At 42.7% G+C, this 72,089-nt stretch overlaps 1 long non-coding RNA gene across 1 annotated transcript; it reads right to left on the bottom strand.

Annotated features, from left to right (window-relative positions):
* Positions 1 to 25,217: 25,217 nt before the first annotated feature.
* Positions 25,218 to 53,482, bottom strand: LOC125334020. The gene is made up of 4 exons (XR_007207051.1): positions 53,279 to 53,482; positions 52,108 to 52,266; positions 36,772 to 36,978; positions 25,218 to 27,280 (listed from the first exon to the last, which is right to left on the bottom strand). It is a non-coding gene; the product is annotated as an uncharacterized LOC125334020 (long non-coding RNA).
* Between the last annotated feature and the right edge of the window lie 18,607 nt (positions 53,483 to 72,089).

Raw genomic sequence — 72,089 nt, 5'->3', positions numbered from 1 at the left:
GGGGAGAGGTGTCATTGGTGATGCAGTGAAAATGAAGCTGAGCTGGCAACAGAGGCTTCAGGTCCTGCCTCACGTCCCAGGCTGGTTTCTGGGTTTTAGCTGACAGCTCGTTAATGTGACGTGTATAAACAGTGTGCCCAGCCCCAAGGGCCCTTTTTCCTGAAGGGTGCACTGACTGCTAAGCCACCCACCTGTGCCTCCTCAAAAATCTGCCCTGGGAATCTCCTTTGCCCTTTGGGTCCCTGACTTTCTCTTCACATCCTACAAATGCTCATTTGCTTTGGTCCATGGCAGTAAAGCATTGATGTAATGAGCAACTCCCAGCTTCCAGAGAGCCTGGCTTGGGAGGTTTGGGTTGAAGCTGGGGGAGGAGGAACTCTGAAGGAGCTGTGCTGCTTTCCATGCCACTGCACCAGCTGAGTCACAAAGGATAGATGCTGATGCCATCTCCCCCTCTTGCAGCTATTCTTTAAAATCAAGCAGTAACAAATGCTGTTGCTGCATCCTGGGCATGATTTGAGCTGGGGTTAGGTTGCAGCCAGCTTGTGGCTACTTGAGTTGATGTACAAGGGTGGCAGCATGAGAGCAAAGGGAGAGCTGGGAGATGAGGGGAGAGAGGCTCTGCTGTATCCAGCTCCTGGGGCATTGGTCCTGAGCAGTCAGGCTTGGCTGGAGTCAGTCACATTTACTGTCACTGTAAATGTGACCAGTGTATTAAAGGTTGCAGCACTATAATGCCTGCTGGTGGCTTTAGCAAGTGAGATAAATCTCATTTTGACTTCACACAGCTATCTGTGTGTATATACATATATATATGTGTGTGCATGTGGGAGTAGCTGTAGGAAAGCATGAACATACAAAGAGAACAAGCATATATATGTATATACACTCAGAATTGTTACAGGCTCCTTTTTCACCAGTGAAGAAAGCGCACACAGAGACTGAGAACTCAAGTAAATGAAGTCTTTGGGCAAGAACAGAGGAAAACAGAATCTGGAAAAAAACCCACAAAACAATTAAACATCCATTATAAAGCTATGGAAGCCAGCTCAATTCATTAAATACATATGGCTAGCACTGACCCAGCAGTGCAGGCATGGACAGAGGAGATGCACAGCTGGTTTATGTAGAGGAAATAAACACACAAAGCCACAGTCCAAGAGGCAGCCCAATCCCATCAGTAGTCCCAGGGTTAGTGACATTTTCCATTTCAAGCATTCAGGGAATCTCACAGGAGACAGCCTAATCAGAGGAGAGTGCAAACCCTCCAGGAAACAAACAAGGTGAAGATAGAAATCTGGTCCTGCTGTCCTACTCTGCTGGCAGAGCTCTCATTGGGAAATCTTTTTCTTTCAGTTTAAATTGGTCTAAGTGGAGCTGCATTGCTAAAGGATTACCATGCAGAAGAAACTACTTCCAAACTGACAAAAATGCAGAATCGGTTCAACAGAGAGAGATTACTCAATTTCTGCCTTAACTCCAGAATCCTTCTTGGAGGTCTGTCTGCCCAAGAGTGCAACACCTCGCTCTGCTGCAGCTGGGTGTGAGGGCATAGCTGTGATGCTCAACCACCCTCTCATAGCACAGGTACATTCAGACTCCTAAAAGAGGTTTAATTCATTAATTTAATGTTTATTTTCTGGCTATTTAACAGTGTTCTTTGCTACAGCCACCCTTAGGACATCCTTAGGTTTTCTGGAAGTCCCTGGCTCCTCTCCCTTGCTGGATACCTTTGGCAGTATCAGAGGTTGCTATTTACTGCTGTTCATTCAGAAGACCTGCCCATGCAAATAGTGCATAAAATGATAAAAGATTCAGTAAGCTTTCAGAAAGACAACATTATTCATCTGCTCAGAAACATCTGGACATTTCAGGAGTCCTCCTAAATTTATGGAGTCTACTCAACAAACCTAAGTTTTTACTCAGGGGTAAATAAGCCATTCTGGGGCCTTTGCCAGGCATCTTCTCTCCCTCTCTTGTCTCTGCACACCATGAATAATGCATCTTCCCAGCTCACAAGCCAGTAGCATTAGCCCCTTGTTTCCTTCTGGATATTTTTGGGAGCGGCTGCTCCCTGCTCCCAGTGCCAGAGGGGCCGATGGCGATGGGTGCCCGCAGCCCAGCGGGACACAGGCCCAGCATTCCAGCTCCCTGTGCCCTGGGGAAGGGGCCCAGCCCCCCAGGCAGGAACCCTGGGCTGCCAAAAATAGCCCAGCTGTGCTGCTTGCCCAGGAGCTGCTGCTGGCTGCACGAGGTCAGCCATGGAGACAGTGCTGCAGCCTGAAATGGAGGACGCTGGCCGGGGAGGAAGTTTTTCTTATTTATGACTACTGTTGTCAAGAGAGAAACTGAAATCACAGCCCATCTGAGAAGAGGTCAAGAGCTAAGCCAAACCTCCTGGAACAAGAGGAGGTTGGAAATATATACTAGGATCTCAAGCAGCTCTATAAACATTTCCCAACAGGAAAAGGGGAGGGAGAAAAAGAAAAAGAAAGGAAAAAAAGAAAAAGAAAAAGAAAAAGAAAAAGAAAAAGAAAAAGAAAAAGAAAAAGAAAAAAAAGAAAAAGTATTATTTGAATCTCTTTTCTAAATATTTTCTCCAAGAAAGAATCCCCAAAAACTTTGGGCAGTCGACACCTCACAGCTCAGAGCTGCCCCAACTCAACACATACAAGCCTTGCCCTTCAATCTTTCCCAATGCAGAATCTCCCTGCTCACCTCAGATCCCTTCCTGGATTTAACCCTAATAGACCAGGGATACTTTGGGTTTGCCTTTTCTGCTGAGCAATGCTGTTATGAAGGTATTTCTCAGATAATCTTCACTTTTTACAATATTTTTTCCTTCAGCTATATTCTTCATTTTTTTTTTAATTCAGGAAAACAAATAGTAAACCCATTAGGGTTTCAAGAAGTGCTCAAAACTCCACTTTGTTACCATTGGTAGGATTAGATTTTCTTTAAAGCCCACTGCTTCTGAAAAATCTCCCTCTGCTTTATGCATTGTACAAGTGACCCAAGCCTTACTCTGTACTCTTAGAAAAGCAGTCCCTGGGAAGATTAAAGCAGCTGGGATTTGGCAAAAAAGAAATTTTCTTATCATTTATGTTGCAATGATGAGACACAGGATAGAGACAGATTAATATATTTCTTCATGAATTGTTGTTTGCAATGAGGGACAAAAACACAAGTCTTCTCCTGTCATATTGCCTTTGCTTTGCTGTGAATACCATCTAAACCCACATAGTGATTAACAGACTGCATGGGTTTAACTGGTAATTATACATATTATTTGCATAGCACACTTCAGCCCATGTTTATTGTTCCTGCCTTCAATATTTACTCCCAGTAGAGACAGTAGGTAATTAGTTTCATAAAACTTCTGTGTCTGAGCAGATTCAATTATAATGGATCAAGAAATACTGAATTCAGCTTTAAGTTCAAGAATTTTTAAAGCAAAAACTCTAACTAATGTCTTTTAAGAGCCAGTCAGTCCTCATCAAGGGCTAACATACATTCCTGAGCTCTGCTTGCTCACGGCTTCAGCTCTGGTTCCTGCCTGTCACAAGCGATGCCCTCTCAGCGGGGTGAGGCTGTGAAAGCCTGGAACAGAAAGCAGGGCTGAACATCCTACTATTCCTGTCATTAGCCTGTGCCCTTCTCTGTGCATTTACAGAGAGCATTTGCTTTCCAAGCCCTGATCTAGACTAGAACATCATTTTTCTGAAATGCCGTGAGTGTTTGGTCAGTCCTGTCTTTGAGCAGGAGCACAGGGACACTGGTGAGGCTGCAAGGGATGTCTGCCTCCACTTAGGGTTACTGGCAGTGGTGCATCAGTAGGTTTAATGCATTCCTTTGCTGCAGCACAAGTGATCTCATGCGTTAGAGCAGCAGCTTTTCAGAGGTCACAGGGGTTCCAGGCTCAAGAACCCTTGCAGGCAGCACTTGCAGCCAGCTCAGCTCCCAGAGCTCCCTACTGGCAGGCATTAGGTGGCATGGGCTACCCCACTGCTGCCTATTACAGCTGCCATGCAGACCCCGGGGTCTCCTTCCACACTGGATCCCTCAGCCTAATGTGTTTTACCTTTCTGATCAGCTGATAGTTATGCTGGGTGACAGCACACCCTCCTTTGAATGAAACTGTCATTTTTTCAAAGAAGAAAGACGATTCTAGTCCTTCCATAAGCAATGGGCATGCCTGCTCCCTTACCTGTCCTCGACAGGTAGATAAAAAGACAGATAGATGGATGATATTCAGCAATGCTTTGCCACTTGGGACCATAAGCATTCCCCTCTGGGAAGCTAGAATGTGTTTTAGCAGCTGTGAGGATGGATAACAATTCTCTGGGGAGAGCTACTTCCAGGCATTTCCTGGCTGTTACTAAACACCTGTTCCCAAATCTCTCCCACAGCCACTGCTGATGCTCAGGCTGCTCTTGCTGCAGATTCAGGTAAAATCACCTTTGAGGGGCAGGCACTGCAGTATCTCAATGTCACTGTCACTTCTGTATCAAATGCTTTACATCAATCACAGCACTTTGCTGGTCTTCCTCCAGCAAACAGTTTTATGAGAAGGTTTTTTCATTGCACAGGCTCAAACACAGCACAGATTCTTCCATTGCAGTGTAAGTATCCTCTTTAGAAACATTCTGGATTTATTTTCAGGCTACATGGGAAGTGGGGGAGAGGAACAGACGAATGTTCTACTGCCTATACAAGATTCCTCTGTTTTCCTGCCTGATTGGGTTTGATTTTGTTTCACTGGTATTTTGTTTTGTTGAAAAGTGGTTTTTTTCAGAGAGGGGAGATGTAGGTGCACTAATGCACCTGTCTGTCACTTGTAGTGATGCCTTTTCCTGGTCTTAAAATCAAGAGTCATACACGGTTAGGAGGGGAAAAGGGATTTTACCGTGGTATTTATTTTAAGGATCCTTAGGTGCACACGTCCAGGTCATATGCATCGAAATGCACCCCACCAAAATGCCCACCCCAAAAGATCTGGTATAACATCATAGGTTTTACTAATTAGCAGATCTATCAAAGATTCCCCAATGAGAGGCTCAAGTGAGCCCCCCTACCCCAGGAGCCTTCCCCTGGATGGTTCTATCTCAGTTTACAGAATGTGTTCTGGAGAGGACCTTGGGGTCTGGGGCACACTCATCCCTAGCTACAAAGCTTCTAAAATGTTTAGTCTCTTAGCTTGACAAACAAGTCCAAGAATGTAGGCAAAAAGCACTGGGAATACAGAAGTTGTAAAAAAGGTATAACAGGGGTATAAAAGAAAAGGGAAAAAATCTTCATGGCATCAGTAGAAACCAGCAGATTCTTTTGAATTCCAGAAGAAGGAGGGCAGCATGGCAAACTCAAACTGTAAAATATTCTTACTGAGCAAGAGCTAGAAAAAAATTGAGTAGTATTCAGGCTTGAAGCTAAAGAAAGTTTTCTAATCACATTGTCCTTTTAGGCAGGTTTATATAATATCAGTCCAGACTACAGAAAAGTTATAATAAGTTTAAAAAAGAAAAAAATAAAAAGAGAGAAGGAATTAAGTGGATTCTCAAAAATGCCATGCCTGAGTAGGTTGTAAACTTTAAGAAGTTGTGTTTCTCCATTAAGGCCAATGGAAAGATGTCATCAAAGGCAAAGGAAGTAGATTCCTGTAACAAGCAAGCCTGCCTCAGAAGATAAGGATAAGCTTATTTCGTAAACATTTGCCCTAGGAAGAAGGTGCAGCAGAGTGAAGTTCTGAAATGATAAGAGGCCACTGATTTTATACATGCCAGTCATCAAAACTGAAAATAGTTCATAGGTCTTCCTGTTCAAAAAAGAATTCAATGCTTACAAATACAGGGGTTATCAGGCTTTATTGAAAAATCTTCGTGTACCCAAGAGGATTTACTTTCCTGCTCATTATAACACCAATACAAAAGATACCATGAGAGTAAAAGTCCTGAGAAATTACTTTCAAGGGTAAGTAAATAAAAGGGCCCTTCTAGAGTTTGCTATGAGCAGGACAAAGTTGCTGCACAGAAGACGAGTGGGAAGACAACAGAATAAAAATCCACATATGACTTGTTAAACCATGAATCTCTCTAATCTCATTTAGCAAAAAAGGGGGAGAAATTCCTTCCTCTGATATTTCGGAGATACTGAAACCTGCCTGAAAGCCCATGACCCCAGAGAGGAGTGGCAGCACTGCTGACCCCCTGCTCCTGCCCTCATGGTGGCCTCTGGTGTGGACCTGTCCTGCCACAAGCAGGGTGTGTCGGCTCAGGGCTGCTGGCAGAGCAGCAGGCAAACACTGGAGCACAGGACACCCAGGCCTGCAGAGTTTGGCTCATTGTCCTGCACATCCTGCCCCTCAGCCCCATCCCCTGGCAGGCAGCACCACGCTGAAGCCCCCAGGGGCCACCCCGCTGTCACTGCTGGGCCAGGGGCAGCCACTGTCGATCCCCACAGCCCTGAACACGCTGTTCTTGCCAGGCACCACAGCCCCCTCAGGGTCACAAATGGCTCTTCAGCCCTGGGAAGAGCACTGGGAACATCTTTATGCCAAGTGCAATTAAAAACAATTACTGCGCCCCAAAGCTCTGAAGGGGCAATTGCCAGCCCTAAATGGGCATCACCAGATGTCACAGTGGCAGTGCCACCTCGGTTTGGGGTTTTGCTCTCTGATCCAGCAGTGCTGTTGCCAGCATGACACTGGGCAGGATCTAAATCCAGAGTGTCTCTGAGTAACAGGGATTCCACCCAAGCCACGGCATGGCTGACACTGGCTGGGCTGACATGTCCTGCCACGGTGTCCCTGTGCTCCAGCACTGCAAAGCCCTTGCAGAAGGCTCTAGGTGCAGGTGTAGAGATCAATCTTTATATTTTTTAGCCTCATATAAATTCGGGTCTCTGCGCTTTCCATAGAATAGAATACAGCAAGGGACTCGTGTCTTTTTTTGTTTAAAATTTTTCTTCTGGAAAGTCTAGGACTCCCTATTTTTGTCTTCAGGAATTTTGGATGTTTGCAAACCTTGAAAGTAATATGATGAAGTGTTGAGATGAGTACATGCACAGTGATGTTTTTTCCTCTTTTTTTTCTTTTATTAAAAGAAAAATCTCTCATAAGCCATAGATGCTGTGCAGCCTGTCCTCTTTGCTCCAGCAGTTCTAGCCCTCCTTGTACTCTGCTGACCTCTTCCATTCACTGTCGCCTGGTCATAGGTATTATGAAGGCTAAAAGTTTATGGTAAAAGGAAATATTGCTGATTTGTTTTAAAATGGTATTTCTGTGATTGTTTAATGAACAGAAACTTTCAGTTTACCTTCTTTACAAGAGTCCCACCTGTCATTTCCCATAATTCTCCAACAAACACCATATCTGAAGATATTCCCTCAGAAACTCAGATTTCTGTTGTGCCTCTTGGCAGGAGGAAGGTAGAGAGGACCAGTGTTTTGTGTCTGGATGGGTCACTACCCTACATTTATTTAAGCTATTTACTATCTAACATTTTACATGATTTTTTGGCATGCCAGAGCAAAGCTTTTCAGTGATCAAGAAAAACCATGCTGGGGGAGAATGTTAATACTACTCTGCCCTTGATAGGATGGTGACTGGCAGCATATAAATACCCCTGACAGGATGACAGAAATCGCTCTTCTATATTTACCAGGAGCCCTGGGCCAACATGCACAGTGGTGGGAACCCATCTGCTCTGTTCAGTCATTTTATCAACACGCTACTACTTAACAGCTGAGGCTTTTGTAATGTTTTTTTTTTAGCTTGGTGTGTGCAGGGAGCAGGAGTGTCTTTAACAGCAGTGTGACAAAACCAAAATAAATCATAGAGGGGAATCATAAATTGAAAGGTCTAGTGATTCATCTGATGAATCACATAAAGGAACAAATTAGTTTTGACATCTTTGACCACTTAGATTTCATACTACGAGCCTGACATCATTAGCTCTGTGTCCTCCTTGCAGTGCACACAGCAAACACCGGCAGGGAGAGGGCCTGAGCAGCTCCTGATTTGGGGGCTCAGGCTTCTCACTGGGGCGTGGAGAGGGTTTTGGTCAGCATTGGGGGCAGCTCCAGAGGGCACCATGCAGATCCATCTCCTCTGGATCCAGCTCCTCTGGATGCACACTGCCTAGTGGGGGTGGCAGAGGCCAGAGGATCTGCCATGGTGGACATTTCTACTCACAGCATTTTAGATTGGGTTTATAATTTTAATTTCTGCTCACCAGAAGTTAATGAACACTATACTGCTGAGCACCTGCCCTTCTCAGCCTTTTGGCTTCATTTCCTGTGACATAGTTTCATTTTTGTTTTGGCTATTTGCTCACATAAACATTTCTCTCCCACTTCTAGAAGTGAGACTTTTTTCTCTCATGTTCAAAGTCAGCCATTGGAGCACAGCAGACAATGGCTGGGACCATTTTTCCCTGGATCCAGGGAAGGCCTGAATTCTCATAAAATTACCTTACACCTAAGTTTGAAATACAGGTCACATGTCAGGGTTTATTTCTGTCAAAAAACTTTACTGAAAGGCAGTGCCAGTGTGTGACTGATGAGAAAATGCAGACTTCTCTTTCATTTTCAAACCAAACCTCTCATGGATCCCAGTGCTCCAGACAGTTCTGCCTATCAACACCTCGATGCATGAAGGCCCTACATCACTTCAAGCAGATGTCTACAGTCACTGGTGTCTATTGAAGAATTTAAGTTTTCTTCTATAAACAGAGCAGGGCATTATTAAAAAAAATGTTAACTGCACTCAAGACACCAACATTTTGCAGTCTGTGTAGCTGTGTGAGAGCCTGGAAGTGTTTCTCTGCAGGCAGAGCACCAGGATGGACCAACAGCAGAAATGAGTCTTTCGTCCTTGCCATAAGGGCAGTGGTATCTCCCCCTCCAAATGTTTTGCATTAAATTCAAATACAGGAGGCATAAACAGGTTGTAAAAAGGCAGCTGCTCTAAAAGCCCGTTTCCCCAAAGATAGTCTGTGAAATATATTAGTGTGAATTCATAATGTCTGAGCAGTCTCAGCTGAATTAAAGAATGAAAAGAGGACCATAGCGGCAAAATATAATTTCAGAATTCAAGTTAGCCAAATGAGGTAATTCAAGGCTTAAGTGGTACTTTATGCTCTTAACATTTTCCACAGCACCTTTCAAAAACACCAAGGTGAAATAATCACTGTTGCAGAACCACAGATTTCTCTCTGGGAAATTGTTTTGTTCAGTGCAAAACGCAAGTCTATCTGAGTATTTGTGTAAAGCTGAGGCTTGTTCTCCCCCTTTGTAAGACTGCAAAATAAAGTGTTGCTGGATGAGTCTGTAAGCAACAGAAATGTTATTTTTTTTATATTACCAATAGTAATCTATTTTAAAAGTGAAAAATGTAATGAACATCTTAAATTAATGTTCACTTTAAAATTCAAAACCCCAAACAACAACATTATCAACAAGATGTTATCACTGCTCCCTATTTGTATGCTTTCTGGAAATTAGTTTACTGGAATTAGCTGGGTTTGAGTTTGAAAGAATAGGCTGGAATATACTTTGATTTCTATAAAATGCCTACAGAAATTCAGCAACAACAGTTAATACATGGTTGAATTGTGCAATATATGTAAAGCCTTTGATGGCAAAAGAGGGTAGAGGTAGAAATAGAATCTAATTATCTAGTTCTCCAAGATGTCTCTGCTAAATTCATTCACCAAAACCAGAAAACTGTGGTATGGTTTTAAATCAACTCTTAACCCATCACAGCAATCCTGTTCCAGGGTATGTGTCTGATTTTAATTAGCTGACACAAACTTTTCCCCCAATTCATCACAATCAGGTTCCACATGCTCTCAGCTTTCACTGGGTTTCTTAAAGATGAGAATGATTATCCCTGATGAGAGGTTTCATTTATCTCTCAGGCTGGTCCCTTTGAAGCATCAGCAGCAGGGGCCTGCACACGGTGTACGTGTGAAAACGCCGACCCAGAGTGCAGGGACATCACTGGAGCCTGCTGAAAGGCAGACCTTGGTAATTTTGTCCTTGCTAAAACTTCCCCTTCTAAATGTAAAAAATGTCTGTTAAACACAAGGTAAGAGACACCTTGGGAAAAAACCCACGAGCATGAAGGCAGTTTTCTGTGTTAGGCGAGCCCCAGGTGAGCAAAGCAGCAGGGGAAGGGTGCCCTGGAGCTGCAATGGAGCTGGCAGTGGAGCTGGCAGTGGAGCTGCAGTGGAGCTGGCAGTGAAATGGCACTGGAGCTGGCAGTGGAATGGCAGTGGAGTGGCAGTGAGTTGCAGTGGAGCTGCACTGGAGCTGGCAGTGGAGTTGGCAGTGGAGCTGGCAGTGAAGCTGCACTGGAGCTGCAGTGGAGCTGGCAGTGAAATGGCAGTGGAGCTGCACTGGAGCTGCACTGGAGCTGGCAGAGGAGCTGGCAGTGGAGCTGGCAGTGAAGCTGCAGTGGAGCTGGCAGTGGAGCTGGCAGTGGAATGGCACTGGAGTTGGCAGTGGAGCTGCACTGGAGCTGCAGTGGAGCTGGCAGTGAAATGGCAGTGGAGCTGCACTGGAGCTGCACTGGAGCTGGCAGAGGAGCTGGCAGTGGAGCTGGCAGTGAAGCTGCAATGGAGCTGGCAGTGGAGCTGGCAGTGGAATGGCACTGGAGTTGGCAGTGGAGCTGCACTGGAGCTGGCAGTGAAGCTGCAATGGAACTGGTAGTGGAGCTGGCACTGGAGCTGCACTGGAGCTGCACTGGAGCTGGCAGTGGAATGGCACTGGAGCTGGCAGTGAAGCTGCAATGGAGCTGGCAGTGGAGCTGGCAGTGGAGCTGCAATGGAACTGGTAGTGGAGCTGGCAGTGGAGCTGCACTGGAGCTGGCAGTGGAGCTGGCAGTGGAGCGGCAGTGGAGCTGCACTGGAGCTGCACTGGAGCTGGCAGTGGAGCTGCCAGGACAGGGCTACTGGGGCACCAAATCCCCAGCCCACCCACATTCCCAAGAAAAGCAGCAAAGGTGGTGGGAGCAGCACCCTCAGGGCAGCAGCACTCTCCCAGTGACTGGTAGGGCCAAGGAGCTGTGAGATCCTCTGAACACTTCAAAGATCCTTAACCTTGTAATTTTTTATTTTTATCTTTCTTAGGAGAGTCAGCATTATTTCCTTCATGGTCACTGCTGAACACTACATAAATCTATATCCACCCTGTGATTAATGGCTCTTTAGCACCAAAGGAAGGGGTTAGAGAAAACTTTTAATCACTGTCAAACTTCATAATTTTCCCACTTTCTTTTCCTGTCTCCTGTGAAGCTTCTTCATGGCAAAACCTAATGAAAGCTGCCACTACATACTGGATGGACTTGGAATGAACTTCAGATGATACATATCATACCTACAGGCCACCCTTTCCATGTAGCTGCTGAAAACCAAGTGTCGCAGGCCTATGAATATTTTAAAAGCATGAGAAATTAGGGTCTGCCTGTTTCTGTTAATTGACTGGGTGAAAAAATATAGTACAGGAATAGAAATTCAATAGTGGCCTAATGGCACAGGCAATGAAGGTCATCTTCCTCTGACTGCACTAACTTGATTCCTGGCTCACACAGCACTTGACATCTCCTTCAGCTCAATCTTCACTCACTCCTGTGTGGGAATCTCCTCAGGACGGAGTTTAGGTTTCATAAAGCACGAAAATGCAAGAAATTGTAGCGAGTCCTGGGGCTGAGCTTTCATAGAGTGGCTGATCCCCATCCCCGGAGGTCAGCGAGCAGCAGCTCCAGACACAGCCTCTGGCACAGTCCTGTGGTTCCGGGCTGGAGAGAGCCCTGTGAGCCCCGGGCCACCCTGCCAGGGCCACCCAGGCAGAGGGCAGCAGCCACCCCGGGCCAGCACAGCCTCACACGCGATGCCGCTGCGGATCCTCAAACACGGCCAGGCATGGATTTATCCTGCCTGACTTCAGACAGCCTCTTGGCTGAGATGCCAGAACAGCCCTGTGGGCCCTCAGCAGGGAGAGCTGTGTGCAGCGAGAAGCTCAGAGCGGCTGTTTTGCTGTTTTGTCCAGTGATGGGCACAGCACCAGGATGCCAGAGACAGGCGGGCTCAGGACAGTGCCTGAGCACTCACAGGGGCTCCTGCCTTTGAATCTGGAGTCCCTCTGGCTTTCAACCTTCATGCTCCACTCAGCTGCTCAGAGGCATGGGATGGGGCTGTGATTCCCTTAGCCTTTCCCTTGGCATCCAAAGCCGTGGGAAGCCAAGGATGCTGCAGCACAATTATTTAATGTGGGGCTTGGCCAGGCCAAGCCAGGTGATAGGAAGCCTCTCGTTCTCACTAACAAATAACTGGCAATCAGTTTTCAAGGGAAGGCAGTGTATGAATGTTGCCACTTTCTAGCAGTTTGGTCGTGAAATTTCTGGTTCCAGTTTTAATTTTTGCAATATCCACCTTTGGCCTTGCACTCATTTTCAGGGAGGGAGCCAGAAAACCATGACTCTGTTCTATGCCACACATTGAACTTATTCTTCTTTAAATAATTCCTTTTTGATGAAATGGCAAGGGCAGAATGTTTGCAGAGTCTTGTGAAGCTTCTAGGGTTTGTGGGTTTTTTAAAAACTGTAGATAAAGACATGATTTCTATCACTAAGAAAATATTTGCTGAAACCCAAACTTGTGACCTCAAGTTTCCCAAATCTCATGCAATTCTTCATTTTCCAAAGCCTGTCTGATTGACTGCAAGTGGAAAGCCATTCTTCTAAAACTTCGTAATGACTCTAATTGCATTTTAATATTTGATATGCTTTAAAATTGCAGAGAAAGTATTGACATCGATGCTGAGCCTCATATAACTCTGCCATCCTTCACAATACATGAACTTCCCTACAAGAGCATTTGTATGGTGACAATGAGAGCTGTAATTACCCGTGATCCAAGATGGACAGCAGTGACATGTTTTATTCAAAAGACATGAATCATTAGTGCCTTTGCAACAGCCTGGAGAGAATGAGAATATTTATTAACTGTACAAGAATAATGACTGCTCTCTCAGGTTTTCATTGGTGCCAGCTCAGGTCAAATCTGTGTATGGACTGTAAGGAGACACAGCCAGTCATAAACACAGAGAAAGCTACAGTAAAGCCTAGAACAGTGTATCAATAAACCATGCACAATTTAAATTTAGCCTCGTTGTCTTGGAGCTCCCTAACGATGTTCGCTGAGTAATGTTGGCATATGTGTTCACGTAGATGCTGAATGCAAATGTCCTGAGCACTTTCTGCAATCAGATATTACCCTTCACATGTCCCCAGGGACTTAACACAGATGTTTGATGTTCTGGCTTTAAGCAGCACTGCTCTGAGGGTCGGTGTTTTCTGCCTGGACACAGGCTAAGGAGGGTTGTTTCCATCCCCTGCCTGCTGAATGCAGGTGCTGGTGTCTGGGGTAGTACAAAGGGGAGTTTGCAGTGAAGGGGCTGCAGGTGGGTGGATAAACACAGATCTGCTCTGAAAATCTGAGATCTTTTATCTTATTAAAGACTGCTCTGTGAGATTGAAAGGCAACATATTTCCTGTATGACTGAGGTGGATGACATGCACTCACAGCCATGAGTCTGTTTGTATGATACTGGAGTGCACCTGTGCCTGGCAGCTCTCCCCGTGCTGCCAGTGACAGAAAAACCCTGGTGTTAAATCCCAGAGATATTCAAGCACTGCGACCCTCTTTTCTTGAACACTTCATTGCATTGAGGTGGTACCAGTAAAACTGTGATATTTCAAAGACCCTGAAAGTGGCTTGAAAGGAAGTTAAGAGAATATATTTAGGCTGTGCTTTGTCATTTCTAGTGGAGCTCTTAGAACTAGGCAATGCTGAAGTACATGCAGCAGTTAAATACCACACAGCTGCTCGCTAAAAGGAGAATTAACTCCATCCCAGCCAAAACTAGGACAGTGTGTCTAGGAGGGCTGTATTCCCAAGGCATCTGAGGGCACTGCTGTGGGACTGGTCAGGGATGGCAGAAGGGAACAAGGCAGGTTGGGTCAGCCTGGCACTGCCTTCTACCACTTCAACACGAACAACTGGCAAGGGTGGCATGTGGGCATTGCGGCAGCCCCACTAATCTCCTTCCCGACTTTTTTATGTGCAATTCCACGGGCTTAGGACCAAATGCATTAATTGTGGGGTTTTGCATGACTGTGCTTGTAGTACGAGAAAAGAAAAGTCAACACTGATCATGTAAGTGGGCTGAGGACTGCAAGGAACCCCCAGATGGGCAGCTGGAGGCCCTCCTGCCCGCCCATCCCATCCAATCCCCTCCCTCCCCATCCCGCAGCCCGGCAATGCCTGTGCTTTGCCCTGCAGAGGAGGAGGCGGCTCGGGGCTGTCTTTGAAGGCAGGATCAAAGCAGCGAGGAGCCGTGCACTCCTTTGATTCCTTAATGGGCACTTTTTGTGCTCGCCGCGCTCCTGCCTGGCTGTCACACCACGGAGCGCTCAGGCTCTAAAAGCATTCCCGGCTTCAAAGCCCCTCCTTGCCAGCCCGTTCCTTTGTCCCACTGAGCTCTTCCTCCTGCTCATGGAGGGACATTTCATCTGCTCCCCCGAGCATCCTCGGGCAGCAGCACAACTTGTGCTGGCTCCTCCAGGGTACCGCAGGCAGGGCTGGCATGGGGGACAGAGGGGACCCTGGGCAGTCCAGCCTCAGACTGACCCTTCCCATCTCCCTTTGGAGAGCACAAATGGCCTTTTCTGGCTTGGAAACCCCTTCTTGTAACATGCAGGGGAACCAGACAGCTCTTGACTGTGAGGGGAAAAGACAAGACAGTTCCTATCCATTGGTCAGCTCCTCTTTTCTCTTGGGTGCTTTGGGGACCGGGGGATATCTGATGTTTAAGGTCTTTTTATGGTGATAATTTCCTTGACTTACCAGTGTGTGAGGAACTTTATTGGGAAAAAAAAAAAAAGGCTTTAAAGGCAAACAAACAGATAAACCATCTGATATTATAAACCGAAAATTCAGATCAGCTGAATATTTTTGTTGAAAGAAATTTCTACTAGCAGTTGCTATTTTATTTTTCTTATTTTTCCACTGGAATTTGCAGTGCAAAAAAAGCCCTACAAAGTGAAAAACATTGAAATGAAAGTTTCTGCATGTAACATACTTAGAATATTCAATTTTTAATCCAGAATCTGCCTTTTCAAAGCACTGTAATTTTATTTTCAAATTAATTTAATTTCTTATGTCTGACAAGTTCATATTATTTATTTACCTGTCAGTAATGATATATTACAAACTCATACTGGATTTTGGTAGAGAAATACATCAAAAAAAACCCCACTGATGTTTGAAAGTGAGAAAAAAATTTGGTTTAAAGCATATTTTTGAAACAAATTTTGAAATGAGAGTGTCTAAGTTTGAAATGCAAAGTCAGTTTGAATGACTAACTCCATCCAACATTTTCACAGCACAGCTTTCTTCCTTTCAGCAGGGGGAACAGTCACCACAGATGACATGAGAGTGAAGTAGAAAATTCTCCAAAGAATAACATTTTAATTCATCTTGAAATAAACATTGAGGGTCTGTGACTGATTCCTGTAAAGGTAGTGATAAAAAATATCATATAGAAGATGAACAGAAGCAGTAAAAGCCATCTATTGCAATGTATCACGATGCTGTTAGATTGCTACCTGCCAACCAGCAAGTAAAAAGTCCTCTTATGACAAAATTGTAAATGCCACAATAACACCATATTTTCTGTTTTGTTTCTCAGAGAAAAAAAAAAAGTGCAAACTTGGGAATAATATAAAAAAAAAATCTTAGAAACTGGGGATTTGTATAAAATTCTGGGAGGGGAGCCAGGAGCAGCCCCATTTCTCTGGGGTTAGCCTTAAGGATTACTTGGCTGACCAGGGTAGTTTTAATCTGTAGAATTTTTCCTTTTTCACAGAAAAAATTTTTCCAATGTACTGATCACTCACCTGTTGGGTCTGATACTTCATGACTGCCTGGAGCATCATGGTTGCACTATTTTGCTAAAAAAACCCCACTGCCAATCAGTCCTGTTAAGAAGGTTTACATATCCTGACTGAAGAACTGCACAACAGCTTTGGACAAATTGTAAGGAATACAAGCTTTTTGTATCTCTGTTACCATCAACTCCTGTAGCTATGCCAGGTGGAAAGTGCTGAAATATCAGCTCATGGCTCTGTCTTGCTTAGTAACTGATTTTGAAATGTTGTGTCAGAACCTTAGTGTCACTTGAACCCAATTTTCTGAATTTAATTGACACAAACACAATACAGAAAAGTTCAGACACACATGAGGAGACAGGAGGGATGGTGGGCAGCCCTGGATGGGCTGCAAGCACATCAAGTCTTCGTGCTGAGTAGCAAGAATATCTCTCAGGAGCAGGTCACTGCCAAATGTACCTCTCAGAGGTGCACCCTTATTGTGGAGGTGGAGCACAGCAGCAACACAGTGATACACAATAAATAATATGCAAGTGCAGTGTAAATGGAGGATGGCATGTTAGGGCTGTGCAGCTACATAAGGATTTCTTTCCCATGAAAGAGAGGCCTTGGGGGTTCAGTTCATTGCTGGGTTCATGGCTAACCACATGCTCAAGTACATATGTAAGGCTGCCTTTTTTTCAGGAGATTGGATCCACGTCCTCAAACCCCATCCATTACAGAGGTGCAGCAGCATCACCTGATGTAGGTACAGCAGTTTGTTCTTCCAGGAGAAACAGCTCTGGGGATGCACAGCCTCCACCCTTCTCAAAATTAAAGACAGAAAAGCTTAAATGGTACTTTAACCAATGCCAGTCTCCATCTTCCCCGGTTTGTGTAAAACCCTTACAGCATCAGGAGCAGGGAACAGGTGAAACCGGGATCCCACTCTGACTCAGCCGCTCTCGCCGCCTTCCCTGCTGTTGCCATCTGCCTGCTGCTGGAAGCACCCTGCACCCAGACAGCTTCTCATTGCATAACATATTCCCCCAGAAAGTTTGACAACATCCCTTGGCTTCTAAAAACAGCACCATCTCTACATTCCTTGCAAAAACGTGGATGGTACATGGATGCAAGGAGCTCCACCTGCGCTCTCTGTGCTGTGCTGCTGCACCGCGGCCCCTGCCCCAGCACCAAACCCCACCTCTGCCCAAACACCCTGCTCAGGCCACCCCAGCTCCTGCAGCCTGCCAGGGGTTACTGGGGGCAGAGCTAAGGCTCCTGGGGAGGGCTAAAAACCTGCTGAAATAGGGATGCTAAAACTGTCAGCAGGAAAAGGATATGAGTGTAACCTTCTGTTCTCTTTAAGAGAGACTATTGACCTAAAATTTGTATTTTGTTTTAGTTGACCATACATGTTTCTAAAACAGTTTCAGACTTGCCTAATATTTGCCTTCAACCTGAACAGAATATTTTAGCCCACTTTCATAGTACTTACAGATTCACCCAGTCCAAGCACGAACCCAGCACCACCACAGTCATCCCTACACCACAACCCCAAGTGTCACATCCAGAGGCTTCCTGAACACTTCCAGAGACAGTGACCTCACCACCTCCCTGGGCAACTTATTCCAATGCCTGACCACTCTTTCAGTGACAGGTTTTTTTCTAGTATCTAATCACAACTTCTTCTGGTGCAACTTAAGGCCATTTCCTCTCATCCTTTCACTTGGAACAAGGCAGAAGAGACTGACCCCCGCCTGGCTACAACCTTGTTTCAGTTAGTTTTATAAGCAGTGAGGTCCTTCCTGAGCCTTCTCGTCTCCAAAGTAAAAAAATCCATGGAAGTTCTTTTTAACTGTCTTCTTAACATTTAGGTAAATGTCAAAGTATTTCATGCTTTATAATTTGAAGAATTGATATTATGCACTTTGAAAATACATAAATGGAACACTTAAGACAGTTCCGAAATTATAGCTGACTACTATTTCTACTGAACCTAATCACTGAATACTTCCTCACCTGGAAATCTACTTCAGTTCCCTTTCCCCACCTGTTCCCCTTTTCCCTTTAAGAAAAGAAATTGGAGTCATCAAATTCATCAAAATATATTCATTGCCCTGCTTCTGTACATCTAATTCATTTCCACAGATGATTCTTCTTTTTCTCATAGTTTTACCTAAAAACCCAAATACCGAGGAGAAGGCATTCAGAGGATCTTTTGGTGCTCCTGTCTGGGAGTGCTGCTGTGTGATGGACCCCTAAGGCCTTGCCCTGGCAAAGCCCTCTGGACTGTGCTTCCCTGGGCACAGCGTGATTGCAGATGCGCTCATCATGGAGCGGGTGCTCAGTGCCTCCCTGAGCTCTGCCAAGCATCTGCCGTGCTCCTGTCACCGTGCACGTCTGAGTTCAGGATAAGGGAACAGTTTAGTGGTCAGTGATCAGGGGGCTCTGAGGGCTGCAGGTTCTGCTGGCAGCCTGGGATGGATTCCCAACCATCCCCTCACTCCCGCTGGTCTGGGAGCTCCGTGTCTGGTCTCACCCTTCCAGCCCTGGTGTGGGATTCATCCGAGCCAGGGGAGGGGACCCTGAGGGGACTCTCTGGAGCAGAGACTCGCACCCTTGCCACTGGGCGGTGGCTGATGGTCCTGCACCTGCCCGAGAGGGCCGAGGGCACTGTGACCTGCCCGTGGCCTGGCCCCTCTCCTCACCACGCTCGCATTCCCGACTGAGGAGAGCAGCCACATATGTCAGAAAACAAATGGACTCCTTGTAATTCTGGAGAAGTGCCTCTTCCTGCAGCCCAAAAGAGGGGAACAGTACAGCTGTGGCCATGCCCACCGTGTGCCACACCTGCTGCAGTGGCACAGCTGGGAGAGGAACCTGCTGCTCCAGGATCCCACAGCTCCCTCCCTGCCAGTGCCCTCCCCAGGCCCAGCGGCACCAGCACAGACACTGCTTCTTGGCAGGTCATTCCAATCCAGGCTCCTTCCCGAAATGTCTTCATTGCAACTTCTGACTTGTTTTTTAAAGAATTGCTAGCTTGACAGAAAGTAGAAAAAAATATATAAATTAAAGTCCAGAATCTGTCTTATTCATATCCACTTGCAAATAAAAAGCACTGTGGAAACACTACCCAAGCAGAACAGAGATTTATTTTCAAGCATGCAAGCAGTTTAAGGTCATTTACTTAAAATTACATTCAAGAAACAACAGTGATGGTTCTGCATTACTCTCTCCCTTTAATGCCATTCTGCATCTAATCCGTCTTACTGTTCAATAGAAATAGCTTACTCCCACGGCTGAGGAAAGGATTGGGCTGGAGCCTGCATCTCAAACACCCTCCTGTCACCAGCAGGGAATGCCATTTTTAGATCTCCCATTCCAAAGAAAGGTCAGTCACTATTCTAAACAATACAAAGAGAAAATAGTCAGTCCACTTTACCTTTTCTCCAGCTTTTAAAAGCGAAACAAACAAACAAACCAGTCATCAGTTCCAAAGTAATTTCCGGTATTTTAATATAGTTACACAGAATCAACAGTAATTTTTTTTCCTCAAGATGTGATCATACATTTCTGACAACAACACAGTAGTGCCGTGAAAGGATATCTGATAACAAATACCTCTGGTTGAAATCTTCATTTCAAGTTCCTCACAACATTTTTCAGAAGAAAAAGAAATCCTTCTTCACAAAATAAGTATAATAAAAACCCCAACAACAGAGTGTCAGCACAAAGCAGATGCTCAGCTTTGACTTTATATGGATTCACCCAGGAGGTTGTGGGGAAGTGTCCTTCAGGGTCTCGTAATTGGAAAAGACACGTCCTTAGAAGGTGCATTCCTGAGGTTGGACCAGTATTTTCAGTTCCTCCCCTCTCCCCTCAGGCTCTCTGGGAAGCTCATGGAGAGCAACCTTTCAGCCCAGCCACAGAAGGTGGGTGGTCAAGGGATTCCGTGGGTACTGGTGGGAATTCATGGTGAGGATTCACTGGCAATTTTTGCTTTAAGGCACCCAAGCTTTCCAGGCAGCTGCAGCTGAGGTCAGGAATTGGCCAGGGGAAGACCTCCAGCACCTCCACAGCCACTTTTTGTTCCCCTTCAATGAAACCTTCCTAGTCAAGCTTTCAAACTAGCTTTTTATTTGAGATCTTCCCTTTTTTTTTTAGACTTTCTGCCAGCATCCTGTAAGGTTTTGGCGCAGATGATCGTGAAATTACCCAGCACTTACCTTTTGCAGAAGAGGCACAATGTGGTTCCATGGCCACTGGCAATGAAAAGTCAGTGTGAATTATCGGCAGCAGAGGTTTTTGAGTGGCAGAGTGGGAGAGGGATGTGGTAGAAATGCTCTGTCATTGTGGTTTGGGCTGAGAGTGTATGGACACAAGCCTTGCCAGACACAGAACAGAGCTCATGATTCAACATATAAAATATTGCATATGAGAAATAAGAATTCAAGAAAGAAATCCATCACAGCTATATCTATGGTGGTTAACACTTTTCCCATACTCATAAAGGAACTTAATAAACCAGAAGACAAAGAAAGAAAAGTTCCATTTTAGGTAACTTGGAAATAATTTTGCAGATTTGGGGTCAGAAAAATGGGAGAAATAAAAAGTAAAGACTGCTCCACCCGAAGTTTTGTACTAGATAATTTTTGTTTTGCTTTATGAAATCAAATAAACACATCACAACATTATCACTTGGGGCTTGAAATGGAGTGAATGTCCCTGGAGCTCCTTTGATGCCACCTGCCATGGAGGAAACATCTCCCTTGTGGCTCCAGGCTCCAGGCCAGGTGAGGTAAACTAGCTCTAAAAAATTCCTTTCTGGTATGATGGTATGAATATATAAATATAGAAACCAGCTTGATTTGCTGTGAGTGCTCTTGGACACAGTGGCTGAGGACATCTTTATGGCAACGTGAGGACATCAGCTCTGCTGGGCAGTGAGCAACCTTCACTGGGACCTCACCTCATCCCTTCAGGGATCTAGTGCTTGTTAATTAGATGCTTTTCCCCCTTCAGTTCTTATACAGAGCTGTCAGTAACGATGAAGCTTCTTCATGTGTGCTATTCAAATAAATTACCCCTGCAAATGAAAACAGGATTGTTGAGGGAATTTTTGAGTATTTGGGAGGATATTTAAATTCTGGTCAAGATCGGGTCCTTAAATATGTATCACCCTTTTTTCTACAGCATGTTCTGACTGTTGCCTTTATTCTTTCCCTTATATTCTTTCCAAAAATCTGTTGGTTTTCTTTTTTTGTTTTCCCTGCTTGTTTAGGCACAAATAGCCACTCAAGACATTAGACACCTCAGCATGCAGTGAGTTGTGATTCTGGCTTTATTTAGTATAAAAAAATTATAGTTTCAACTATCAGTTTGTAAATAAAGAGTGTTAAGCAGGAAAGAAATAGACAGGAACCATTTCTACTTAAAATTTTCTTTATTCTGGGCTCCAGGTCAGCAAGTCACCCTGGGTGCAGTGTGTGGGGGTGCCACCACCCACTCTGTCCCAGGAACATCTCACCTGCTAGAGCTGAGCGGTCTGGGCTCTGCCTCGGTGGCAAATTACAGCAGAATTTAGCTCTGGATAGACTCCACAAAGCAAATTTATTCAAACCATTTCATATTGAAAAGCCGGATTACCATTTACCATATGATGCCTTTCTATCACTTCAGCAGTACCAAAAGGCTTTATTGTAGATGAGATCAAATAAATATAGCAAAACCATGAAAAAAGAATAGAGCCATATCCTGACTGCTAGCATGCTCCTACAGACTATTGCCACCAGCTGAGAGTATGTGCCAATATTTTTATGAGCCATCATTACCAAACATAACTGAAGCAGGCTGGAAGAAAACAGCAACCTAGAAGTGGTGTTTGAGAAAGCCCTGGGAAAGGAAAAGAACAGAAGAGAAGAGCTGCTGAGCTGAATCAGCATGTGGGCTGTAGCTAGAACAAAAGGATTCTTCAGTTCATGCCAAAAATACTCATCAGTGCTGCTGCTTTTTTAAGCTTAACATTCATAGGTGACTTTTCTTGCTTCTGAACAGTCTTGTGGGAAGCTGTGCTGGTTCAGGTATGCGTGGCTGTCAGAGCCCTCACTTTCTGCTCACTTCAGGGGGTTACCTGGGAGAGGAGCTGACTCCTCAGGGAGCAGGACAAGGGGTGCCCTCTGAGCCTCTGTTGCGTCTCAGGAGCACCTCCAGGCTCCCCTCCAAGGGACTCCTTGCTTCTGAATATGGTCCAGCCCTTTCTCTTCCTTCCCCTTCTCAGAGCTGGCAGGACCTCAAAGACAGCTCAGCAAAGATCAGCATCTGCTGAAGATGCCAGCTGCAAAGGTGTCTTCCATCTCAGTGGGGTATAACCACAGTCTTTAGGTGACCCATTACAAAATATTAATTATGATTTAAATGACCAAAAAACCCACAAGTAACCAAAAGAATATTTTTCTTTCTTGCACAATTAGGCTGAAGGACTCATTATTGTAGGGAGACACTGAGTCCAGAGAAATAAAAAGCTTCAAAAAAGATCAGTTATATGTACCACCAAAATAGGGGAAAATAAATCATCAGACTGAAAAAAATGCAAAGAATCTTCTCTAGTTTCAGGTTTAAATGAACATTCAAGAATCAGGGACTAAAAAGAGTTTTTCCAGGGAGACAAAGGTGACACTTGCCTACCTCAGCAGGATGGGTGACAGCAGAGCTCATATCCAAACTGTGCTGCTGCCTCTGCATGTTCTGTGGGGCATCTTGGAGGTAATTCCTGGTATTGACAAACCAAGGACCAAATGAACAAAATGCAGAAAGCCTACGTGTAAGGCTGATTATTTTATTGATTTATGTATAAAGGTGCAGGTAGGAAAATGTGCATGTCTGGGTCCTCTGGGAATGGCTTTCCTGGGAACACCACTGGGGAGAAATGATCCTGCTCCTGGATAACCTGCCACGTGTGTTTGTGTTTAGCTTAGCTGTGGCAAGCAAGCCTTCCTTGTAAAGCTGGGGCTAAGCTTGCATTTTTCAGCACTTCAAAGAGCATTGCCAAAACAATCTTTTAGAACCTGAACATGTTTGTTATCTTGCTAATCCTAAAGCAAAGAGATCTAAGGAGCCAGCAAGCTGAACAATGCAAAAAAATTACGGTGTAGACACTTGCAAAAATCAAGGTGTCCTTTTAGTCTTCAGCTAGAAATCTATTTTTTTTTCCTTCTGAACACATTAATAGTAATAAAACAACAATTGCAGCCTCAAAATGTATTTGCTTTTAAGAAATGAAACCAGCTTTTCAGTTAAATAACATTGTTCCCTGGGAACAAGTTCAATCTCTGGTGATGAAATCACATTTATATGAAACATTTCCTCATTTAGGAGCATTTAATTACTTCAGGAGTATGAAATATAAAAATTAATATATCCATACAGAAAAGTTGAGAGAAAATAACCCCCTTTACTTCGTGGCTTTGCTGATTATGGGTCAGTAACATATGAGATCGGGCTTTAATTCTTCCCCAGCGTGAAAGGGATTCAATCAGTTACACCATGAGCTGATATTATTAATGCAACCATGGCTTAAAAGAAATCAGCCCTAAAGGGAGATGCCAAAATGAATTCTTCATGTAGTAACAAAGGAAGCCAGAAGACTCCTTCACAGCGAGTCACGTCTGCACTGAGTATAAGCCTGACGTTTCATAAGCCTCCAAATAAATCTGCTGTGAATTTCCCATTTCTATTTGTACACCCAACACTTGCTAAGGGCTCCACAGGCATTCAGAGCATCACTAAAGGAAGGCATTAGATTCAGTGACACTGAGTTACAGACTTCAATGGGGAAAGTATCAAATAGGGAATTATTTCATAATATAGCCACCACTCAGGCATTTAGGTACTTTTCCATCTTAATTAAAAGGCAAAAAATTGCAAAAGGCTTCAAGGAAACATTTAAGTTTTCCTAATCAAAGCATAAAATTAATCTATGGAACAAATTACTGCATAGCATAGTGATCTTTTCAGAAGAAAACACTGAAAGGCTCTGAAAAAAGAATTTAGGCTTTCTGTGCCTCCTTCTCCCTACAAAACTGGTTTTTGAGCCCAGTCCCGCTAGTGATGTGCAAGAAGGCAGCACATCCCCAGCCACAGCAGCTCTCAGGCTGGCACCAGCATCCCCTTTTCCCACTGCAGCACTTTCCAAAGCTAATCAATCCACAGAGGCTGTAATGAGGTGATTACAGCAATAATAGGCAGCTGTGGAAAAGAGGCCAGGGAGAGCTGTGGAGAGGACAAGTGTCCATCCTCCTGTCTCTGGGCAGACTGGGACTCCCTGGGGTCCAGGAGGCCTTGGGAATGGCAGGGACCCATTAGCCCACTTGTACCATCCCAGGTTTGAAACTGCAGGATTCTGATTTATGGGTAAGGTGGCTTGGCTCAGAATAGAGGTTTTTAAAGTGTACTTGTAGTCAATTATTTCCTCCTCCTGCTGAGTTCTGTTGAGCTGGACTCAAAGCATTAATGGAACAGGACTTTCAGGATCAAAAGATATGAAAATTCATATCAATAGAACTGTCTGATCAGCATTTGCTCTTCAAATATGAGTAAGAATGTTTTATTGCATGATAAGAAAGCAATAACAATGGCCAAGGTGTATAAACATTTCCCAGGCATTCCTTTAGGATGCCATGCACAAACTGTCAGCAGCTGCTCCACAACGATCACACGAGCCCAGGAGCACAGGGCCTCCTGCTCTAAGGAAGTACTTCAGAATGAGGAAGGCATTTCCTGTCTATCTATATTAATATTATGAAGTGCCTTATGTCTAGACTACAAAATGAATGAATAGGTTATAATCTGGGTGCCAGAGCCTTTGGGAACAATGGTCAGGCTTCTGCTGACCTTCACTGAAAAAACTCCAGGTTTTGAGACACCACTGCATGATCTGCAGAGCACAGGCTAAAAATGTGTGCAAAGGGATTACAGAATATTTGCGTTTCATTCTGAAATGTGTGGAAAATCACATTATTGCAGAGTCAGCTAAATCTATATGTGCCATCTGACTGTTCAAAAATCAAGGTTAACTTACATTTAGGAAGGTTTTTTTTAAGTTCCAGACAGGCACAGATTTCTGCACTGTGCAAAGGTTATGGTTCCTTTGCTGGTTCCTTTTCTTGTTGATTCAAGATTTGAAACATATCCGAGAGTATTTTTGCCCATTTGTGACTTAAGTCTTGTTCATACACAAAACTTGAAGACATAGTTTTAAAAATTTCTTTATTAGTTATATTTATTAGCTATATTTATGTATCAACTAATCTTCGTAGTTTGAACAGAGTCTGACCTGTTTCCTCTCAAAGCCATGGAAAGCTTTCCCCTTGGCTTCCAGCAGTTCCAGACACTTATCACTTTGTTTGCAGCACTAATTTTTCTGTAATAAGATAGATCCCCATTTGGGATAGCTAAATGTGATGGATATTTCTTAAGTACTTTGAGATAAAATATCATTTATTTTCCCTCTTTAATTTATGAAATGTAAAATGGCAAAGCTCCTAACTTACCTGCTGAGCCACTGAAAGAGATGAAAGCATAAATATCCATGACATCCACATTATTACCAAATACATTCATTAACAGCAGTGCCATCACAGCGAATACCAAGTGAACTGACAGTGACAGGGCAAAAAGTTAAAGTGTTTATAACTTTTTCTCAGAGTACAAATACCAGTTATTCCTGACCTTTGATGTAAACTTTAATGATCACTGGTAAATCAAATATGATACTGTTAGAATTCAGTGCCGCAACTGAGACCTTTTCACCCTGGAGATGCAATATTTCCTAAGAATTTATTTGTAGATTACACTAATTATCATCCATACTTCATGAAGGATTAATACCCATAGGAAATAAGCTCATTTCCATTGAAAACTTCCCAGTTTACTCTTGTGTACTCTGATGATGAGTTACATGATGTAAATTGTCTGTTTAGAAACTCATCACCCTCTCCTGGTTCCCGGGCAGCCTCAGCAAGGGGCTGCCACCAAACATCCCTGGACTCTTGGGTCCTCAGGTGGGTTCCAATTGGTCTGAAGATCCCTGAAGGAGGGCAAAAGAGGGACCAGTTTCCAGTTTCTATGCATTTTGTGCATTTAACCTTGTAGAGGAAGAGAAATTGTTTATACCAGTCAGGCTGCAAGCTTCATCCTTTTCATTTTGTTAGTTGAACTTACTGGCTTGTTCTGGGTCAGTAAGGAATTATTTTTCCAAAGGAGCAGATCTCAGACTTTCTCTGATAAAAAATCCTGAAACAGAGGTGCTAACCCCTATTTAAAGATCTGATATCCTGCAGATAGGCTTTCTTCCCTTCGTTAGCTGCCTTGAAAGAAGCCACCTAGAGAGAGCAAAAAGCAGAGCTTGTGCTGATGAGTTTCCAGCTTTTGGACAAAAACAACAAGCAACAAGTCTTGGCTAACAATATCCATGAGACCAACAGTGAAATATGATGGTGTGAGAGGCTTTTTAGGTCAATGAGAGGGGAGAAATTGGGAGAATTTATTTCATGTTGGGCCAAAGCAATGGTTCTACACCAAATACGTGGCTGCAAAAGCATCCCAATGCTGTGGCATTTATTCCTGTGTAAGAACAAAAAGCACCTCTCTCTTCAGCAGAGAGACTTTTTGCAGCTTTACAGGATCACTTTGGGCTTAGTTCATGCTTTATGTAGTTTTTGTTCAGTTTTACCTCTTTCCCTAGGTAGCTGGCTGGGCCCAAGAAATAAAATGATATGTGAGTGATCATCCAAGCTGTGTTTTAATTCCTGCCCTGGGAGGACTGTAGATCTAAGCAGTTGGTGATTTGCAGAATTCTCCTGCAAATATTTAAAAGTGTTTGCCAAGGCCAGCTCCAACTTCCCTGGGTGACTTTTTTCTAATGCTTTTCTTTATCTCTCTTGCTTTCAGATAAAATGTCAGCTCATGAACTGCAATAATAGCCTTTCCCTTCAGATTTATTTTTCTTCCCCAGTTTTAATTCAGAAAAAAAAAATAAAATATCCGGCACTCAGTAGGAAATTTCTCACAGGGAAACTTCCTGTGATAGCTCCAAATCCTTGCAGTATCTCGGTGGCACGGTGCCTGCAGCGGGGAGCTGCTGTGCCTCTCTCCCCGCAGCTCTCCAGGCCCCGCAGAGCTCCTGCCGCGTCTCCCCGGCTTTGTGCTGCTGATCCGAGCCGGATGATGGCACAGTTGCTCAGCTCCAGGCTGCTGGCTGCGAGGCATCGCTTACACATGAACTGGTAACACTGATAACATTCGAGCCCCTCTCCTTTACAGCAGAGACTCTAATCCACAGCGGTACAAAATACACTAAAAAAAAAGGGGGGGGGGGGAAGGGGGGGAGCACGGAGGGGGAAAGGAATAAAGAAAAGGGGAGGGGAGAAAGGAGAGAGAAAATTAAAAAGTCCTTCAGTCCAATGTCATTTCAGTCGAGCAAGGTCACAGTGGGGCCAGCTGCTGGTTAGAGCTCAGCTCAAGGGAGCAGAGGTCTCCGGAGGGCTGATTGCAGCAGCCGGGCTGCTCTAATCTCCAGGGGCTGCTCACTAAAGGCAAAGCCATGCTGGGGACAGCCCCAGCGCCTTCCCCCGCAGCAGCCTTTATCCAGCCCTTATCCAGCCTTTATCCAGCCTTCATCTCCTCGGCACAGGGAGCTCCTCTTGCACCGGCACAGGTGCCCAGGCGCCGGGCAGGATACTTTTAAAATGCAACAGCATTGAAATAACAGAAAATGTACTTGGTAAATAGAAATGTGGGTACAAAAGATGCCACGTTTTTGAAAGGGGTATAATGGTAAGGAACTGCAGAGGGTCTTCCCTGTGGTGATAAGGGCTGCTGGAGCTGGGTCCTGAAACAGGGACTGTAAACATCATTTGTGCACATTCTGCTCATCAGCACTGAACATCTGTCTCGTGCTAGACTTTACTGCAACTTTGCCATTTTCTCCAGTAGCTGATGTTTTGCATTGTTTTGAGTTTCGTTTAATTTCCCTAGTAAATGCAGAGCCAAGTTGAAGAGGATCACAGAACTTCTAGTAATAATTTCCCTGACTTGCCACTGCTTGAACAGAAGAGGCAGGTGCAGACACTGAAATAAATTCCACTAAATTTCCAGTCCTCAGTCTGCACCAGAACCCTTTAGGCACAAGGAGTATCCAAAAAAGCTTTTTTCTGGGAACCTCCCAGAAGTATTTTTTACAGCTAACAATCTTGCTTTGTTCTACTGAGAAAACCCAAGGTTTGCTGATAACACTTCTCTCTTATCATGTCTATTTCCAAAATACCACAAGTAAATGACTGGGCAGAGACAATACCATAATATCAAGTGATAATGAGAAGCTGTAAAAGATTAAGGAAAGTCCTACAGGGCTCTTGTTATACATACAGACCGAAACTGTGTTCAAGGAACAAAAAAAAGCATGGAAAAGAACTGAAATGGGGACCACACCTGCTAGCCGCGATACCTGACCCCCAGGGGCAGCACTCACACAACTCTTTTCTCTTAAGAGAGAGACGTGTTAGGAGTTATTCCACTGTGACACTGAGAAAGCCCCTGCAAATATTTAATGTCTCCCCACTCCAGAAAGGGGAAAGGGTCTAGTAGGCAAGTTTAAAATACTCTTGTGAGCTCCTGGTCCTGCCAGGACCACCCGTATGCAGGCAGCCGCTCCCATCTGCCGTGAGCAGCTCGTGGAGCCAGGGCTGAGGCTGGGTTTGTGCCCTCTGCATGGGCATAGCCTGGCACACCAGATCCCCCTGGCTGCAGGCAGCTGGGAGCCAGAGGAGATGGAGAGGCTTTTTCCAGCCCAGAGGCCTGGCTGTGGTTGCTCTCCTCTGGCAGCTCTGCTGTTGACTCTCATTCTTGTCAGGCAGCTCCCTGTTTAATCCTGTGGCTTCAGGCACTTTCTAGGTGAGTCTGTATGATGGGCAACTGGAGACAAGGTAGACATTATAGCAGGTTTAGGAATAGTGTACTAAGTCTATCCATATTTTATATTCAGCCTAGTGAGCCCAAGTGCTGTTCCCTGTAGCTGTGCTCCACACAGAACCCCTGGCTCTCCCTGGAAGGAGAACTGCATCAAAGATTTGTGGAGTGCCAGTTTCAGGTGCCTTCAGGCATTGCCTGATATCCAAAAAGGAGAGGATGAGGAAGGTGGAAGGACACTACCACCAGTGCTGAACTGCAGCATCATCCCTTTGCTGGCAATGGAGCTCACTCTTCTCCCAGGGTCGGGGCTATCACTCACCAGTTTGTGTGCTACAACTCGCAGTCTGGGCCCCAAAGAGATGAGCTAATTTTCTTGAACAGGAAGCATCTTCTGCAGCATTTGAAAGGTCTCAGACAGGAGCTCGATGCCGAAAGAAAGCTGATGCTGGAGCAAACAGTGGTTCCTGTGGCTAGAATTGACTGGGGTTTGGGGCAGCTGGCATTTCTGGGTCTGCAATGTAAAGCATCCCCTAAAGTCTGGGATCTATATCCATAGAAAATAAATATATAGGTCTGTGACCCCAGCCTCAATTGTGAGGAAATTTACTGCCATGGGAACACAATGCTTGCTTGAAATGTGATTGAATCAGTACCTGTGCTTTCTTTGCAAGGCTGTGTGCTTGGCTTCCCAACTTCCACAGATGCTGAAGGAAGACAATGAGCCGATCCTCTTAAATCTCAATTTAGACTGACACATCCCCCAGCTCCACCCCCCACCCCCCTACTGCTTCAAGTTGTGCTCCTTAATGTTTAATTTTATTGGGAACTCCCCCAGTACTCCCAACACTGGGTTGCCAACATTGGAAATTAAATAATTTTTTTCTTTTTTCTTTTAAAAGGCATTTAACTCCAACAATATACAGTTGCAGCCATGAAGGACTGAACTCATTTTACAGAATATGCTTCCCAGTCAGAAATGAAACTGGCAGTGCAACCCCTCCACCCCCCAGAATTACTTGGCTAAAGCAGTAGCCAGATGAAGAAGCAAAAAAACCACAAGAGGATTAAACCAAATATGCAGCTCAAACAGAGGAGCAGCTGAACCCTCTAGCATTTCAATACACAGCTGATTCAGCAAAACAGATACACATTCAAATGGAGGATGTCACTGAAAGGAAAAACCAGGCAGCTTAATCAATAAAGCATGCAGCCTGTCCTGGTACAGGGAAAGCAGCAGCCTAACGAGCCACATAGAAAAATGAATTGGGAAGAAATTTTGCTTTTGCCAGGACCTTGAAGCCCCAGTGGAAGAAATGTCCAGGAAAGGTAACTCATGGAGATAGGCCACTGCTATCTTTTCCCTCCATTTTCCCTTTTTGAGATTAACCCCTACAGCGGGGGGTTAGAGAGCAGCACTTTTTTCCTCAATCACACAGTTTATAGGAAGTGGGATATTATTTAATTCAAGATTGCAAGATTTTCACCTAGCTTTATTATACTACACAAGTGTTTTATTCTCTGTGAACTATGCAGAAGTAGATTTGATTTACAGAAATATTTTCACTTCACCAAATACCTTGAAAAATGATATGGCAACAAATGCAGCAGAGAAAAGGTTGAAGAGATTCACATTCTCCTGCTCACATCCTCCTCACAAGAGACTTTTTAGTGCTACTCAGTTGCTACAAAGCCTTGGCCATCTCAGCCACAGAGTCTTGTCCCCTGTCTGGGCACCTTGTAAGGGAAGGAGGGTTTTCTTGGGAGGTGCAATATTTGTCTGTACCTGTGTCCTTGAGCTTCGAACAGAGACAGACACTGCTGTTCCATCCCCTTCTTGCCAACAGAGGAATCTGCTCAGAGAAACCTTCTCACAAGAACAAACCTTCTTCACAGAAAAGTAAACAGGAAAAGTCTGGGAGCACAGCTGATTAAAGGACACGCCAGTGCACATTAAAATATTTGCTAATTGCAAATCTATTCTCCCACTGAGCTGCCAGCTCCTGCTCTGACTCACGTGAAATGTCAGATGGCTCCAGCCTGCATTAATAACCTCATCCCTCAGCTGCTCAGGAGAGAGGAGACAGCAGCAACACCAGCACTGATTCTGCTTCTTTGTTCTTACTTCTTCCCTTCCCCATCCCCACATTTTTTAGGGGTAGTTTGCTCAGCATACAGTGCTGAGTATGACCTGAAAACCCAAAGAGTGGCCTAATATTAAGATTTTATTGCAATGTTAGAGAAGAGCCATGTCAAAGATGATGAGACTAAAACCATGGGCAAGATTTTTCCATTTGTTGCAGCTTTTCTAATCAACACAACATTGCCATGAAGGAAGAGGCTGGACATCTCCCAGCAGCCTGTGAGAACAGGCAGATAAATCATCCCAAACAAAAGTAAAGCAAAGTTAATAACTTGAACATGTCAGAAGAGCTGCTTCCATAAGAAAAACTTTCACTCACATGAGTTAAATGTTTAGGTCTGCTTAAAAATCACAGTGTGGAAATAAAAAGAGCGAGCTCTGGCTGCTGATGATTGGGTTTGGGTTACAATGTTCAAAAGGATAAAAAACCACAAACTCCCACCAGCTGATTGAAACTCTTTCCCTTACTGTTTTTGTGTTGTTCCTGGTTCAAGCACTGGAAAGACATTGAAAGAGAAATTTTTATAAAAATAGAGAGAGAAAAAAGGTTGGAAGCAAAACAGCAGAAAAACAAGGCTGTTGTTCCAATCATAAGGAACTTGCAATTATTGTTCAAATCAGGTCCTTATTTGGAATTGTATTTCTAATCCAATAAAGTATGTCATTTCAGGCACATAAATAATCTCCATTTTTAAAGGGATTTAAATTTCACTTCTTTAATGGGCTGGTGATATTATACCAGGGAAATGGTAGCACAAAATGACTGCTATCATTCAGCAGTATGCATTTATTTGACTCTAGAGTTTAAAAGGCCGTGGTTTGCATAGTACTTATCTAACTACCCACTTATTTTCTCTGTACTTCTGAATCTAAGGAGAGTGTTTACTTTCAGCAGGACAAGAATGTGGTTTCAAAAGAACTGATCAACGTTAACCTTGCACAGTATTACACATTATATCTATTTCTCATAAACTGTTAGAGAGCCAGCTAATATATAATTTGTACACAACAATATATCTGCATCCATTCTGAATATGAGTTTATAAATCTTCTGCTGTTTTTAATCTTCAAGCTCTTAAAACTGTTCATTAAATATATTATCTACACATTTTTTTCAACAGCATTTTGTCAGTGTGTGTGAATTTTGCATAAAGCCCAAAATGAGACATGCATAAAACTGCAGTTTATCTAGGTGGGCATAACCATTCAGCAAACTTTGTTTAATTAGTCACTAAATCAGTCTTTATGACTTTGTTGACTGACTGATGTTTTTAAAATATGACTGACTCTTCTTAAAATGTCAGCCCTTGTTATTTATTATTTTAACAAATATTGGATGCCATAATCTGGTGCTTAAATACCCACTATTGTAATTCAGTGCTAATGACAATACTGACATGAGAGAACTATTAAACGGGATACAGAGTTGTCACATTTTCAGACAGCAAAATGCTCATCTGTGACGCGTAGCATATGGCAGAAACCTGGGAAAATCATCAGCAGAGCTAAGAATAAATGGAAGCTGTGTTCCCTGAAAAATATAATCTGACATCCAAACACAGATAATCTTGAGACGTACTTGGCATCCATGAGTTCAGTCAACAGATTATAAAATCAGAGGCTGCAGCACCACATTTCCAGAGAACAAATCACAGCAGAGCTCCTAACGCTGAAAACTCGATGTATAAACATGCTGCTTTTTGTATATACTCTGTAAATAGATCATTAGAATACTACAGCTAATTATGCTTCAAGCCTCTGCAGAGTCACGTGCTCACGTGTTTATCCAATTTCCATTTTTTTGTTGCCTGTCTCATACTTCAGCAGTTTTGATGTGCAGCACTTAAAAATGCCAGTGCTTATCAGAGGCAATCCTGAAGCAGCACGGGAACTGTCACTGCCTGTGCAGAAAATTCACCTGGAGCTGCAGCACATCTCCCAGCCCTCCACGTGTTCACCTGAGTTATCTACTCCAGCGATCCCATGGGCTTAGAAAGGTGCCCTGATGTGACAGGAAACGACTAAACACAGTTTCACTCCTCTTGTGTTCGGGTCAGGGACAGGGTCCCAATACAAATACAAAACATCAGCGTGATCCTCTGCTTGGGAAAGGCCATGACTGTCATTTAACCTGCTGCTCCTTTTGGGGCTGCTCCTCAAGGAGACAGAGAACTCTTTCAGCTCTTCATTGAGACACTTCTAAGATGGCAGGATTTCTGGTTTCTTTATCTGACACTTCATCTTGCCATTAAATTTCAAGAGTCATCATAGCAGCATGTTACCCAAAGTCTGATAGTTTTGTACACAGAATCAAAGCAAAGGAGGATTTGGAAGATTTAAAAAGAAATCTGGTTATATATTTTCTTGACAAGAAATATCACAGGAACAATTATGGAACATCCTGCTTGTCCCTAAGTCTCCTGGTGGTCCAGCAAGAGCCTTTTCCTGCTCTGCATTTTACTTTCAGGTGGCTCTGAGCAGACTGGGACACAGCAAACCCTGTTGGCTGACAGCTCATGGATGTCTCCACTGATGAGTGCAGTAACTCTGGTTCAGTACCAGTTCTGTGCTTTAGGTTCAGTCTGGTCACACAATGCCCTCCTGCCATGTGCTGAGCCATGGACACAGGACTGCACAGCACGGCGCTCCCCCCTCGGGAACAGGGAGCACGTGTCACTATTGTTTAATCCAATGCCAGCTTGGACATCAGTGGAGCAGTGCCCTTGGTGCAGGTGCTTGGTCTGAGGCAGGAGGGGAGCAGGGCACAGGAGGGCAGGGAGGGCTGTGGTGACACCAGGAGTATCCACGTCCCCACATTCCTTACAACACTTTGCCTCTGGTAACAGGGAATTCTATTCACACTTACAGTAAAGCCTTTGCCACTGCTCATAAATCACAAAGGCATCTTAAAATGAGTGGATATCACTGTTCCACCAATTTAAAACCACTTTTGACTGTCAGAGGTATAAAGGAGTTCTAGTATAAATAGGAGTATGGTAGTAATCTGATCTCATATCCACAGGGGGGCCGATTCTCTTCTCATTTACATCAGTTTTATTTTCATATAACTGCATTAGTTTCAGTATTTATTTTTGCATGAGTGACAGCAGAATTATGCCCAGCATAATCACACGTGAAGTGTAAAAATCCAACTTGACTAATTTCTTAGTATTAGCCACAAATGCTAGAAGCCAAAATAAAATCTCAGTGAAGGCTCCCAGTCTGGTCTTATTCTTCATTTCTGCTCCATATCCAAGCTGGACATGCCTCTGAGTTACAGAAAGAAGTATGAGGATGGAGCCAAGTAAAAGTAGTTCAGACAACCTGGGTTCTACTGAATTTTAGTGTTCAAATAAAACTAGATTTGAAGAGACCTCTTGGGAATTCATATATTCTCTGCAGAATTCTGCCTTGTTCAAATGGCAGCAAAGTCTAAGAGCTGCTTGGTAAGGCAAGGAGCTGGAGAGAGTTGTTTCAAGTGATGAATCACTCAGTCAATATTTTGCCCATCTCAGGTTGCTGTTGGTTGGGTTGAGTTTTTTATAGCTCCATACACAGGGAAGACAGTTCAAGAAAGGCCAATATTTTGGAGAATTCTCCTCCACGTTCTGCTATTATCCTTGACAGCAGGTGGTGGAGCCAGGGGTGGGGAATAAAGGGTGGTGGCCACAGCCATATTTTGGTTCTGCTGCTGCGAATAAGAAGGGGCCAGGAACCACAACGCACTATCCAAGGCAGGCTCCTGATCTTTCTCTTCAGATCACACCTTTATAAGTGCCAGGCCCAGTCCAAAGTAGCACAGGCAGCAATTTCTCATGAGCTATTTATTGGCTGTCCCCCATACCTAAAGTCTCAGGGAGCAGGTAAATCTGAATAAAGCTGACTTTACCACAGAAATAACCCTGCACTACTGACTTAAATAACAACATACTGCCATTAATGGAGTATTTTGTTTGCCTCTCCCTTCAGTTTTTAGTGTAAAAGCGATGAGCCCCTCCCACATCCAACAGTTCCTGTGGACGACAGAGACAGACCCAGGGCAGAGCTTCTGCACTTTACACTTCCCATAACCTGCTTTTCTCTCACATTTGTGGCACTGCTGTTCTGCCACCACAGCTTTCCTGAGCTGGCACATGTCTGAGCCGTGCTGTCTTGTGAGCCATACAGTCTTTATGTCGAACACTGATCATTGCTTTCAAAAGCCTTCCTGATAAATAATAGATAAAAGAGAGGAACCATGGCGTGGTTTCAGGTTTGAGTGCTTCACACACTGGAGTAACAAGTGTTACGTTTTCAAGGGTGTCAGGAATACAAAACAGGAACGGAGGAAAGTGGCAAGAAGAGTTGAAAAAGAAGAGGAGAAAGAGGCTGGCCCAGCAGAAGGCATGGAATGGAAACTGTGGGAAGCATTAAATTGCACTGGTCCATGCTGTGTCCTGCAAAGCCACAGGTGTTTCTGTGCGATGAGTGCACCATCCCAATGGATTCCCCTCATGGGAATGATGGAATCCTCATCCCCTCCACCTATCTCAGCTCCCATTTATATTGCTTCTGAGTACAACTACTGGGCATCTTGAAGGGCTACAAATTACCCAGTGTTTCTCAAGCCAGTCCATTGGAATATCAGCATTTTCCCTGCCGAGCAGTGATGAGCAGCTCTGAGCTCTCGTGGTGGAATCTGCCCCATAACTCATGTAACACTCACTGATACAGCCTAGTTGACAGTTTGTCATCATTTTTTTATAACAAAACCCCAGCTATTTCTCTAAAGTCAGGGGGTTAAATAAATATTAATTTTCTCAATAACTCAGTGGAGGGTTGAATGGAGAACATTGCATTTTGGTTTTCATCGCTTTCATTCTACATCTACTTTTCCCATTTTAATGGTAACCAGAACCTGTCAGGATTTCTAAAATCAAATATAATGAAAATTAATTACTAAAACCCATGTTTGATTTCAAACTTAGAAAAACCCCCATAGCTATTTTATAGATTTCTTAATAATTCAGAGCAAATCTATTTTTTAAAATAGTGTAAATTGAAATTTAAATAAATTAAAGAGATTTTTATTACCTGTTTTCTCTTTCTCAGACTTAAAGTCTTTATAGAGCTATAGATGGTAGGAAGTATTTATTTATTTCAGGAAGATTAGAAAAACATATCTGTGTTTTGTGAGTCTCAAATATCTTGACTTTCCATACTTTGGTTTGCCTCTTCTTTCCTGCAAATATCTTATTTTTTACTTTTTGAGAACAGTAACAAAAATAGAATTACTTCTTTTAAAAACATCTAGCTATTTTTAATGTTTTATTAATGTTTATCAACTCCGGTCCTGTCTTTCTTCCATGTGATATGTCAAGATCACTCTGTGTACCTCTGATGGCAGACATTCTTTTTGCCTAAACACTCTTGGGTTGGGTTACCAGCAAAGACAAACCTTTATGATACCTGTGAAAGATTTAGAATGGCAAATTTCATCAGTCTTTGAAACCAAATATATGCAAAGTGCTGCAATAGGCAGGGGAACAAAGACTCATTTCGTGTTCAGATAAAAGATTTCAATTTTTGCTTTTAGAAAACATTGCATGAAGTAACTAGGTCAGAGCTGTGCTAAACCACACTTCATCTATCTGATATGCGTGCTGCATAACAGCTCTGTTTAGTAGTTTAGATTTGACCTGAATTAAATATGAAGCTCAAAATATATGATAAAACAATAATAAGAGATCTGACTTACCACAAAGCTTCCATGCTGAATATGTGACCATCTCCTCACTGGTCAGTTCAACACCACTCGTGGTGCTTCTGGCCACAGCCCTGGCTCCTTCCCCCAGCTGCAGACACCTGGCAAGGGCAGGCTGGGACAAACACCTCATGATGGGGAATGGGAGAAGTGTCTTCCTCCCTGCGGAGTTTCTGCACCATAAAATTGAAATCCAAAAGCCTATTGAAAAGAAAGGAGCAAGCCTCAGTATTGGCTTTATTTCTGTGGGACTCACATCTGTTATTATCTCTCACAACGCCTGAGCAACATTTGTGCAAGGATCCCAGCCCATGGGCTCGGGAGTCTGGCAGCAACCACACACCAGCTCTGAGCTCAGGTGTGCTGGTGATTGCCAGCAGTGCTGGTCTGGAGTCACACAGAGAAAAGGGAACCACGTGGAGAGGTGCAATCCCCTTTGGAGAGTGAGAAGACCCCGGAGTGAGCGGGTGCAGGCATGTCCTGAGGAGGGCCAGCATGGAAGGGGTGTCCAGCCTGCAGCAGGTCCCTGACCCCCTGCACTGGGAAGGGTTCCTCAACTCCATCACCATAAGGAGCCCTGGTCACTGCGGTGACCCAGAGCCTGCTCTCCTGATGAAAGAATAACACTGAGTGTTGTCATTTCCAAAGGAACCAAAGGACCTTTGGTGAAGAGTTATAGCCCTTTCTTTGGATCAAGATACAAACAGGGACTCACAGGAGGTATGCAGCTCTTAGAAAAAATACTTGAGGTAGATTCGCACCAAAAGTCAAAAGTAAATTACAGTTGAAACCCTCCTGGTGAGGATCATTTCTGAATATGAACTTGTACTTACAACACCCACAAAAGCCTCAATTATTTTTTTCTCTGCAGTACCGTGAGATGCAGGCAATCCTGAGGCATCAGAAAAAATAAAAAATGGAAAAAAAAATATTTTCTTTGGAGGGTGATTTGGAAAACATATTGCAGGGTGTTTTGCAACACATGGAAGTGTATAAATAGTCAATTGCATTAAATAGAATACCTTGTATACAAGGATGTTTCCTAGGTTTAGCAGCTGCAATTTAACTTTCCTGCACTTTGTATATGGTTCATCTCCATGGCCATCCCCTTACAAGGTGCTTCCTTCACAGCTTCTCTCATTGGCTACTGCTCCAGGTGCCAGGTTGTAAGAGACTTTGCAAATCAAACTCAACACACCTTTTGTGATTAATCTTTGCAAGAGGAGGGGTTGACTTTCAGCTGCCAAAGCAGACCTTCCATGACACCACATTTTTTACATCCCCTGCATTCAAAGGATATTTCAGAGAGATGTAAATCAAGAGTGGGGTGGATGTGTGCACTGCCTGTCTGCACTAATACAGGTCTGCAAAAGTTTTGCCTGCTTACCACAAGCCTCCACTTTGTTCCAGCCATGGCACATGACAGAAGCTGTGAGTAGAGTCCACCAGGCTCCCTTTGTGCCACCTTTGCCTGCTGGGTCACCCCGCCCAAGAACCTTTGGCAATGGCCTTCACGGAAAAGCAAAGAAATCTGCTCCTTGGCAAGCAGGATTTGCTGCTCCAGTGTGCCAGACCTGAGCCCAGGCACTGTGAGCACAAATCTGCTTTATGTAAGAAGAGAACTGCAGTAGTGGCATTTTCCCTTTTAACGCATCATCTACAAAATGAGAAAATAAGTGAGGTTGCTAATGTCCTTTTAAATGATATATACTTATGTGTTATATAATGTATAAGCATTAAAAATACTTTCTTTCCCCTTTTTGGGGGCAGCATACAGTTTTGCTTGTGATTCAAACAAGTTTGTAGTTTCTTCCCTAACACTTGAAGTAGGAAGCTGCTGCTGAGAGGAAGGGGAAAAGTGTTTTCATATTCTATGATGAGACATTTCTGAATTAATCTGTGGTTTTCAGGGATTGCTTCCTTGCTTACAATTAGCTGAAGGTCTGCCAACTAATTCTCTGGCTCCTAATCTAGCAGTCTCCCCAAAGAAGACAAATCAAATACCTGGGAACTGAAACTCAGCACTCTCCTAGGCAGTAAAACCCTTGAAGCCAGGAGAGGCAGTGGTTTGGTGGTACAGCTTTCCTGCCTGCCCTTTACCAACAGCCCTCTTCAGCCTTCCTCTTCCCTCTCCTGAGCTTACAGGGGCTTATTAGCTAATGACCTACTTTGGCATCCCCAGATGGTCCTTCATGGCTAAGGAGTTAACATTTTCCCTGCCTAATTATCAAGATGATTATAATAAGTTAAACAGTGGAGTAATTTGTTCGCAGGTTGGTCCGGATTTAAAGTTTATTTTTTGCCAGCCCTGCAGAAGTATTTCCACATCTGGAAGTGTATCCATTTTTTTCAAGCTCTTCTAGCTGGTTGTATGAAAGTTTTTTGCTGTCTCTTCAAATCTGGCCTTACTGGCTTTTTCACTCTGACAATTTAGGCTACATCCAGTGGTCTGAATGTCAGATTTTGCCCACTGGTTCCTCATTCTTTCCCTAAGGTGGCTTCCTGCTCACTGACTGCTATTCTGAGACCATCAGATGTTTCTCCATTGGTTAATAAAAATTGGACTGAAGGTGCACCTTCTGAATACACCCTTTGAAGCCCACACATGGATTAAAGTTTAATTTTGATGAATGAGCATGAGCAGATTATGATGGTAGCATTCAAGCTTGCTCTGTTGACATTTCATGATTTTTTCTTTCCAGTTAATAGTGACTATTCAAAAGTCAAGCTGGATAATTCATTGGGATGGTACCTGGTATTAAAGTATTTGTCCTTTACTGAATAAGCACCATCTTCATTAGATCAAATCCCTAAGGACCCACCTCAACAACTTTCTTAATTAAATAATTATGGGTATCTCCTTTCAGCAACAGGAACCAAGGAGTTGTAAGACTCATGGGTTGTTAGACTTTTGACTCAACCCCCCACCTGACCCCCAACCCACACCCTGAAAAAAAAAAGAAAGAAAAAAGAAAACCTCCTCAGTAATTTCACTTTTTTTCCTGCAAAAAAGAAAAAAATCCAGGAAATGAGAATTTTACATAAGTCAACAGGTTATTAATCATTGGTACAGAACAGGAAGATACAAAGTCTCTCTGGAAACTCTACCATAAACACACGTAAATTCCTTCAATAAATGCAGGAATACTGGATTGAAACAGGTAAAATCCATAGTTCTTTCTAGATGTAAATGCAATTCATTTTCTTATGTAAGATCTATCTGAGGCATTATCCTAGAAAAATATGTCATTGTCAAATTAGCCCAGTTCAGCACTGGGATCTAATATTCTCGTCCTTAAGAAAGGTGTGATTCTCAACATGTGGGAGTACTCCAGAAACTCCTAAATCGGTGCCTGAGTGACAAAAATGATTAACACTTATAACATATATAGGATTTTTCAACAGAAAATACTAAATAGTTTTCATGAAGGAAATGTGAATAGTTAACTCCGTCTTATGGATGGGAAAAAAAGAGATCCAGGCAAGTGCAATGACTTTATAAAGGCTGTCCTCATCCTACCAGAGCTACCAACAGATCTATTTCCTGTCCACTGCTCATTTTAGTCTCAGATCTCTCTTTGAATTCACAAAAAGATAAGAACACTCATTGCCCAGTGATTGCAAAAGAGGCCAGCGAATCACAGGGAGGTGAAGACGTGTGAAGATGAACAGCAAGGGAGTGCTAAGGAAAGGTCAGCACAGACTTTCTCAAAATGTTTTTGCCAGGAGAGAAGATCAGCTGTCTACTCCCCCAGTCCTTAAATCTGATACTACCTCCTCCCAATTCAAACTCCTCCCAGGATATTTGATTAAAACACAGTCAGGTCACCACCACAGTTCCCGAACCACATCCAGTCCCACTGTCCAGCTCCCATAATGAAATTATTAACAATGGACTTTATCCTTTCTTCCTGCACCCTCACTTTACTCCAGGCCAACAGCTGGCATCTTGCACACTTCCCAGGTGAGAAGGTCTCTGTTGTAGGAGTTCCCAGCTCTGCTCTGTGCCATCACCACAGGAGCAATGGCCATGTGTCCAAGAGGATCCCAGTTACAAACTTTCTCTTCTGAGATGTGACACAATAGGGACCACCTGTGTACCTCTGTGACCTGGAAGTTGTAAGGATGTTTGCAAAAAAGATACCCTGCCCTGCCCTGTCACTTTAATTTCTGTCTCTGGAGGAAACTGAGCTTCCAAAGGTTTCTCTGGCTCACACTCTAAGCCTGACTGTGTAGAAACAGTATTCTGTTGGCCTTGCAGCCAGTACCATCACAAAACCTAAAGCTGAATAGTCAACTGAAGTTAAAACTAGAAGTTCTTCTGCTGGAGAAGCCAGCAGCTCCCTGCCTCTGCTCATATCCTGCTTTGTGCTGCAGTGACAGGTTATTTTACAAGCACAAGAGAGAGAATTTTCCCAAGCAGGGAAGAACAGACTGAAATAAAGCAGAAGAGGGCCTCCAACTGGGAACCTGTGCATGTGAGGGAAAGAGATATGTGCAATAAAATAACTACTTATCCACAAGAAATATACTTTAAAAACATCAATTAGAGCTTGTCATTACATGACTTCTGCATCAGATCCCTTTCAGGCAAATAATAATTATTAAAAATATGCTTACTGTGTTAAGTTACTTTCCATTAAAATGTTCTCACCTATTGAGCATTTAATTATCATACAATAAATTAACAATTTAAATAGCAATTACTTTCTTTAGTCAAATGTATTAGAAGCAGTTATTTATGGACTCTTGATTATAATAGATCCAAGAAACTCACAAAATTACAGCATGTCCCTGTGTGTGTATATCATTATTCCTAAAGTAATTGCAATTACAGGAGGCCAGTCAGCACAAAGCAGAAGCTGGGATGAGGTTCTCTGAAAGACCAACAGCTACAAGATCTTTCTTGACAGCACATGGCTGGCCTGGTTTGCTGGAGGATTGAGAATTGAGGGGCCAGCCACTGGGGTGCTGTTTTAATAAGTCAAATATTCTGCATAACATAAAAATAGAGGATAAAGGGCAACGGTTTGGGGGAGCTGATTGGAAAAACACAATGAAGGCTGTAGCAGGAGCTTTCAAAGTATGATGCCAGTGAGGACTCCTTTTGTGTCATTCCTAGAGTGTCATTTCAGGCAGAAAATCTTAGCAGCCCGTGGAAGGAACTGTTCAATCGACAGTAGAGATGACAGCAAAAATCCCCTTAGCTCAGAAGGGCTCATGGAGACCCTCTGCTCTTTTATCCCTTGCCCAAGTTTCCGAAGATGGTGATGATGCTCAGAAGACAAAATCAGGTTACTTAAACCAGTGTAACATCTTTTCACCTGCACATGGGAAGACCCTGCCGTGTTACCTCTCTGCCCATGTTCACTGGGTGAAGCTGTAAAATCTGATCAGTTTAAAACACTCCCTGGAACAAACACAAGGTACAAAAGAGCCCAAGAGCCAAGCACCGTAGAAACAATGAGCAAACAGATTTGCATGTAAGCATTTTGGTAAAAAGGAGGATTTGGAGATCTATAAAAATAATCAGGCCCATAACAAGCCACAGAGATAATTAAATCAGTGAAATGAAATATCAAATGCTGGCAGCCCACAAAGAATTTGATGATGATAATAATAATAAGGACTCAGTGGATGAAAAGGAAGAGAGAAAATTGGTCCATTAAAAATAATGGTGAACAAAATGAGGACCATGTGATGGAGAAAAGGGCATGTTACACAATAATTTTAAAATGTTTTCTCTGACAAGAAGAGAAGCTTCCTAAGGCAGTTATTTCTTCTACATCACTGAAAGATACTGTGCAAGCCTTAGAATATTCAACATCTCTAGAAAATAAGCCAGACTCTCAGCCAGGCTCTCAATTTGGCACATCTCCTTCACTCAATTTCAAAGACGTACATTAATTCGAAGTGTCGGGGGAGCTGGATCAGTGCAGATCAGTATCAGTGCAGAACGTGGACCATGTACTACAATACCCATTTATCCCCTGAACAAGAAGTTCATGGGCATTTTCCCATCTGGGAGTAAGTATGGATTGAAATACAAACTTTATTCCCCTTATAAATATACTGGAAATGGGTATAAATATGTATAATGTAAATTGGGAATAAGAACAACATGTACATCCTAGCAGGGCCAATTAAAAAGTCTGCAAGTCCAAAAAGCTCCACATTGTATGAAATTTATCCTAGTGAAGCACATAACTAAATGGAAATTTTTTTCTGAGGAAGGACAGACCTTTGGAAAGCACTGTTTGATTGAAGACTGAGGATGGGGTCAGGCTGTCTTGCTTGACTAACACATACATACACACGTCCTTGGGACACCCTGGCTATCACTTCCCAATATTTATAATATTCCTCTTTTCACCACAGGCTTTTAGCAGCTGCCTGACACAGTGCCCTGGGAAGCAGCTTCAGCATCAGCCACGAGACACCAGAAGCAGGGCAGGGTGGGAGGGCTTTACCCCGAGGGATGCACCTGCTCACTGTAGCTCTGTACACGCACGTCATCTTTAAATGAAGTGATAACAGAGGGCAGAAAAGTGATACAGGAGTATCTTTCCAGCTTGATGGGGAATGTACATCACTTGGCCTGATAACTTTGTTTTATTCAGCTCACCCACCGTTTGGGATTTGCTTGGTGTTTCTGATAGCACAGAAGGAAAACACAGGAGAGATTCTGGTTTCCCTGTTTGCACACTCATGAGCTCTCACCCCAGTGTGCTCAGCGGTGGCTGTTGAGGGCTCAGGATGGAGCTGAGCAGCTCAGGTTGTCACTGCCAGCTGCAGGAGGGAGGCAAAAGGCGACTCCCACTTGTGCATCCCTCTTGTTCCTGCTCCTCCTGTAATGCTGCGCTCCCACTCGCAGCTATTGGAATGCAAATGATGGCATCGTGTCTGACATCTGTAACTGCGGTGTCAGGCGGGGGAGCTGCTCTGGCTGCTCGGGCCCGGGAGGATGTGCTGATTGGCACTCACGGCGATGGGGTGAGCAGCCTCCGCGGCGCTAATTGCCCGTGCGGAGCCTCCGCCAGCCGAGCGTCGGGCTTTGATCCGCACTTAGCAAGGCACCAACACATTAAAGCTGTGACTAATGCTGATGTATATTATATGTTATTGAGGAACACTTGAAATCAGCAGAAAGATGAAACATCTGCTTCATCACAGAATGAGGGAGCTCTGTGCAAAGCAGCTGTTTAATTATCCAGCATCGTGTCATGTAACAATTTATACACCATACCCTTAATCCCCAATCGGATCAAGAGGGGAGTTGCTTTTAGGAACTAGGAAATAGAATGAGCACAGATATGTCATGAATTGTCAGCTTTAACATTAAAAAAACCAAATAAATTAAAAAATCTAAATAACACCTGTGTTTCCCTCCTACCTTCCAAGATACTCATCCTGAGAAATCCAACACACAGCATTTTCACTGGAGTTAGCCAAGCCAAAGTAACGTCTTTGGGATACAAACTTGAAGAGGATGCATTTATCAAAACTTAATGAAGGCTATAGCATTCAACTACCCTTTTCAAAGTTCATAACAGTAATTGCACTAGCCCTGGGTACAAGTTTCTGAACTGATGATGAGAAGTCTTGATTAAGCCTGAGTCCAGAATGCATTCATAGTTTTTCGAATAGTCCGGTACAGGGAAGTACCAATAATTGATTAATGATCCAAGGAATTTCCAAGAAGAGATATGTATGAAGAATCAAAATGTTTGTATCATTTTTCAAAATATTTTCTTAACTTTCAGTAACAATAAACAGGAAAGTAGGTCCATACATCAGTGTTTATGTGGCTGACATAAATGCAAAATAGGTATTTTTTGAGTTTGAAATATTGCATATAGTCAGTTAAGACCAGAAATTTATGTGACAAAATATTAATGTTGAAAATCATGGTCAGTGAGTTCAAAATATTTCGTGTGGAAGACTTCTAGATGGACAGACTTGTGGGATCCAAACCAGCCAAAAGAGGGTTTTGCACCTCTATGGCAGACCAGTCAAAAGGAGTATCCTGGCAATGCAGCAACACAGCTCAGGTCTGGTGCCTGGGAATGGGCCTTGGCACCATTGAATTTATTCATAGCAAAGCAGCCCGTGAGTCCCAGAAGGGTATCACACAGGGCTCTGATTTCCCAGGTTATTCATAAACACTTAGAGGCTCCCATTCATCCTGCATTTGACCCAAGTTAGGTAAAAATGGGTCTGGGTGATAAATCATACAGTGATTTGAAACACAACTGCTCTGGGCTTCTGTGGAGTCATAGGAGCTCACTGAAATGAAGTCTTAACCAGGAGGCTGCAAAGCAGTGACCCACAAGAAAACCTAATGTGTTTCAGCCTCTCCTTGCAGCCTTCCCAGCCTGCCCACACCAAGACGTGTCAGATGCAGAACAAGGGTTACAAAAATAATGCAGGACATATAGCCAAGCCTCTCAGCATTGTGTTTACTGTATTGCCCTAAAAATACCTGCCTGGCTTTGTCTGGTGGTGCAGGATTTTGCAATTTCTACAAATTTATGGACTATTTTTCCCTTCTGGATGCTGCTGTCTATGTTGCCCAAATGTATTCACCCTCTAGACCTTACAGCCTTCTCATTTCAGCCCCTCTGTACTCTTTCTCCTGTCCCATCCTGCTTTGCAATTACTCTTACTCCCCTTACTGTTATTTATATCCCTCTTACCTAAGTCCGTGTGAAAATAGCATGGAATCAATATATTTGCCTAAAACTATTTGCTACAAATATACCAAAAAGATCATATTCCCTCTTCTGTCTCTTCCCTTGAGGAAATGTACTCATTAATTTGATTTCCAGCTTTCATTTTGTTTTTAAAGGGAACAAATGACAATTATTGTTTACTTTGAAGTGTGATCTTTAGCATGAATAATTCCCCAAAAGAAACATCTGCTTTACAGATGAGTTGTGACAGCAAAGAATATGCTTCCATATTTTGTATATTCACATCTGAGGGGCAAGAGTTGGGACTGAGACTGACTTTACAGCTTCACACTGCAGTCCCAAGAGACCAAGATCACTTCTCAGGAGTGTGTCCCGGCCTTTTGGGGTATTTTGTGTCATTTCAGGGTGTGACACAGTATCTTTGTGTCTCAAGGTGTGCTTGTGTCCATGTCAGCTACCAAACGTTACTTGGCTCTCTGGGTGTTGTCCAGCCCCAAGATGACCTGCTTGTATGTCCAGGGCCCCTGGACATCAGTGTTCTGTCTTTCATGCCCTTCCTATTCAGCATGTGGCACAGGTTTCTGCCTGTGCCCAGCAAAGCTTGGCTGGCAGCCCATCTCTCCAGCTTGTTAAAGCTACTGTCTGCACACCAGAATGGTTTTTAGCAACAGCTGGACCCAGGCCAAAGCTTGTCATGTAAATTGAAGTCCAAACTTCTCCAAACTTTCAGGCCTTTTAGCATCCTTGGCTGACACTTTCTGAGCTGGCTGGTGGATTCAGACTGTTTTCATATCCTTAGCAGTACACACAATGCACTGCAAAATGAACATCAAACAGGAAAAGATTGGGTGTGCTTAACTGTGAGCACTTTATGAAAGCAAGGAAAGAACAATCTTTTTCCTTTGTATGTCAAATAGGTTGAGTAGCACTAAAGAGAATATTCAAGATAGGTATCAAGAAAATAATTTCATGGAAAGGGATATGAAAAAATAGATTACCTGGAGGCAGAGTGGTCTCCATCACTGGGGATCTCTGAAGACAGATTAGACAGACAGCTGTCAGGACTGGTGCAATTATCCCATTTGGAGGAGGAGGATTGGGTTGCTTCTCAAGCCTGGAATTCTCTGATTTTATCTTTCCTACCAGCTGCTTACCCTGTGCTGGCTCTGGAAGGAGAAGCTTGTACTGGAAGTATCCTCCTGCAAAGAAGCTCCATACCATTCCTCCCTTTTTCTTTACCATAAATCCACTGCTGACCCTTGGGATCATAGAATCATGGAACATATTGAGCTGGAAGAGACTCACAAGGATCATCAAACTCCAGCTCCTGGCCCTGCACAGGACACTTGTTGCTATCTCATGGCTGAACAGATAAGGAAGGTTTGTGTTCATCTAGTGCAGAAGTGAGATTTGACCTGTGGCACCTTCAGCAGCCTACCAGCCCCCAAGCCACAGAACTCTGCCCATTCCAGCCTGTCCCCAGAAAGGGGCCTGGCAGGGAAATACAGATCTCAGTTTGAGAGGGAGAGAGGATGGATGGCATCTATCATATGCTCTTTCCTTTTCATTCATACCTTTCTTCCAAATAACAGCTTGTGGCTGTTTTACTTAAATACTGAGCTGAGCTTTGAGCTCGTGAATGCTTAGACCACCTTGATGCAAAGTGTTGCAGTCGGGAGTTCAGATTCCTTATAAATCTATTTTTCTTGAGATTTCCCAGCACTCCACATACAACTGTCAGCAGCCACAGCACATCTCCAGGATGGTGCAGTTCAGGAGCCACTGAGCCCCACAGGTTTTGCTGAGAACAAGAGAGAGCTGGAAAGCCCTCACCTTCCATGGAATGGGAGCTGGCAACACAATCTGCTTCACCAGAAAATGCTCATTATTTTAATACCTCTTCTTTTTCTCCTCTCTGTTACTGAGGAGTGGCTTTTTAACATCGTATTACTTATGAAAAATAACAACACTTAAAGGTAGAAAGGAAATAAAATGGGACTCATACAATATACACATAGACACTCTTACTGGGTATTAACAGAGCAGAAATTGCTTACAAAATATTCCTTATTGCCCATAACAGCGTACAAATCTTCCAAATTTGTTTGGCTGCATTTAATTTCTTTTTTTTTTTTTTAAGAGACTGGGAAGAAAATTTAAATCCTAGTGATTTGTAAAATGCTCTACCAATACAAGAAATTACAATGCTACTTGATAGAAACAAGAAAAATTAGAAAGCCGTTGAACATACAGACAAGAAAACATCTTCTTTTTAATACTCCCCATGATCCACAAAAGCCCATTTTCAATCCAAAGCTGCCACTGATGAGGTATTTCAGTATATTGAAATAGCATTGCTGGAAGGTGTATCATGGACCTGAATGTTCTTTATTAAACTATGAAAATGATCCTCTCAGAAAATACAAGCAGCACAAGAAAAACACAGACCACGTTTACAACCTGACAGCAGAACACTTTATGAGATTTATCTTTATGAGATTCTGAAATTCAAAGGGCTAAACTGTTGGGCTGTCTGAATATTTGATGTTACAGGCAGATGCTTCAGGAACAGATCCTCATCTTTTGTAGCTGGTGTAACTCTACAGGCTCTAGCACACTTATTTACTAGCAGAGTTGTTTACTTACACATTAGCTGAGGATCTCAGAAGCTGGTAGAGAAGGTGACTAGCACAGTTCACATCCAAACAGAGTGATCTCCTACTAATTTCCCTGGGAACTGAATCAGAAACAACAGGCAAACCTCTCTGTCCACATCATCATCTCCTTATGAATCCATTGCACAGGTAGTTCTTCTCTTTTGTTAAGCTTATTTTGCATAGGTTTATTTATTTATTTATTTAGTGGTTTAGTACACACTCAAAATGGAAATGAAATTACAATGAAAATATTTTGTGTCTTCAGCTGCTTACAAGGGGTTTACACGTGGTTAAAGTTAGCCCAAACTGCTCACTGATGTGCACCCAGCAACAAAGACCTGATCCAAGGCTCAGGGAAATCTTCCTAATGCCTTTTGCAAGGCTCATATCTGGCTGTGTAGGAGCTACAATATCCTCTGCATCTTATCACCTTTTGGTCACAAGAGAAAGAAAAGGATAATCTCAGCTGATCAGAATATGTTTGTATAAATATGCACATTTTATATCCATATGTCCTTTTCAACCATATGTCCTTCATTTTTATCTGTAAGAGGAATTTAACTTTGTGTTTGCTATACATTTTGATAAAATCTAGATGGAAAATTGCAGAGAATTAATGTTCTTCAAGGGCATTTGGGGTTTATAAAAAATAGAGAAACTGGTTTTGAAATGTAACTAAACCCAAGCTTTTGAGAGTGAGCCAGAATGGCCTCCCAGAACCTAATGGCAGAAAAAACATCTATGACAAGTTCTACTGGGTCCTAGGGGGAAAAATAGTGTTTATAACTGATAGAAAGTACTGGGACACTTCATGCCTTTAAGCAAAATAATCACTTAAAAACCAGAAGGAACCTGCAGTGAGATCAGCAATCACATCTTTACCAGTGATAAATCTAGTAAGAATTAGACTATCTTTCAGGCTGTTCTGAGCTCAAGGCATGACTGCCAAGTAATTGTGATGAGGAGCTGCACTTGAGTCCTTACACACTCACTTTATTGTTCTATCTACCCACTATGCAAAACAATCAGGCTCTGTCACAGAATATATCACCTGTGATTAAAGATGTGCTGCACAAAACAGGACAGAAAAGCTTCAGAGCCAACTGGATAAAGAATTAGCATGGACCAGCTCCAGTTTTATAAACAACAGTACCATGGGAAAAACAGATCTGGGGTAATTCATTTTACCTCTTTGTGTTTCAGCTTTCTGATCTGTAAAATTGAAGGTAGTTATACTCATCTCTGCATTGCAGATCCCTGGCTCCTGGATGAGAGCTGCCTTGGGACTGGCCAGCTCACTCCAGAACAGGAGCAAATGTGAAGGTGTGCATCTGCCTCCTGCCTCTGCCAGGAAAACCAGGCATTTGTTCCTTTGCTACAAAACATTTAAGCTGCTTCTTCAGTTATAGTATGGAGCTTTGCAGCTCTTTCGGGATTTATTTGTTAGCTCTTTTTCTGGAGTGAAGTATATGACCAGTAGCTTTCAGGTATCTTCTAGGACTGCAACAGTGCCACAATGGTCTGTGGACAGCTGTGAGCCAATTTTTAAACAGCCCGCTCTAGGACCTATTACAGGCTGAAGAGGCACAGGGAGCTCAGCAACTTTGTATCACATACATTTTATTTTGCCTTTTGAGCAGCTTCTGTCACTCACATTGAACTGCATGCAGCCATGGCTTCAATTATCCAAGCTGGCTAATTAATAGCACATTGCTGCGATACTGAGTTACCCCGTGGGAGCTGCAGACTAAAGATCATTAAAAACCTCTCACTCGTGTTTTAAACAGAAATGGCAACTCTTCTCCCTCTCCTGGTCTTTCTAATTCTCTAAAGCAGTGTTTGAAAAATATTTAAGTAAAACTGGTCACTTGGTAAATGGGGCATTCTCAAATTTATGAGCAGAATCTCAGATAAAACTGTCCCAGTAGTTTGTTACCAGCTTTGAATTAATTGTCACAAACAAAGTAACTTGCTCGTGGCAGTGACACATTTGGAAATGCGGTCAGAGCTGACTTATTAAAAAGGTTATAAAAGCCTTTGCTAATGATTATGTACCACAACTGCTTTTGGCTCTTGTTCCCATAGCATATTTCCAGCAAAATCAAATGTAGACTCCTAGGAGCATAAGCTGGAAATCATCCTGCGTCAGTGAGCCCGAACTTCTCAAGTAGGACAGGACTCTGCTGAGACCTCGTGCTGTGGGCAATACTTCCAAAGAACCTTCAGAGATTAACTTGTAGAGTTAGTGTCTCTTAAGAGAGATGAAGTTAATTGCTGCAATCGCTTTATTTATGAATTTTAGAATTAATCCAGGCTTTTAACAAGTGTTCAAGGCATTTTATTTTATGGTTCCAGGTCTTGAGCCCTAGAGAAGAGAATCTATTTTTAATTCCTGTCATTTCAGTCATGTTACAATCTGAATAATACAATTTAAACAGGCAATTGGTGGAAGTAATGTTAACAAGTCACAGTAAATCCCAGCAGCACTTACCGAAAAACAAGTGATGCAACAAGCAAAGGTAAGGCTATTCAAGTTATGACTTGAAATTAGCTTTGCTGGAGAGAAAAAGTGTTTCAGTAGAGTGAAGTTGCAGTGCTTTGCAAGAATTAAAGTGCAGTTTATCATAAAAGAGTGAACTGATTTACTACATTACTGGTAGTGAATAGTAGTACAACTTCATGAAGGACCAAATTCTGTCCTCTAGCGTCAAAGTTGTAATAAAAATTTTAATGGTCATTCACCAGGGTTTTTACTATTTTTACTATGTTAAAATTGGAAAGATGAAAAAAGATGGAAACAAAAAATCTGAAAGGGTGAAATTTTTTGCAGTTTTGAAAAGTGGGATGTATCAAAGCTTTAATAGCTTTTATTATTGCTGTCCTCTGCAAATATCTTCTTTCAATAACAAACTGATGTAATCAGTCTTTCCAATCAGCTCTAACACGGAGTATCCTCAGACATTTACAAGCAAGCAAAATGCAAATGACAAACTGTGTACACTGGTATCTCTCCACGGGGCTCCTTTCCTCAAACCATATGCTTGTTTTCCATGCAAGAGCCAGGAATGAACCACCCTGAGCAGCTGGAGCTCAGATCTGTACCTGACCTCTGCACCTGAATTTGCACGCACAGCTCTTACAAAAAATATTGACCCTGTCCTTCAAGAATTTAATTCTTTGTGAAACCTGTTGTTCTGGAGTTTTTAAGCCACATCATACGTTCAGATTAAATTATGATAAAGAACAGGGAGATGAGTGAGAGGAATAAGGACAGAGATATATTTGGGAAAGTGCTGGCAGATGTGGCAATGGACCACCAAGGAGGTTCGTGGTGGGGTGGGGAACGGGGACAAGGGAAGAAGAGTAGCAACCCTGTGCTCAGACAAGGGAATGTGCTGCAGGTCAAGGGAATTTGCCAGTGTCAAGTGGCATTAAGAGACTGTCTCTGTGTGAGGCAAATCCCTGTAGACAGGAAGAACTGGGTGGCATTCTTCAGGTGAGATTAAGGTATGTGAAACGTGTGACAAGATAGGAAGCCATAGAGGACTGAGAATATGTAAGTGGAAGATATGATCAGAGCAGCAAGGAAGATATTTGAGCTGGGGAGATGAAAAGCACAGAGCTGACAACTGGCTCTCACTTCATTCTGTGCTTAAAATTAAATCCATGCTTAAGTGCCTCAGTGAACTGAGGCTGCTGGAAGGTAATGTACTAAGTAACCAGTAAGGAACACTGAACTCCCTTCTATTGTATATACGCACAATCCCACAAGGATAAAGAAACTAACATTTCTTTACAAGACTGATTTTATTCTGCTCTTGGACATTTCAGTGAAGTTGTTACAGCTGTCCTGCCCAAGCCACAGAAAAAGGGAAGGCCAACAAAGGGCGAGGGCATTAACATGCAAAGGGCTTTAGCAGACACAGAAATAAGTCCTGACTGTCAAAGAAAGGGCAACTTTTGATCATTCCTATGCTCACCTGTAGGTAATCTTCAGAGGCCAAGAATCATGTAGGAAGATGAGATGCTCTTTCACTGCAACTAAATCTTTTAAACATTTTTTCCTTTTCTTTTATATTTTTCAGACATTATTCATTGTGTTTTGATAGCCTCAGATGTTGTTTGGAGCATATCACATCCTGTTCATGTCAGAAAAAGAATGAAAAGGAAGTCACACATGGAAGTCATGCTGTATAAAAAGTCAGAAGAGACTAGTCAATTAAATGGTATCCAAATAAAGAAATGTGGGTGCCAACTCTTGCTCTCCAACAACCTTTCAGAGAAGATATAACTTAAGTAGAAGGAGGAATTTAGCCAAGACAAACCTGTACCTCTGAAACATAGGATGAGGATAATGAGGATATATTACATGTGGCACAGGACCAGAATCACACAGGGAGCCTGCACACACGTGGCATAGGCTGCACTGGCTGTGCCACTCCCAGAGAGCACAGGGCTGGTCCTGGTGGGCTCATGAGCCTTGTCTTAGGGACAGCCTAGTGAAATGCTGTATTTAGACACTGTTCCTTGCAGCACAGCCTCCCAGAGCATCTCAGGACAGGCTCTTTAGCAGCTGTCAGAAACAGACAAGAACAATAATTCCCTTTCCTCACAGCCACCGCGTGCCCGAGCCGCACACGTCCCTTGCCCTGAGCCTGCAAGGCAGCTGTCACCATCCTTGCCAGCACAGCAGACCCAGTGCCAAACCTGGGCACAGGCTGATTGTTGAGCACTTGTCCTCATGGTGCTTCCAGGGCAGGTGACTCTGCCTGGGGCACACCTGTCCCACACACTGACTGGGGTATTTCTGTATTATTTGGAAACACCTTTGTTAATTCTTCTCCCAGCAATATCTCTCCAATAACCTGCTTTCTGCCTCTTTCTGCCTGACCTCTAGTCTTAAGCAATTCTATGATTTATTCAAATCTTTTTGCATCCCCACTGAGGGCACTTATAAATTCACCTGCTATTGTGTTTAGAGTACTTGGGTTGATTTATAAAGATGACTACAAAATAAATGTCCTTGCAGATGGACAAGTGTTTAAACACATTTTCATATATGAAAAAAATAAATTGTGTTACTTTAGAGATCACAGCAGTAAAACTCCAATCGAAAGAAATAATGGAGGATAAAATAAAAGACCCACTTACCAGAAATGTAAGATGTGCAGAAGATTTACTTTTGTAGATTAAAAATGTAGATGAAGCTTTGAATTCTAGGCTTTCTAAACTGTAAAGCCTTGTGATGTTAGCAAAAAAAGGACTTTTCAAAACCTTTCAAGATATGAGAATCAGAAAGAGAGAGCTTATTTGTTCACTTAATGGAAGGTCTCACTCAAATTAGACAGGTTGATTCTCAGCCACCATTTTCTGCAAAGATGAAAAAATAGAGAAATGCCAAATGAGTGTGATTTTAGAGAACTGACTACCATAACATCACTGAGTTCTTATGAATGACAGCACTGTAGAACTGACATTTCATGTGCTTCTCCAAAGTATGCTACATTTCTATTTAGAGCCCCTATAGAAGTTAGTGATGGAGGAAAAGATCCAGAAACTATTCCCAGTCCACCCCGACTCTCTTCAGAATGAATACACCAGAGCACAGAATCAGGTTTTAGAAATGAGCTGAAGTGAATAGGATTGCATGGGCAGAATGTCAAAATGCTTCTAACGATTCACTCACTAACGTTGCACATAGAGGAGGGCTCAAACTACACTGTTCACATCCCCACTCAAATTTCCCCAAAGTGTGAAAATTAGTTTATCTCAACTCTCATGTACAATGTGCACTCTTTTCCCTTTAATAGCTTGCAATATATTAACAGGTAAATAGCATAATCACCAAAATCCCCTTTCCTCTTGCTGTAAATTGCCATAGCTTCCCAGCCCTCACTTTCCTAATCCACATATATCCATTGGCTATTTCTTTATATACTGAGGGTGGCATCAGCCCCAGATGAGCCTTTGGCTCATCTGAATGCGTTACCCTCTCTTAGGGCCCTTAATTAGTCTGACATCCGGTGAAACACCAGGAAAGGAAGAGAATAAGGAGGACTCAGACCTCTCCTGTTATTTTTCACTGACACCCTCTATAGTATCAGAAATGACGTGCAAGGAATTCGGAGCCAGGGCAGCCTTATCTGTGCTATCCATGGGCCAATCCTATTCTGGACTTAAAAAACCTGAAGCACTAACCATGTGGTTAGTACCCAACATATTGAAATGCATCTGTTCTTGTGCAGTGAATCCATAGTAACCGTTTCCTCCTCTCAGTAGGAGACAGGAGGGTTGAGCATTTTTGGAAGTCAAGCAGCTGCTTTAAGGAATTGGATCTACATTGGGAGTGAGGGGTGAGAGAAGGAGAGAAATCAGCAGAGACGAAAGGAGCCATAGCTAGGTTCGCCTTTGCAGTCACTCCTGCAACTCTCCCTGCCCCACTTTGCAGAGGCTGCCCTTTGTGAGAGCAAAGTTCTCTGGCACTGCCTGCTCACAGCATCCCTTCATAAAGAGACATAAATGCTTACCCCATATGAAAGAAACTCACACTCTACACTGGGGTACACAAGGGCTTGACCTTCTCAGTCAGGTGTTTAACAGGAGACACTGATGGCATTCAAGCTGTAGGTCCCTGCACAGGTGTTTTCTGGAGCTGTCTCAGCCTGGCTCATTTTCCAGATTTTGTCTTCCACAAGTGCTCTGCAGAAAACTCGAGATTGAAGGTTTCTATTAAAAGCAATTCTCTTCAGTTCAGTTTATAGCTCTGTTGCCATTTATTTTGCTAAGAACTCATGTTTGGAACAATCAAGAAGTGTAATGTGGCTTGATATAAGAAGATACTTTTTAAAACAAAGTCCCTACAACAGATAGGACTGAAATACCAAAATATTCAAATATGTATGTGTGTAAGTAATGAGCAATATAACATGTCTTACATTCTTCTCCTATAGCAGCTGAACCCCTGGGAGAGGTTAAACAGAAGCCAGATAATTTAAACCAGCAATGAAATCTTTCATCAAAAATAGATATTGAATAGAATAGTAGGTTTTTTACATTGGTGGACCACAAACTAATTATTGACCCAAAACAATACTTGGTGGATAAAAGCTCTCCTTCCTACTTCATCAGGAACACCTACATAACCTTTAACTCTCCAATTAAAGACCCTCTCTGATTAAGTGTGGTTACTAATATAAAAATTCAGGCACGGTGATGGAAACTATCCACACACAGACTGAGTTTAAGGAAACACAGGAGGAAGCATCCAGAATCCCACAGAATTATACTCAGTTTCCTGGGAAATACTTTCTAACATGGGGTCAGGGATAATCCTGTCTCTGTGACATCTCTTCACAAATTCTCTGTTCAGGTTTCCCAAACTACACATTTCACCTCATCCTGAGGGAGCAAACAGAGACCTTATGCATTCCTTAAGTACACTCAGGCACCACTACATGGACTGTTGCATTCTAAAATAGAATTTGTGGTATATGATTAGTAGGCATTTTTTAAAATTATACAGCTCTGTCAGAGCCCAAGTACTCCATCACTGGCTACTCACAACACCAAGAGAGTGCACATTAGACCAAAGAGCAGGTTCACATGTGCATAATGCATCTCAGTCCATGCTTTTAACTTGTAAAGGAATACATTGAAGAAAATGTCTCTGTCACATTCCTTGGCAAGAACATACTTGACTAAGTCCCATCTTGAGAGCGACAGAAAGTCGCCAACACAAAGTGCCTTAAAGTATAAGCACTCCCTGTACCTACTCAATAACTTAGAAATATCAGTCCTTTACCTTAAATCCACAGATTGAAGGAGAGTTTTTGTAGTGACCAGTACCTGGCAGTTTAATTTAATTGCAAGTTGCATACCTTGGAAGAAGAAAAACCCCTTGCTGGCTTACAAGCTTGCAAAATTTATGTTCTAAATAACTCTAAAAGCTTGTAAGCTCAGGGCAGATATAATTAATGCAGCAAGTTTAGCTGGAGCATCAGTGTGGCTGCACAGATAAATTGATTGTTTGGGACAAGCGAGCAGGACCAAACGTTGGGGCTGTCCCTGGCTTTGCATGGAGGAGCAGCTCCCTCAGCGTGCACAGGCTGCACACCACGACACTCAGCTGGTGCAGAATCCACAGACAGGGCTCCTGGTGATGGTGGATCATAATATATTTGTCTGCTTAGCATAAGAAAAATGTCACGGACTATTCATCCCTCTCTGACCCCAGGAATACATAAAAGCAGCTCTGTGGAGAGCCAAAGTATAAACCATGCTAAGAGTGAATAAAAAGATATTTTTTAGGTCTATAACTATTTAAAGGCTGGGAAAGTCTGTAGCCCAAAAGTTGGACTTGGTGTGATTTCCCTGAAAACTCAATCAGTGAACAAAATATCTGTATTAAAAATCAGCAGGGGGAATCACACTTCAGAAGCCTTGTCTTCTTGTCCTCCTAGTAGCCACTTTCAGCTATCACGAGGGACCACCCAGTTCAATGTCAGTCAAATTTCACTCTGAACCAATACACTGGACACAGATTCTGGTTCTGATCTCAGCATCAGATGAGTTTTTTAAACTCATTTTCCACCTTAGATGGAAAAAAACAAGAGAGTAAGCAGTAGATATATATTTAAGGGAAAGGAAATCTGGGACAAAAATATCAAGTTTAACACTTGTAAATATCAAAACATCTTTCACTTGAAACCTTCACTAAACTTGAAATTCTGGAGATGTCATTAATGATACAAAGAGATACTGGATGGTAAAACAGGAATTGTGCATATCTTAGTCCTAAACTGGCATGTAGTATAACATCCTCATCAAACCTATTTGCCCTTCACATCTAAATACATTGATGGAAGCACCTAATTTACCACTCCTAAAGAAATCAAGAGTTCTTCAAGCCCAAGAGTTTGCCTCAGGCACAGCCAGCATAGAATACTATGAAGAAATCACCTCTGATCTGTGCAATAGGTGAGCTTTGTGTAAGGAAAATTGGAAAACAGTTTGCTGGATAAAAAGATATGCTCATTTTAATTCAATTTAATTTAAGTATTTCTGTCGCCATCACAGATAAGTTAGAGAAAGAAGCATATAGCATTGTTCATTTACTTCCTCATTTTAGCAAATTTCTACATTATTATCTCCTTAATACAACCTACTCCCTCATTTTATAGCTTTTTTACTCTTTTACATCTCCTAATTCAGAAAACATATTTAAGTGGTCCTCAACCATACAACACCTTATGACTCTTGCAACCATTTTGAACACATCCTCATGTGCAAGCATTTTAAAACTCTTTCCTCCAATTTGCATTGCTTTGGATCTGCCAGCCATGTTTCCATCTACCATCCAAAGAGATGTATTTGCTGTCCAAAGCCTGCAAGAACCTGCACCCTCCACGCTCCAATTCAGCCCAGCCTCGGCATGTTTATCTATTTCAGAGGGGCTGCATTGTTATTTCCACTCAATGAGCAGGCAGCAGGGTGTGCATGCTATTCCCCTTCCCTACAAAGTATTAATTTTCTAATTTCACTCATTAACACTGTTTCTGTAACATTTACAGCCTCTGTGTTTTCTCTGCAGAGCTGGTCAAGGTCTATTATTAAGCTTTTCATTAGAACTGAATACCTAAACTAATAAAAGGTAGGGATTGTCAAAACATTTCATGCTACCATGTTTAAAATATAACAGCAAAATGTAATTTCCTTCACACCCTTCTTCCCCCCAATGTCACTTTATGCCAGGATAGCTTTTACCCATAACATGATCAAAATTTAAAATCAAATGTTTTTAAAATTCAGGAACTTGAATAATTCAATTAACCCATTTCATAAATATTATTGAGTTTAAAAAGCCACTCAAGATTTCAACTCTCAGACATTAGAAAATAATATATAAATCAAAGTACAGGAATCTTTTTCCCACTGGTCATTGCCCCTTAATTTCAAGTTTCTTCAACATCTTCACATGTTTTCAGCTGCTCCTGCATGTGCAGAACAGGTTGTAGTTAGAGTTTCACACAGATCTGGTTTCACACAGATCTCCTGGATCTTACTTGATGGCAGATGTTTTCAGGCTTTCATATTGTGTTAATGTTCTCGGGTGCAGACCCATCTTTGAATACAAGGTTTTCAGAGTTGTTTCCCCCCTCTCTCTGGAGATCTTCTGCCTGGCTTTTAATTCACAGAATCCTGTCAGATTTATATTTTAACAGCCTCCATCAGGATTATTGCATTTTGCATATTGCATGTGAGATGATGAAGCACAGAATGAAGAATTATGGGACAGAAGTGACCTCCAAAAAATACCTAGGCCCTTCCCAAATCCGAATCAACTCTACCTAGCCATTCCCAACAGAAATTTGTCTAGCCTTTCGTCTTCAAAAAGAACTGTAATCTCTTCCAGAAAATATGCCACTGTTTAAATATCGTCACTGAAATACAGATTGTCTTATTATCCAAACTGAATTTCTAATCTAATTTTTTAGGGGTAACCCTGAGCAATGCAGGTGTACCCGCAAGTGCTGGCATTTGATTTTTTGCAAGGGAGGCTGTGTACTGTCTTGGTAGCAGTGTCCGTAGGAACAGGGGCTCTCAGGAAGAGGCTGCAGGATGTCCCCCTGAGGAATTTGTTTCATACTCATCACACCCACATTAAGAACTCACTACAAAAATGGGGAATATTTCAAACAGGTAAGAGTGATACAAAAGATTAACTTCAGCAAAGTCACACTTTGGTGATGGCTCTAAGGCTTTTTATCACGGAAAGGACTTCATCTTCATGGCATTAAAAAACAACCAACCATGGGATCGTAAGAAAATGAAACATGAAAGAATGACAAGAAGAATGTGCGAGAAAGCCCCTGCTCAGCAGGCAGCAAGCTAAACCCCAAATAAGCACATCTCAGGCACTGCCAGGTATTTATGGGGCAATAACTTCACACAGTTCAATGTATCCCGTTCAGTTAGAAATGATAACATTAAACCACACAGATTTGCTACCTAAAAAAAATATTGCTCCTAAGAAGTTTTGTCTAATATCGTGTGCTTAAGGTGACATACAGCATGGATAAAAACAGCAGACAAGGCAGGATGAGGATCACACCCACAGTACAGTGTGTGTGTGAAAGATGTGCAGCAAAAGTGTGAATTTCTGGCAAATCCGGCTTGTCAGTAAAATGATGCAACAGAGACATGAGAGTATCTGATGTAAAATGACCCAAGAGTTAGGAAAGACTCTGACTGGAGGCTTTGACAGCATTGAGTCCTTACCTGTCTGAGGCTCCTCAAAGCTTAAAACAACAGGATAACACAGTGTCCACTCTAAGAGCCAAAGCAAAAATTACAACATCCCTTTCTCCAAAGTGTTTCGGTCCTCAGTTTGTAGCCACTGTGACTGTGAAACGCCAGGCACAGCCCTTTCCTGGTGGGGACAGTGCCTGCTGAGACTCCCCAGGGCTCTGCCCTGAGTCAGCTCCTTCAGACAGCCCCTCATGTTCCCACTTCTTGTGGTCCCCAGTCCTTCCTCCCCCCTGCTCTCATTTCACAGCCCAGCACACACATCCAGGCTCTGCAGTACCACATACGGACCCACTCCTGCCAGTTCAGCCCTCAGAGAGTTAAATTTGGGCCCTTCAGCAGTTCTTTCATCACCTTTTCCTGCTCCCACTTTCACCACTCCTCAACAGCCCTTCATGCTGTATTCCTTGGCACCGTAGAGAAGCCAGTGCTCTTGTGGGGACAGCAAGTGCAAGGTCCCGCAGGAGCTTGTGTTAGTAGTGCTGTGCAGTCTCCAGTAATTTGAATGTCTTGGTATCTGTGATGGTGTTTGAGCTACACAAGGTACATAAGAGTGCACAGAGAATGGGGAAAGGGATTTTCCTCAGTTGCCAGCAAAGCCACTTTAGTAACAAAGAACATACTGCAGGAAAAACACTTCTGAAGCATTCAGATTTTCATATCGGCTGGGCCTTGAATGTCAGCCACTACAGGAGAAGCATATGCAATTCCCCTCCCTGTATCACTTATTCTGATACTTGTTAGGGGTGGAGTTGTTGAGTTACTGAAATATGTAGTAGCACAGAATGTTTAACTATGTGTAATAACTGGAAATACAAAGTACTGGCTTTCCCAAGTGTCTTGGTAGTATTAGATATATAACTATAATTATACATCTAATACTACAGCACCAAAATTAGTGAGATAAGCTTAGAAAACTACTGAAGAAAGCAATTGTTTATGGTTAATGCAATTCATATAAAGGCGAATGGAAAGGTAAGTTGGTCGTGCAGTCCAAGAGGACTTTGCCTAAGAACTTAGATGGCAGGGGTTTACTCCCAGCCCAGCTTCTGTCTCTCTTTTGTGGGAAATACACATGGACAGGCACAACCACTGCAGTATCCAACACGCCTCTGTGCAAGTTATCTTTGGTTGTGGAGACCAAGCGACCTGCTGCAATTGTTTGAATATTTGAATGGCAGCATACTAGTTGGTTGTTTCATCACCAATGCCTTACAGAAAATAAACACGTTTGGCTTCTTAAAAACAAGTTTTCCAAACATTTTTCCAGCTCTTTATATAGGAAGAAGATTATGTATTCCATATTCTGCCACATAAGCATGATGTCTGACAGCAGAAATAGATCCTTTCAGCAATGATAAATTTATAATGGCATACAAGAGTTTTGACTGCTTGTGAAGTTCCCTAATTAATTCTTATCTAGATTTCCATTAGCAACAAAATTTATGTTTTGAGCTAATATAAAGCTCAGAGGAGTTAGTGAGTGTGCTGTTCTTTTCTGTGCATCTTATGTTTAATGTCATGTATTGTTAATCTCTTTGCTCACTGAGGGGGGTATTGTTTATCACTCTGGTAGCACGAACTCGCTTTTATTATTGGAAGGAATAACCCCCAATAAGGCTAAAGGTGCTAAGTGGCTGCACACACTTCAGGTGTGTCCTGAGGCAGTAACCTAATGTCATTTGCCCCAACCTGAATCCTAATTTAGGAAAACCCCATTTTGTAGATGTTCTTTAATCTCCTTTGAAACCAGCCTTGAAAATATGTTGGCCTTGATTTTGCAGCAGATAGACCTCTAGTACAGACTGAATTGTGTGTAGCTACTCTTGAATTGTGTGTAATTCCTGATAATTCTCTATAAATCAAGGCAACAAACATTCGGTCTGTAATATTTCAGGAGGGGAGTGACCCAATTGCATTCTGTAAAAAAAAGGTCTAACACTGCCCTTCAAGAAGGCTTGCTGTGATGACTCCAGTAGTGCCTGTACTAAGCTGAAAATGCAAATCAACGGTTTAAAATTTTAAAAGGTTCTTAAAGAGGTATTTTAAGCATTTCATCTGATCTGTAGAAATGCCTTTCCTAGCTTTCTCCCCATTGGTGTCCCAGTCTCTTTGCTCAAGGAAATTCTAGCTAAGATTGACATATTAAAAAAAAAAAAGATATTAATATCACACATTTAGCAGGAATTGTATCCTACAACAATCAAAGCTATTTTTGGTGCAAAGAGATTAAGAGCTTGACAAGTTTTTAGTGTTCAGTTGCAAGACAGGAAAAAAAAGCATCCACAGCCACCAATTCATGAGAGGGTAGCAAATGCAGTCTTGGCTCTGCAATGGCAAACACATCAAAGGAGGGTGTTGTTGGAAAGGAAATGGTCAGACTAGAACGTCCCTCCTGAAGGGTTACAATTCTTCTCTAAGATTTTAGCAATTTGAGCAGTTCTAACCCCAGATCTATCAAATTAATATTTAGAAAGCAAATTCTGGACCTGACAGCAGTGCCACACTTCAATAAGGATTTTCCAAATGGACTACTCCATCTTCTTTTTCAAAGCTCAGTCTCCTTTCAGCAAACTATTTGGTTTAAAATACATAAGTAAAAAACTTTGCAAAATTAAATTGGCTGGGAACTACAGACTGATCCAAAGGACACTGCAATCCCACTGCTTTAGTGGAGACACAATCACAACAGACAGGCCCTCTTCCCCAGGTTTCAGAAACAGCTCCTGAATTTGGGACCTGGCTTGAAGAACAGGAGGTTCCTCCAAACACAGAGCAGGGAGAAGCAGAAAGGCTTGAGGGAGAAGAAGAAAGGTTTGGGGAAGAAGATTAACAATTTCTTGGTTAGCTTGGTGGTTTGCCTTTCATTTTTGATGAGCGAATTTAACCACAATCTGGAAGTGTTTCCTCAGAAACTGGTACAGACAAAACCGGTGCCAGTGCCGGCAACCAACTCTGACAGAAATAAAACACAACATAATTCAATGCCTGACACCCATCCACAGTCCAGTAGCCCACAGATAAGCCTTCTAGGACCAGAAATAATGTGTTTAAAGTTTTGAAACCTGTGTAAAATTTGGCATCTACAAAGGATAGGGCAACAAGTGTTCTCAGAGATGTTAAATAGAGAGTTTAAGAGCAAAAAGGTAATAGCTGAAGTCATTAGAAGTGTTGTCATATGACCTCTAATGCTAAATTTAAAGTCCACATTCTCCCTAAATTTCTTTTTTTAAAAAGTAGAAATTTGATGACTGAAGCAATGAAGACAAAGATGAAATCCAGCAGAATGCCAAGTTCCACATAAGATGGTGATGCAAATGTCAAGATAACCTTCCTTTTATCCTATTTTATCCTCACTGGCTATGATATTCACTCTGCTTAACCTAGCCTACAAAATCTGCCCAAAATATCTATATACATTTACATATAAAAGTTAAGAACTAATACAAGAACAGGTGGTACAGATAACTCTCTGACTGCAGCCTGAGCTTTTTTGGTTTGGTTTGGATGGGTTGTTTTTTGGGGGTTTTTTTTGGTGGGGTTTTACCTTTCTTCTATCCAAAAAATTGAGGTCAGTTCTAAACATTTCCTGCTGCTGTATGAGAGAACAGCAGAGCTAATGAATTTACGTTATCTATAGGGTTTGACCTCTATCAATTTGTCATTTTTGTACCACAGTTTGCCTTGTCCCTTCTGATTACAATGTCTTCTAGTGTTTCTAGTTGTCTCATGTTCTTGCCCCAGCAACAATGCTGCCATCTGCTCAGCACATCTCCAGCTTCCAGCCAGGCAATCCTGCATTCCCTACAGATCATTCCTAGCTCCACACATACACTGACCAGCTGGATGTGCTTGTTTGCCTATTAACCAACTGGAGAGTGATCCAAGCTATTTGAATATTCCAAGACATTTAAGAAAACCTCAACCAAACAAGCCTTTTCCCCCAAGAAGCTGTAATTTTCAGACAGAAAATAGAGAGGAGGGAAAGAAAGGTGCCTTCAAATGAAACCTCTCTCCCCCAGGCCAGGCACTGTTCCAGGCACATCCCATTTTCAGCCTGAGAAAGAAGACTGCTGCCACATGCTGCTGGAGAATCAGCTTTCCACGGGGCTTTCCCTGAAACCTACACTAAGCTGAAGCCTCTCATTGTACCCAGTACAACCAGTAACAGCTCCTTACTGCAAAGGGGACACAACATTTCACAAAACCTGTTCAAGACTGATTCCCCAATGATGGATAAGATGGAAGATACCCAACACAGTCACAAGACTCTCCCACTTACGGCAGCATGTCCTTGGGAAGCTCCTCCAGACTTGTCCTTCAATTTCCTTGTGCCTCAGAAGTAAAAGATAGTCACATTTCCTTGCAAGATACATTAACATCTCTACATGGAAAACATTTTACAGGTGATAACTATATTATGCAGACACACGCCTTTACCTGCCATTTATCAGCTGAAATGCATTTGCTGTTAACCAGCTTTCTGTAAATGCAGATTGTCCCATCAGCTTTCCTCACTGCTAAAGGCTCACTGGCAGTGTTTATATTATAAGTGCAATTTGAAGGATTTTTCTCATCTTGTTAAGTTGCTTGGAAAATGGGAGCAGAGATGAGACTAATTGAATGGTTATAAGAGGGAAAATGAGGTTTGCTTTTCAATGTAGGAGATGTTACAGGCATTTGCTGCAACAAAAAACCCAACAGACAAAACCAGTATAACTTCTCCAAATTCTGCTTTCCCTAACAAAGCAGTTACCACACCAAACTGTAAAATATAAGCTCACATTAGTCCTTCTTACAACTCCTAATACTTTTCTACAACAAGAATGTCAAAAATACAGCCCATGAGCCAGACTGATCCCTCCAAGTACTTTAATCTGGCCTGCAAAATCCACAGAGCATTGTAATCCGGCTCTGGTCTGCCAGTCAGCTCTGAGGTCTCCCTACATGTGCAACTTCACTGAGAGTCACACAAGCAAGTGGGAGTAGGGAGAGAATCAGAGTATATTTGAAAAGAGTGAGAACCCATGGGAGCAGCACACAGTGCACCATGGCACCATCTCTGAGCACCTTTGGGACCTTCAGGCCACAGAGGCTTCTCCCAAAGGACTTTCCGAAGGAGCCCTGCTGCCCAGCACCCCTGATTCCACAGGGAGGAATGGGGGGACAGCTTTCCTGTGACATGTGGCAGCCCAGCCTCCTTCACCATACAGTTTTACTGTGGAATATCTGACAAGAAAACTACTAAAAAATAAAAGGAACTCCTCACTTGATACAGATTTTACAGCTCCTGATGAAGTCCAGTACTCCATGAACATACCAATATGAACAGAAGCTGCACTGTGCAATAACATTATCACTGCAGGAATAAGCCTTTCCACCCTTGAATGGGTGTCACTTCACCATGTTAATTGCCACTGGTACTTCTCTAAATTAGTGGACTATTAATGGATTACTGCTGAAGACAGTTACACTGGAAAAGCTTTGAAGGAATCCTTGTGCCTACTGGCTCTTTAGAGTCAGCATTCCCACTTCAGACACCTAAATCTGCAGTTTCTCATGCAGTCTCAGCAGATACAAGACCCTGGTGAACAGGCAGGTCTGCCCTCCCTCCACCACACGGGAGGAATCTGCAGAGCATCACCTCCTCCCCAGCAAGGGGGTGAGCGACCACTGAAAGCAAGCCCAAAGCACAGGTTTAGTTTCAGCCAGATCACTGAGCTGCTCTTAGTTCAGAGCAATCTGGCCACTAAAGCAGCACAGATGACAGAGCAGGAGTGCAGACCAGCACGAAGCTGTAGCAGACCATCCCCTTCCACAGCAATGTATGTTTAGATCAGCTTCAGCTGACAGGCAAGTCCTGCTCCAAGTTAGAAGATGACATAGGACCACACACCTATCCCTCCCAAGAGAGCACAGTGCTGACGGAAACAACCCTCAACCCTTTCACTCTCCTCAGAGGTTGAGGTTCTGCATGCACAACTAAAACGCAGCAGGAAGTTTCTGGATCTAGCACTGCCATCTTTCTACTTCCCCAAGTACTTAAGCAGCATTATTCAAGCTTTCCTCCCCTCCCTCATTTAGAGGATGTAAAGCTAGGATTGAAAAGTAAGGCAGAAGTAAGTGAAGTCATCAGCCCTTGGTTTCATAAAATGAGAGAGCAGGTTATAACTAACAATAGGTCTTTTTTTTCCCCCCTAAAGAAGTCTCAGGAGACGTCATTTGAAGGTGGTTAAAAGAAATAAAATAGGTTGTCTCTCCATGGGCAAAGTAGGAAAAGTAGGTTTTCATGTGGGGGTGCTGCAAAAAGAACAAAGGCAGAATATCTGCTGAATCACCACAGTCTATCCACAACACTCAAACAACTCTAATTCTCCAGAATTTGCAGTACCCAGCAATCAAGCAATAGTGCTGCTGAGAGGAATTTTAACCAGCACTACAGCAATGAAACAAAAGCAACACCACTGCAAACTACTTTCAGATGACATCTACTGCTATCATGCAGCCCCACATAAATTTGTTGGCATGCAATAATAACGATAACACAACTCTGCTGAAAGTCAGCCCAGGGGTCTTCCTTCTGAGGGAGTCAAACGATTAATTCCATGATAATCACTGTAGAGAGTCACTTGAGAGCTATGCCAGTCAAGGGAGAGTTCCTTGGTCAGCATTTTTAAGAAGATAAAAAATTATTACCAATAATGAATGTGGTCAGGAAAACAACTGTGATGGGGAAAAGAGAAAACAGAGGGACTATAGGGAGAGACTTGCCATTACTTACAAGTAATGCTTTGGATAGCAGCCACGTCAGCCACGAGCTCTGCAAAGCAGCAAGGCATCTCTCAAGTTTCCATCCAGCCTGACAAACTGAGTTACTCTTTATATAAACTTTATAATAGTACAAACCCCAAAACTGACAAAAACTTCCAAATTATTTGATTAACCTTCAGGATTAGGAGTGTTTTTACTGCTGTATTTAAATACGTATTTTACTCCCCTTTAGCTACAGAATGACATACATCAAGGACTTTTGTGATTTTCTTTTTAAGGATGATATTGGTAATTACTGACTTCCTCCTTTTTAAGAAGAGGAGAAAGTCTTGCATCCACCATGAGCAAGCACCCACATAATAAAATTTATACTTTTTTTGAAATAATCACTGTTAATTCTTTGCACCTTGTCAAGGTCTTTGTCTTGCAAAGCACCAGCTGACTGTGACTTCCACTGCCTTGGTGAGTACAGGACTATGCTCAGCACCACACAAGTAGAAAATTTAATCACAAAACAGAAATCACATATAGGTAATAAACTGCTTAAAGTAATCACGTGAGAGAATCTCATTCTTGGGAATTACCAGATTTACCTATGTCAGGATGTCAGATTTTCACCTCCCTGCCCAGCTTCAACAGCAGACACACCTGTTCTCAACTTTGCTCCTTTTCATGGCTGTCACCACTGCCTGTGTCCAGCCAGAGCCACATGGACATGCAGCTGTCACTGCTTGCACTTTCCCTGCTACAATCAGACTGACGTGCCAGCACACTGAGGCTGACTTTATCCAAGCTGGACAACGATGGTAAGAAGTTCAGCCTTTATAAGGGTGTTCAGGGCTTAGATACAGATTCATTCTTCCACCTTGAAACATCTGAGCAGAATACCTAATTTAGGAGACTAGTCATTTTGTACTCCCTCAATAGTAAATGCAGATAGGCAGACACCTCCAGAAAATTAGCAGATTGGAGTCTGAGTCACACTCTGGGGGTGTTTGTCTCTCCAGCCACATAAAGGAACCCTAGGGTTTCACTCCTGACTGGCGGGGCAGTGACTCCCTGAGAGAGGCAGGACAGGTGTGGGCTGCCACGCAGGGCTTGGGAGGAACTCCTCCCGCAGCTGGGAGAGGCTGGACTCTGTTCCTGAGATTTAATTGCTGTTGGTGTCTGAGATTAACCTTCAGGATTAGGAGAGGCTGGACTCTGTTCCTGAGATTTAACTGCTGTTGGTGTCTGAGACATCAGCACGAGCTTGCCCCAGATGGGTCTGTTCCAACCAGGGGATGCTTTCTCAAAGAGACAAACAGCATGAAAAGTGACATTTTCATTACATCCCTGGGAAGGAGTTTCAGAGACGATTAAGCAGACGGCAAATGAGGGAAATTACTTTGTGAGAAAATCTTAATTGTTTTTAGTTCCTACCTTCAGCAACACTTACATTTGCTTTCTTAGAATTTTTCTTGCCTATTGCACAGGATTTTGCAAAACTTACTGTACATGGGAAGTGACATAGCTGTGAGCAGTGATAAGGAAATACAGCTTTATATTAAGGTACCAATCCCAACACGGTAGAAACTGGAACAACTGTTGTGATGTGTTTGTGAAGTTGAATTCTGCTTTTCAGTTCTCCACAGGGAGGTTTCCACAAGAGCTGGCCAAGAAACAGCCTAAACCTCAAACCAATCTCCTCACATTTGCAGTCAGACACACTGCTGAGCGATCCTTGGGTCATGGTTTCTGTGGGTTTTGATAACGGTAGAGTGGCAGAATTCACTTGTCCTATTTTCCATTTTCTTCCTGTTGCTGTTGTATCCTGTATCCTGTTGGATACAGAAAACATCTTTTTATGTTACAACAGCAGGGCTGTTCCCAGCGCACATAGATACCTCACACAAAGGGAATTTTTAGTGACTACAAGTTGTGCTGGTGATCTGAAACGGATTTTAAGAGTCTGAATGCTGCACCTTCCAAAACAGCACTGAAAAAAATGAGACTGCCAGAGAAAGAACATACTTCCTACTGTACCCCCATCCCAGCTCTACCAGGACCAATTCTTGGCCTTTCACAGACTGTAGCTCAAAAGAACAACAGTCCCTGTTTGGAAAATAATATTTGTTCTTTTCCTAAAAATCTTTGTTCAGGACCAAAGATTATATTTTCTCTTTCAGAAGGAAAAATAAGATAACACTGAGATTGAAGTCGCTCTTTCACATTTCCAACCTTCTCCCCAGTCATTGTCCAGAATAGTGTGAGCATGTCCTATAGCCTGCTCCTGCCATGCATGGACATGCACACAACAATGTTTTCATAACAGCTGGGATAAAAATCTTTTTATACCACCCAATTGGAAACTTGCCACAAGGAAAACAAAAAAAAAAAAAAAAAAAAAAGAAAAAGCCATTTTTTATGTAATCTCCTTCTCTTTTAAATGAGCTACCACTACAGCCACGAAAGTGGTGCAAGTATAGATCACATATAATTAATAATACATCACAAATAATTGGTAATGCAGTAAAACAGCAGCAGAAGTCCATGGGGATCTGAAGTACTGCTAACAAAGCAATACATTTTGTGATTCAGCAAGCAGGAATTTTAATGCCTTCAAGCCTGAAATAGAAATGTGGTCAGCTGGCATTAAGGAAAGTTTGATCCCTCTTTTAGTATAATGACAAATTCTCTATAAATGCACATAAATTTCAAAAGTATAGAACTTTGCTAAGTGATTCAGTAGAAAAAGTGAAGTTTAAAACTTTTGTCAATTTTACTGAAAATTATACACATTCAATTACAAATAGATTCCAAGCTAGTGCCAAGCTTCCATTCACAGAAGCAGTCTTGAGGTAATTGTGAAACCATTAAAGTCAATGGAAACTAGAGAGAGTTATTTGCCCTGTATATTGGAATGGTCTCTTTCTTTAGGATTTTACACACTATAAGAATACAAATAGTAAATAATAATAATAACAATAATAATAATAATAAACTCTGCTTGATTTACACAGACTCCGTTTTCCTTGATTTTATATATTAAAAATTAACCAAAGTTACAATGGCAACTTTAAACTTTGCATTTCCAGTTTTTGAAAATTCATAACTCGATTACTATATTAAACACTATTTTCCACTTGGTATTTCCAGATGATGTATAATAGATTTGCAGCATTATTTAGGAAATAAATTCATTATGCTTTTCATTAAACTGTACTAGGGGGAAGAGGCAACCTTTCTCTATTATTGATTCTCGTGGGCAGTCTAGGGTGAAATTTTTGATGTAGTTTTTCTGAAGATTAAAAAGGTGACCATAAAAAATGTATTATTGATTGCACACTGCAAAGTACAGTATACTGCTCATCCAACTCATATATTATTGATTAAAACTCTCAACAGTTCTAACCTTTGACTTGGTGGCTCCAAGGTAATATTTTTATGAGGATGTCAAGATACTGTGCTTACAGATTGTGCTTCCCGGGGAGTTTGGAAAACTCATGGAGTAGCTACCAGAGCTCTACAAAAAGTCTTAGTTGATAATTTTAGAGTCCCTACAAATTCAAAGAAGGGGCTGGTCGGGACAGAAGGACACCTTGTGTCTCATGTGGGAGGTGTAGCTGACTGAGCACCCAACCCAAATAAGCAAAGGAAAACTTCATAACTGGTAGGGCACACAGACATGGGGCTCCAAATGCCAGTCTGCATGCTAAATACAAAAGCAAAAGGTGCTTGAGTTTGACACCTCTATGCTTGGAACAAGACTAGAATGAAAAGAGGATTTTTACTTCAGGAAGTATGTCCTGGGTGAGCACCCCCTTTCCAAAAGTCTGGAAGAAGTTATGTACCAGCAACTGATCAAAACTGAAACACGAATTGTGATCAGAACTAGTGAGGTCAGATCCTGTGGTTGTCTCCACCTTGTTGGATTCTTACACCTTATAGGTCTGTCTTCTGAGCCATGGTTAGATTTTGCACACTGTATTTATTTCCTTTCCAGAAATATCTGAACTAAGGTGTATATATTTATTACATTGGTACAAAGGGACAAAATACTGGATGATGAAATAAAAACATAGAGTTACTAAGAGAATCCCTTCCTAAACTGGTCTGAGGTTTAGAATAGGAAGTGGGCAGGAACATGACCTTTCTGCCCTGCGATATGTAAGCAGAAAAATCATCTTCTACTTATAGAAAATGAATGGAGATACAGAATCACAGCATGGTGTGAGCTGGAAGGGGCCATAAGGACCATCCACTTCTACCCCTTGCTATGGGCAGGAACACCTTCCACTATCCCAGGTTGCTCCAAGCCCCATCCAGCCTGGCCTTGGACCCTTCCATGAATGGGGCAGCCACAGCTGCGCTGGGCAACCTGTGCCAGGGCTTCACAACCCTCCCAGGGAAGAATTTCTCCTTAATATCCCATTTATCCCTGCCCTCTGGCAGTGGGAAGCCATTCCCCCCTTGACCAAAGTCCCTCTCCAGCTCTCTTGGAGCCCTTTTAGGCACTGGAAGGGGTCTAAGGCCTCCTCGGAATCTTCTCTACTTTGGACAGAACAGCCTCAGCTCTCTCAGCCTGGCTCCAGAGCAGAGGTGCTCCAGCCCTCTGAGCATCTCATGGCCTCCTCTGGACTTGCTTCCACAGCTCCACATCCTTCTTGTGTTGGGGGCCCAGAGCTGGAGGCAGCTCTGCAGGTGGGGTCTCAGGAGAGTGGAGCACAGGGGGAGAATCAGCTCTCTCGACCTGCTGGTCACACTTCTTTATATGCAACCCAGGATATATTTAGCAAAAACTCCTTTCCACAATGACTAACACCTCACAGAAATACTATTGAAATACTAGAGTCTGCTATCATAATAAATATCTAGCTCTACAAAAGCATAGAAGTGACAAAAATAGCATCATCAGGGTGATGGCTACTTGACAGATTTCACAGAATGATTAATCCAATGAAAAAACCTGAACCTTGCAGAACTGTTGAAGAATTGATTGAGTGCACCAATTCAAAAATGTCTCTAAATAACACAGGCTACCATGAAAATAACACCAGCCCACTCATGAAAAGGCTATAGAATATTTGTCATCATGTATTTCATGAATGATGTGAACATTTTAAAAGAATATTGTTTAAAATATTGTTTTCAATTCACTGGCCTTCATAAGAATTCAGAGATAGGTATATCACAAAAACCAAGTTAGAAACCTTTAAAACACAACTTTGGAAAGGTCATTTGTCTACGTTTGGCATCGTGATTTCTATGTTGGTTGAACAAAGCCAAGATGAAAAATCAGAACAAAAAATTACCCAAGTACCAGGCCAGCACCACAAATCACTTCATCACAGACTCAGCAGTGGGGCTGGACTTGATTGGATTGCTTTGCCATTCAGAAAAGATTACTCAGGGCCAAATAGCAACCCACTCTGCTGATATAGTATAAGGTAAAATTAGAAAATTCATTTAAGTTAATCTGCTCCATGGCCTGGCTACAGAACTGCCACAACCAATTGCACATCTGGCAATGATTTTAGAGTGAGAGCTCTGGCATTCAGTAATCCTCCCTCTCTGCTCAGCACTGGTGAGGCACATCTGGACTGCTGGGCCCGTTTGTGGGCTTCTCCATACAAGAGAGAGTCAAGTGAGTCCAGCCAAGGGCCACCAAGGCAGTGAAGGGAGTGCAGCATGGCTCATGTGAGGGAAATCTGAGAGCTGGGACCTCTCAGCCTGGGGAGAGAAGAGTCTGTCTCATTAACGTGTGCAATAGCTGATGTGAGAGTGCAAAGATGACTGAAGCTGACCCTGCTTGGTGGTGTCCTTTAAGAGGACAAGAAGAAATGGGCACAAAGTGAAACACAGGAGGTTCTGGTCAAACACAAAAAACCCCTTTTCACTCTGAAGG

This window comes from Corvus hawaiiensis, chromosome 16 (genome assembly GCF_020740725.1).
Source record: "Corvus hawaiiensis isolate bCorHaw1 chromosome 16, bCorHaw1.pri.cur, whole genome shotgun sequence".
Lineage (NCBI taxonomy): Eukaryota > Metazoa > Chordata > Aves > Passeriformes > Corvidae > Corvus > Corvus hawaiiensis.
Note: the sequence above shows the minus strand (reverse complement) of the source record. Positions and strands in the feature narration are given on the sequence as shown.